At 50.1% G+C, this 70961-nt stretch overlaps 3 protein-coding genes and 1 long non-coding RNA gene across 4 annotated transcripts; 2 read left to right on the top strand and 2 right to left on the bottom strand.

The window, feature by feature from the left end:
- The first annotated feature begins 2340 nt into the window (after nucleotides 1-2340).
- Nucleotides 2341-17981, top strand: LOC122391786. The gene is made up of 4 exons (XM_043386028.1): nucleotides 2341-2812; nucleotides 3413-4128; nucleotides 4471-6589; nucleotides 17947-17981. The coding sequence occupies exons 1-4, from the start codon at nucleotides 2341-2343 to the stop codon at nucleotides 17979-17981; spliced, it is 3342 nt and encodes a 1113-aa protein (XP_043241963.1).
- On the bottom strand, nucleotides 17769-35360 carry LOC122391783 (probable isocitrate dehydrogenase [NAD] subunit alpha, mitochondrial). Its single transcript, XM_043386025.1, has 6 exons — nucleotides 35184-35360; nucleotides 28870-28998; nucleotides 28363-28535; nucleotides 27799-28062; nucleotides 26242-26491; nucleotides 17769-19551 (listed from the first exon to the last, which is right to left on the bottom strand). Exons 1-6 carry the CDS (start codon nucleotides 35208-35210, stop codon nucleotides 19327-19329), a joined length of 1068 nt encoding a protein of 355 aa, XP_043241960.1. The 5' UTR covers nucleotides 35211-35360; the 3' UTR covers nucleotides 17769-19326.
- A 1030-nt stretch (nucleotides 35361-36390) lies between these two features.
- LOC122391785 lies at nucleotides 36391-40065 on the bottom strand. Its single transcript, XR_006258409.1, has 3 exons — nucleotides 39864-40065; nucleotides 38383-38523; nucleotides 36391-37801 (listed from the first exon to the last, which is right to left on the bottom strand). It is a non-coding gene; the product is annotated as an uncharacterized LOC122391785 (long non-coding RNA).
- A 158-nt stretch (nucleotides 40066-40223) lies between these two features.
- On the top strand, nucleotides 40224-53846 carry LOC122391784 (eukaryotic translation initiation factor 3 subunit J-like). Its single transcript, XM_043386026.1, has 7 exons — nucleotides 40224-40600; nucleotides 42442-42527; nucleotides 50718-50822; nucleotides 51124-51271; nucleotides 51706-51876; nucleotides 52912-53030; nucleotides 53384-53846. Exons 1-7 carry the CDS (start codon nucleotides 40582-40584, stop codon nucleotides 53417-53419), a joined length of 684 nt encoding a protein of 227 aa, XP_043241961.1. The 5' UTR covers nucleotides 40224-40581; the 3' UTR covers nucleotides 53420-53846.
- Nucleotides 53847-70961: the final 17115 nt, after the last annotated feature.

A 70961-nucleotide genomic window follows, 5' to 3' on the forward strand; every position in this document is an offset into this window, starting at 1 on the left:
TTGTCATGAATTTAGTTGAATAAATTGTGGTACCAAAAGTTGTAGTATGAATACAATGGTTTTATTCAACTAAATTCGACCGATATGAGTGTGTACCTGAGGACGAAACAGAAATAACAGATGTTAGCGAGAGCACCACATTCGACAGTAATGGGTGGTTTATCACACAAGGTAAGCGAGACCAGGGGGGTACGCTCCGGCTGTTAAGCATTATGAAAAATGGTGACAGACGTTTGTGGAGGATTGTCGACGAACTCTTGTTCCGTGAGCAGTACTTACACGCTAGCGGAAAATTCACCAATCAGCGCTCGGCGGTACTCGACGCTGATTGGTCCGACGCTCGTGACGAAATTGCGGGGGACCGCAGTTATTCTCTATGGACCCGAATAGGCTTTTGGATTTCGGAGGGGTTTCTCTAAAATTATATGCTGTTTCGAGCTGTTTTCGAGTTGAAATATATTTCTTATGACTGTTACCTATATAATGGCACCATAAAATCATGATTTTGATAAATATTACCGATGAAATATCGGCCGAAAAGACATGCTGTCATGGTACGGACTGCCCTGCGGCTGATGTGGGGTCCCTAATGCCAGCGTATGGTAATAATGGGGTGACGAAGGGTTATTGGAGACTCTTAGAGCCCCATCAGCATTCAGCATAGGGTCATCAGAGGCCGGGAACGTCCATCAGGGGTCTGAGTAGGCCTGTCATAGGGGCATACATGACACATCATGGCCCATGGGTCAATGTAGATCCATGTAGTTGAAGGGCCAGCATTGTTCAGCGTGGGCTCGCAATTACCTCTGATGGGCATATGCCGTGCCCCGATGGACTAACGCTGGCCCCTGATGAACCATCACCAGCCCCTGATAGGTCTACAAAGCCCACTGCTGGGTCTAAATTGGTCACTGATATGCCCAAATGGGCCACTGAGAAACCCGTACAACATCCCCTGACTGCACCTGCTGGACCGGTGCCGTCCTCTCATGGGCCCACCACAGCTCTTGAATGACCTTTTCAAGTCCCTTGAAGTGCCTTTATTGGCCTAAATGGCCCCTGATTGGCTTATGTGGTCCCTATTGGTCCTATATGGCCCCCATGAGCCCTCAACGTCCCTAGACGGCCTTACATTATGTCACTGGGCCCTGTTGGGTCAGCACCGGCCCCTGATAGGCTTGCACTGGACCCACCGGGCCTATACCGACCCATGAAGGGCCTATGTCGAGCCCTCATGGGCCTCCGATGACCACACGCCGGCATGTGTGGCCCCATCAGCAGTGGTCCGTCTATCCCATGTACTTACGGTCTTTTTGGTCGATGTGACACCGGTAGTATATAGAAATGTTATGATTAAATGTCGTTATTACACAGTCAAAAGTCACAGAAAGAATATCCAAGCTCAAAAATGGCCTCAAACCCAACAAAAACTGGTACAAATCCCCTTCAAAAGCCGTAAGTCTATTAAACGCCATAGGGGAATAGCTGCAGTCCCCCGCAATTTCGTCACGAGCATCGGGCCAATCAGCGTTGAGTATTGCCGAACGCCGATTGGTCGATTTCCGCTAGCCTGTAAATGCTGCTTGCGGATATAGTTTTGAACAAAAGAGGGTCGCGGCTACTAATTATCGCTTGTCACCACTTTTTCGTCGGGAGCGTTCTACCTGGTTTATATAGCCTTGAGCGAGACTAATCAAATTGGCTATCACTGTGGCATAATAATTTCCATTCATCCAAAAATCCTTACATAGAAGAAAATTGTAAAACTCAAGGTAACTCACTGTTCATCGTCCAAACTTCCCTCTGTGTCAACTATTTCCTTGGGTGATATTGTTCGTCATAATCAAACACGCAGAACCTGAAGTGGTTCAGTTCAAACATACTCTGTGACTGACTGCTCGTGTCACATTCACACTCGCAAACTCAAGCCTCAAACTGACACTATCCAAGCTGCTGATTGTGTCGTCTCATTCACACTCACAAACTGACACTTTCCGAGCTGCTGATCGTGTCACTTCACTGGTTGAAGATCTCTGGACTGTCGCAAGTGATTGATAGTTCCTTCACCAGATCATATAGTTATAAGGTTGCTATTCACAAGATTGTGGTAACATTGCTCATCCTGCGCCATAATTGTATTTTTTCTTGTTATCTCAACGTTAAGGCACAATGACAGACTCAAAGCCAGACCTGAGAAGTTTGAAGGTCAAACGAGGTCATGTCAAACGTGTTATCACGCTAACGCTCAAGAGCCTGCAGCAAGAGGAAGTACATCCAAACGTTGCAAGTGATTGTGTGTCAAGCATACAACAAAAGCTGAAGGAAGTAGAGGAATATGACATGTCAATTGCTACGGAGCTGGCTGATGAAGATGGAGAAGGTGAAGGATATGAGGAGGAGTTGGCCGAACAGGTAAAGTACCAACTGGAGATGAAAACAGCTATGGAGAAAATCAAGAAGAAGACTGATGTTGCTGAGCAGGGTGCCAGCGCTACAGAAACAACAGCCAGACTGAAGGAAATAAAACTGCCCACGTTCAGTGGCACACAGGCAGATGTCATGGAATTCAATGACTTCTTCACACTCTTCGAGGATCTGATTGGGAAAAACAGCAAAATCGGTGGAGGAAGCAAGCTGCTGTATTTGAAGACCTACCTACGAGGCAGTGCGTTGGACCAGATCAAGCACCTCTCCAATGACAGCAACAACTACGAGTTGGCGGTGCAGTTCTTGAAGAAGGAGTTTTTGAACAAAGACAAGGTTGTTGAACATCACATCAGAAAGATCTACGAACTACAGGCCCCTCCGGCACGTGACCTAGAGGCTGTACGCAAGTTCATGAACACAGCTCGCACATCCATCTATGAGTTGAAAACCTTTGGGTATGATGCTCTAGACGGCGACTCACTAGGCAGCCGGATCATAAGCTTTCTTCTATGGGAGAAGCTACCAGCAAACTTCAAAAAACGGATGGACACAATGACACCCACAACAGCACAGTTGCTGGAATGTTATGGTGACATCCTCCGAACACTTGAGAGACTATCAGAAAAGAAACCACATTCAGCCTCTCAGGCGTCAAAGCAAACTGCTCCGACCGGAAAGTCGAAGACACCTGCTCACACAACTCAACATGCACCCATGAAGAACATCAGCACATTTCAGACTGATACACAGAAGCAGGCTCTGAAATACAAACCATGCAAACTGTGTCAGGGCACACACTCGATGCTGAAGTGTAACTCGTTTCAGGACGCAACAAAACGTCGTGCACGGTTGGCCGAACTGAAACTGTGCACAGCCTGCAGTGGTCAACACAGTTTGTCCAGCTGCCCCGGCAAGGACAAGGGATTGAACTACCCATGCACCATCTGTGGAGACAAGTCGCACATTACTGCACTTTGTGTTCCAGGAAACTCCACCCAGAGTCGACTCTGCTTGATGAGCGAGCAGCACGGCCGCCGTTCACTGCTGCCGACGACGTCAGTGGTCATCTGTGCCTGTGGAGAAGCAGAAGTGGCCAGAGCGCTGATAGATCACGGGAGTCAGGCGAGCTACATCAGTCAGACACTGGCAGAGAAGCTGAAGCTGGAGGAGAAGGGACACGAGGAGACGTTCACAGTGAAGACATGCATCGGGACAGAAGAGAAAAGACACCGAGTCGTCACCTGCGAGATCGCAATCACACCGAAACGCATGATCAAGGCAGAGTTCCTCATCGATCCAAACATGGACCTCAGTTACAATCTCCCAGGCGTATCACGTGCGGTGAAGCAACTGCAAGATGAAGGCGTCATACTGGCTGACTGCTTCTACAGAGATCAAGAGACTGACGACATCGACAACATCCACTGTCTGCTGGGCGTCAACGTGTTGTCTGACCTCACCCCTCTCCGGACAGTCAGCCTGGGACAGAGTGTCGCCTACGAGGTCGACAAAGGGCACATCATCTTCGGAGATCTGGCTGGTCTGGTTCCAGACCACCTGTCTCACCTGTGTGGTCCGACAAGTGAACCGACGCCCGAGGATGAGGAAGAACTGCTACAAACGATCAACGAGACCAACATCAACATCAAGCAACAAGATCAGCATCGAACAACACCTGAAGAACAAACTGAAGCCAGCACGGTAGGACAGCAAGCGCAGCCGCAAGTCCTATGTGATGCTACCAAAGAGGCTACCAAACTTCAAGATCAAGAAGGGAGTCAGCTTGCTCAAGATGCATGCCTCGTAGCTGACTCAAATGCTCAAACTCAAACTGCAAACCCAAACTCAAGTTCAAACTCAAGTTCAGGTCTGAACTCAAGCTCAAGTTCAAACTCAGGCTCAAACTCAAGCACAAACTCAAACTCAAGCACAAACTCAAACTCAAGCTCAGGTCTGAACTCAAGCTCAGGTTCAAACTCAGGCTCAAACTCAAGCACAAACACAAACTCAAGCTCAAACTCAATCCCAAGACTAACTGTCCAGTGGGAACAAGATGGGCAACCACCAACAGTTCAAGAGAAAACGAACGTCAAAAGCCAAACTACGCAGACTCTTCGTGACGAAGACGAAGACGATGTTGAACTGACAGCTGCAGATGAACACGTCCTCGAGGACTTCAAGAGCGAAGTGGAGTTTCGCGACGGAAAGTACTTCGTGAAAATACCCTTCTACTCCAACGTGGAAGAGGTGCCCGAAAACTTTGACAACGCCATGGCCCTTACAGATAGGGTACACCAGTCCCTGCAGCGGAAAAATCTTGTAGAAAAGTACTCAGCCGTGTTTCAACAGCAAGTCAACGATGGAATCATCGAAGAAATCGACTTGTCTGTTTCAAAAAGACGAGTCTTCATACCACACCACCCGGTTATCAAAACCGACGAGCAGACTACAACCAAGATACGGCCTGTCTTCAATTGCAGCTTCAAGACAACAGGCTCGCCGTCACTCAATGATGCCTGTTTCCCAGGTGTCAACCTGCTCACGAACATGACCAGTCTTCTACAAAGGTTCCGCACCAACAAGTTCATGATGATGGCTGACATCGAGAAAGCCTTCTTACAAGTCCACCTGAAGTATGAGAGCGACCAGGATCACTTCTGCTTCCTGTGGAAGACCGAGGAGGGCGTGAAAGCGTACAGGTTCAAGACCATTCTCTTTGGACTGAACGCAAGTCCGTTCATCCTCAACCACATCCTTCAACTGCACCTGCAGCGATTCCGCGAGACCGAGGCGATCTCTGCCCTGAAGCAATCCCTGTATGTGGATAACTTCCTTTACACTTCCTCCGACCTGGACAAACTCACCGACATCTACCATGAGAGCATTAAGATACTCAAGGAAGGAGGATTCAACCTCAGAAGTTGGAAGTCGAACCATCCAACCCTGCTGAACACAATGGATAGTGAAGGCACTCTTCACTCACACTCATCATCAAGTGAGAAGACACTCGGTTATCTATATGACACCAAAACTGACACAATGTCACTCGCTGACATTCACTTTGATGACAGCAGGAGGCTGACCAAGCGACGACTGCTGAGCAACGTCAGCCGGGTGTTTGACCCGCTTGCACTCACTCTTCCAGTCACGATCAGGGGTCGCATCCTGATGAAGCAGGTCTGGGATGAAGGAACCGACTGGGATGAAGAGGTTTCCTCTGAAGTGAAGGCCGTGTGGGCCAAGCTTCGAGTGGACCTTGAGGCTCTCCAATCACTGACATTCCCGAGACAGACTGCTGATTTGGAATCAGACGATCCGATCACACTCCACGTGTTCTGTGATGGCAGCAGATCATGCTACGGCGTCGCCTGCTACATCAAACAAGGAGAGAAGACATCTCTTGTCTACAGTCACAGCAAGTTAGCCCCTGACAAGAAGAGCATCCCACAAACTGAACTTCTTGCTGTACTGATGGCACTCGATTGTGTTTCAACAATCGCAACTTCACTGAACATCAAGCCAGATGATGTATTCGTATGGTGTGATGCTCAGGTGGTCTTGGAATGGCTTCACAGTGGCACCAAGACCAAGAGCAGATTCACCATCAACAGGCTGAAGACGGCCCAACAGAAGAAAAAGGACCTGGAAACGCTGTTGAACTGTGAAGTGACGTTCAGATACGTCAACACGCTGGACAACGTCGCCGACATGGTCACCAGAGGTATTTCGTACAGAGAGTTCGAAAGAAGCATGCTCACCTGGTTGTCAGGCCCGAGTTGGCTGGCCGACACAGACGCCTGGCCTCAGAACACGCTCAACTGTCTGTCCGAAGCCACCAAACGCGCGATGCAGGTCAACACAAACCTCACAGAACAGCACGATCCAGATACCAGTCAGCAGCTGCTGGACCCTGGTAAATATTCCAGTCTCAAGAGGCTCTACGGTGTCACTGCTCGGGTCTACCACTTCATCAACAAGCTCAAAGGCAGACAGGTAGACTGCTACAAGCAAGCTGAAGACTACTGGATTCGCCGCATGCAGCAGAAGTCGTTCCCAGCAGAACTGCGTTTCCTGCGAGAAAAAGAAAATCAGGCGTCAAAGCCGCCGCCCAAGCTCGTGAACGACCTCAATCTCTTCTTAGATGAGGTTGACATCCTGAGATGTAAAGGGAGGCTGTCACGACTCAACTACTACTCATACTCAACGCTCAATCCTGTGCTGTTAGCGAAGGAACATCAGCTCACTTCACTTCTGATCAACGATCAACACCTCAAGTGCAAGCATCTTGGCATCGGCACTACTCTCACAGCTCTACGAGAACGTGGGTTCTGGATACCAGCTGGACGACAGGTGGTGAAGCGCATACTGAAAGACTGCATCACCTGCAAGAAGCACAACAGTCTCGCATTTTCCTACCCCAAGCTGACAGACCTTCCAAAGGAGAGAGTTCGTTTCCTCAAGCCTTTTCACGATACAGCGATTGATTACACTGGACATATTTTTGTCAAAGATGACAATGGAGAGATGAAAAAAGTGTACATCGTTCTCTACACTGACCTGGCCATCAGGTCGGTGCACCTGGATGTAGTACCGGACCTGACGGTGAAGTCATTCATCCAGTCATTTTCTCGCTTCTGCAGCATATATCGTGTTCCCCACACACTCTACACAGACAACGCTAGTTACTTCATCGCAGCTCAGAGGCTGATGGAAAACTTCTTTCTATCAGACGACTTCAGAGAACATCTGGCAAGACTCAACATCATCCACAAGACCATTCCAGCCTACGCAAGCTGGGTGGGTGGCGTTTACGAGCGCCAAGTCAAAACAATCAAACAGTGTCTGCACAAAACAGTAGGTCGTGCAAAACTGACATACTACGAGCTCATCACTCACCTTGCCGCGATTCAAGATATCGTGAACGGGAGACCAATCACATACGTCAACAGTCAACTGGAAGAGATCGAGCCTCTGACTCCCAACAAAATCCTGAAGGTGCACTCCAACCCACGTCTGCGGCTGATCTGCGAAGACGACCGCGACGACCCACTCTGGACTTCAACTCCAGATGATGTGCATCGACAGATGAACAACACACTACAAGAGCAGCAACGGCTGCAAGATAAATACACGAAAATGTGGTACAGTGATTATCTACTGAGTCTGAGAGAAACTTCACGTGACGTGTTCCAGTCCGAGTGGATTGACAAGATATCGGTGGGAGACATTGTTCTGATCGACACAAGGGACCGGCCCAGAGTCTACTGGCAGATAGGACGTGTTCTACAACTCATTCACAGCAACGATGGTCGCGTCCGACAGGTCATCCTGAAGACTGCAAAAGGACAAGGTCGGTATGCCACGCGGTTGTTGTACCCGCTCGAGGTGCGGGCTGTTCACGCTGGGACAGCCGCGGATGGGTGTAACAGTCGAGTGGACGGAAACAGTCTCAGGACAGAACCACCAGCTGACATCTCGCGCCCGAACGTTCGCCCTGCAAGACGAGCGGCAAGTGGACAGAGGCAACTGGTTCAGGATCTGATCCGGTCAGGTTCTTTGTAGAACCTGCAATCAAGCGCACAAACAAGTGTACCACATCATCATCATCATTGTTCACATCATACTTCAATCACACCGCTTAACAACAACCAACTCATGACAGAACAAAACACATGACATGCTTGACTCCTCTGTCAAGCATCTCGCCTGGGGAGTGTGAGAATTATTCACCGTCTTCCACTCCTCACATCCTTTCCATGCATATTTCCTAGCCTTGATTCCTCACCAGCGCCACCTATGCCAAATTTGCCCATTTAGTCTCGCTTGGTAGCCGCTAGATGGCAGGAAGTGTGGCTCTAACCGCATCGGTCATAGAAGTGCGTGTCGACTTGACCCTGAACACCGTTGTCACGTGACTGGCACGATGCCAAAATCAGCTGTTTGTTCAGCTGTTCAAATGAGCTGCGCGGCAGGGTGCGGCACTGAAAAAGTGGCAGATACATACTGGAATCACGGGCAGGGTCACAGTCTGGAAGCCTCGTGGTTGTTAAACGCTGTGTGACACACAAGAACCAGCAAACTCAAGAACTGTGAGTGACGATACAGATAACCCGATCAAGAAGCCATACTTAAGGTTTACTTTGAGCGTAAAGCCACTGAGTTTTACAAGGATTTGGACACGAGGGCAAGAATTACTGAGTTCTGTACAAACATTCAAGAAGCGCATACCAAGGTAAGCGAGACTAATCAAATTGGCTATCACTGTGGCATAATAATTTCCATTCATCCAAAAATCCTTACATAACCCTCGCCGGCCGAGGGGGGGGGGGGGGGGCGGGTGCCGCCCCCCCATAGGGTTTTTTTCGCGATAGCTCCGAACACGCTGGCGATAGAGAGCTGAAACTTGGCATACCTGACCTTTGATCCAAGCCGGATCTTTTGACACCAACCGCATTTTTGGGTCAGGTCAGGTCACTGACCTATGACGTCATAAGTGAACCTCTGCACGGTCTTCAGATGTCGCAACTTCGCAACGCCCTCACTGCCAGAGGAGATGTCACAGGGAAATGAAACTTGCAAGATCTAGTATCCATTATGAGTCCCACAACTTGTACATCTCGGATTTTTCCTAAAGGTCATATGAGGTCAGGTCATTTTCGTGACCTCACCATTATAAGTCAATGGGGAAAAATTCAAACTGCTATTCTGGCGCCGGGAACGATCTCCAACTATCTCAAGCACACAGAATCGTGATTTGATGCACTCCTTGCAAGGTTAGATGCGTCACTTTTGCAATGTTGACCTTGCGTGACGTCATTTATGACGTCATCAAGGTCAAATTAGTTTTTCGTCAATAACTCTTGATCAAATTGAGCTAGCGAGTCGGGAAAGGCACCAATGGACTCAGGAAGGCCTGCCGAATCGAATGATATGCGACATGACCTCTTTCGACCAACTTCGTGACCTGGAGGTGCTGACCTGACCTTGACCTGAGGTCAACACCCCAAGTTGACCTGACCCGGACAAAAAGTATATCATTCGACGCGCCTGAGCGAGGCAAACACGATGCTGCCAAAATCGGCGCTCTGCGGCCGTTTTTTGCGAAGTTATTCACCAAAAACTGAACCGTACCCTGAGGCACTTGACCTGACCTCAGAGGTCACCGGATGACCTAGGACCTTAAAATCGGGTACCAATCTCTGCGTCTCGTAACGGCGCACACGCTCGTTTTTTCCGCGACGCGCTAGCTCCACCAGGGGCGAAACGGCGAGGGGGGGTCGTACCCGCCCCCCCCCCTCGGCCGGCGCGTATGTAGAAAACCAATAGGTCCGGCGAGGGTTAAATGTCCTGTGTTTAAAAAGAGTAGCTTGCTGCGGCGCTGCCAAAAGCTCAAATGAAGCGATTTGTATAAGCCGCCAGCAATAGAACAAGTCACAAGCATATCAAATGTCCTCCCGAATAGTTAAGTTACACCGCTGCACTGCTTTGCAGACCGTATATGTAGGTGATCGAGCTATCAAAGTTTCGGCGGCATCAGTATCATTATTTTATATTGCAGCCGGATTAAATATTCGTTTAACACCGGACGCGGTGCCGGAGTCCTATGGGCGTGCTGGGGCCATATGGGGCTCCAGGGGGCGCCGGAGGGGCGGGTGGAGGGGGGGGGGGGGCTCGGTCACCGAGGTCACAGCCAGCGGAGGATCAATGGTGAGGCACGCCACGGGCCGCACACGAACCGACCGGACCAGGGCCGCCGTCAGGGACCAGGACCGACGCGAGTACAGGGTACCGCCGTCAGGGACCAGGACCACCGCGAGGGTCCAGGAACCGCTGTCAGGGACCAGGACCGCCGCGAGGACAGGGACCACCGTCAGGGTCCAGGAACCGCCGTCAAGGACCAGGACCACCGCGAGGACAGGGGACTGCCGGGACTGGGAAGAACAGGCAGGGACCAGGACCACCGCTACCGGACCAGGACCGCCGCCAGGGGCAGGGGACCGCCAAAGACATGCCGGGATCGTCAGAGACCAGGACCGCTGCCAGGGGCAGGGGTCGGCCAGGGACCAGGTGGGACTGTTAGGGACCAGGACCACTGCGAGGGTCCACGGACCGCCTCCAGGACCGATTAATACCGTCAGGGTACTGAACGGACCAGACCTCGGGTGACGGGTCAGACACGCCATCCTGAAGCCCCCCCCCCCCCCAGTGCAGCGTGCCGGTGCCGCGCGCGCAGTCCACTGCGGCTGTGACGTCGTCGCGTCGGAGCCCCGGGGCGCCATCGGTTCGTGAGGGCGCCGTAAAACCGGCAGGCTGCTGCGCCGGCCGAGACCCGGCAGCTCACCGGATACAGCCGTATGGCCGAGCCCGGTCCCAGAGCGTCCAGGGCGCGGCGGTGGCACATCCCGAGAGCAGGGCAGAGGGGCGGCGCTCCAGACAGAGCTGCGCCCAGCCCGGGCCCGCGGGACCGCTGACACGTAGACAGAGCTGCCTCATGCGGTGGCACTGTCACATACCAAGCATCGCCATAGCGACAGTGTCACAAGACCAGCGATAGAGACAGCTTCATGTGATGACGCTCGGCAGTGGCACATGATCAGCGCCGCAGTCGCTCGCTGTGATGCCGCGGTAACGTCTAACAAGCGCCGCTGGGCCGCGCTGTGATGGCGGTGCCGTGTCGGGCGGCGGTGCGGCGCGCCGGCGGCCCGCCCCGAGGAGCCCCTCCCCCGTCCCGCCCCCCGCCGCGGCCGACGGCAGCCAGCAGTTTAGCAGACAGCCGGACAGGATCGATGCAGTTGCCCGGACCGGATGTGAGCTGCTCGCGAGTCGGCCGCCGACGGCACAGAGCCGCGATTCCGCCGCGCGCCGGCCGGCAGGGCGCCGCCGCGCCGCAGCGGACGGTCAAACCGCGGGCCGACACGCGAGGCTGAGCGCCGAGGAGCGCGGCGGGGTGGTGTGACGCTCCTTCGACCCGTCCCCCCCCCCCATCCCAGTGTCCCCGGGTCAGCGAGCACCGCCAGGGTGATACAGTTCAGTCGGCGCTGAAAGCATCTTGGAAGTAGTTTAACTTTGAATCCATTCTACAGCCTTCAAAAGAATATTAGGCCCAAATATCACGATAAAATGCATTGTTTCAAATTCTGAACATGGTAAACTTCATTCCTTTCACCGGCGCCCTGCTAATATTTATAAAAAGCATCGGCGCCATGCGCCGCCTTTTTGGCACACCTTATTATCAATCATTGCACCTTTTTGTCAAACCTTGTGAAAATTTCAGATCCAAGTCTTCAAAGGCCAGGTCACCAGGTCGCGTCAAGTGACATCACCCCAGGAGAAGTTATCATGCTCGCCAAACCTACACCGTCATAACCATAGCTTGGAAACTCTCGGCGATTGATAAGAGCAGCAGTTTGTATACAATGTTGAGCTCGATATTTCGATATCAATGACCTAAGGTGAAAGGTCAGGTCAATTCTGCGATCCTTTCGTTACAAGTCAATGGTTGAAATGCGCTTCTTTTGGAAGAAAGTCATGCTTTCACTCAGTCATACACACTCGTAAACATCAGAATTCGGGATATAGATAAACATGACACATATAATCGGAAAAACACCCCTGTCCGCTTTTTATGTCCCCGAGGCTATCTAAGGTCATGATTGGTCTCGCAGCAGTGTTTTGCAATAACTTTTGATAGGTCGATAAAAACACATTCGGTGTGTTCAGCACAATAATGCGGATAGAACGGTATGCGGCATGACCTTTTTGCTGTCAGGTCACTCCCTTGACCTCGGGTCGAATTTCCAATGTAGCATTTTAACCTGCGCATGACTGGGGAGGGCGGGCTCTACAGAGCCCCCTCCCGTTTTTCGGCAATACCTATCGTCTAAACCGTTTGACGGATCAACACGACTTGTGGTACCTACCTTCAGCGACATCGATGTGACACCTAGTATTTCAATTTCAATTTTCTTACTACCATAGTTTGGCCGGAAATGACGTCAGAGTGACGTCATGTCGGCCGATTTTAATGCAAAATATTGAATTACGGCAAACGCTCTCAATAGCTCAGTTTTAAAGCTAGATCCAATTTCTTTGCATGAGTGGACTTACAAATAGGTAGGGGAGAGTGGGGAGAGTTGTATCATGTCCAAGTTGTATCAGGGCGAATTGTGCCAAACTTATCCAATAGATGGAGCTCTTGACACGACCAGCCGACGAGGTTTTCCGGGCGCCATCTTTCCCTGTTCTGTCGTGTGGCTGGGTGGACGCGTCTCGAGGTGAGAGCCGATTTTCTGTTTTTTAAATGTTATTCTAAAAAAATAAGTTGCAAGAAAATGTGTGTTGTGGGCATTTAGATGTGCACGAATTTGAAAGATCTCCGTAGCGGTGGTGAGGGTAGATTCTAAGGCTGCGTGAGTGAAAATGGATTTTTCCAGCTGTCCGCTGTTTTTGAGCACGAGGATGTTTTTTCCAAGATGGCGGCGATGTACATGTTGTATCAGAGCCGGGTGGGGTATGTTGTAACATGTATGTATGCATGTAGGTATGGGTATGTTGCTTTTGATCGCGAAAGCTAAGCCCTAGCTCGCGTTTGTAGGTAGCTAGTCAATACTCATTCCATTTCGGCACAATGTGTTGGCTTCTTTGCTCTTAACGGGCCACTTTTGCGTCTAGTCTGTTGATGTTTCGTTCGGATTGCATTGATCAAGTTTGGTGTAATAAAAGTGAAGCCTTTGAGCATATACATTGTATTAACCCCATTTACCTAATGTTGTTGTTATGTTCAAAACCAGTAGCAAGCACACTCCCTGAAACGTGAAATAGTGATACAAATTACCCCACCATGTGATACAACTCACCCAAGCCATGGGGCAAGTTGTATCAAAAACATTGTTCTATTCGGCAGACCGTAAAAGAAAAACTGGTAGAGGTAGCGGAAAAGTTACTTTGCACAAAAAAGCAGAAGAATCGAGGAAGGGGATAGTATGGAAATAATGAGTTTATCACGGATAGTAACGAGGTTATGGGTCTCGGAGTAAAAACTGATACAACCCACCCCACTCTCCCCTAGGTACACGTAGCCATACGTAGCTATCAAACTGCTATCTCGAATTTTCGAAATTTGGAAAATTAGAAAGATGTGTATTAACCCTCGCCGGACCTATTGGTTTTCTACATACGCGCCGGCTGAGGGGGGGGGGGCGGGTACGACCCCCCCCCCCCCTCGCCGTTTCGCCCCTGGTGGAGCTAGCGCGTCGCGGAAAAAACGAGCGTGTGCGCCGTTACGAGACGCAGAGATTGGTACCCGATTTTAAGGTTCTAGGTCAACCGGTGACCTCTGAGGTCAGGTCAAGTGCCCCAAGGTACGGTTCAGTTTTTGGCGAATAACTTCGCAAAAAACGGCCGCAGAGCGCCGATTTTGGCAGCATCGTGTTCGCCTCGCTCAGGCGCGTCGAATGATATACTTTTTGTCCGGGTCAGGTCAACTTGGGGTGTTGACCTCAGGTCAAGGTCAGGTCAGCACCCCCAGGTCACGAAGTTGGTCGAAAGAGGTCATGTCGCATATCATTCGATTCGGCAGGCCATCCTGAGTCCATTGGTGGCTTTCCCGACTCGCTAGCTCAATTTGATCAAGAGTTATTGACGAAAAACTAATATGACCTTGATGACGTCATAAATGACGTCACGAAAGGTCAACATTGCAAAAGTGACGCATCTAACCTTGCAAGGAGTGCATCAAATCACGATTCTGTGTGCTTGAGATAGTTGGAGATCGTTCCCGGGCCAGAATAGCAGTTTGAATTTTTTCCCATTGACTTATAATGGTGAGGTCACGAAAATGACCTGACCTCATATGACCTTTAGGAAAAATCCGAGATATACAAGTTGTGGGACTCATAAAGGATACTAGATCCTGCAAGTTTCATTTCCCTGTGACATCTCCTCTGGCAGTGAGGGCGTTGCGAAGTTGCGACATCTGAAGACCGTGCAGAGGTTCACTTGTGACGTCATAGGTCAGTGACCTGACCTGACCCAAAAATGCGGTTGGTGTCAAAAGATCCGGCTTGGATCAAAGGTCAGGTATGCCAAGTTTCAGCTCTCTATCGCCAGCGTGTTCGGAGCTATCGCGAAAAAAACCCTATGGGGGGGGCGGCACCCGCCCCCCCTTGGCCGGCGAGGGTTAACAATTACAAGAAACATGTTTTTTGATTTTTCAGAAAACTTTTATTTTTAGCAAAAGCCGGAAAATATGTGATAGAACACATCCTGATTACCTACTCTAACAAGTTTGAGCCCAGTATCTTCAAAAATAGCCAAAAATTTGCATTATTGTCAAAATTTTACAATTAGGTATATATTTTTCAAAACCATTTTCAGTACGTTTTGAGTTTTGACATAGTAAAGTAATATAAATCGTGTTGCTGAGCTCAAACCGGGCGCATCTGATAGGCACTTTTTATTTGTTGAAAACATTCATTTTCAAAATTTGTCCTTTTTTACCTGAAAGTGACCTGACCTCCGATAAATTCAGCAGAAAATGACCTCAAATGACACAGACGACATTGTCTTTGAAATCTGCAAGTAAAATGGACCATCAAACATGCGTCACGTGACCGATAGATGATAGGTAGGTACACAATTTTGGTGACCTAGGATGACCTGACCTTGACCTGAAAAATTCGAAGTAAAAGTTTAGTACCCTCAGGGTATCTAAGGCATATATCAAGGAGTGCGTGAACCAAAAATGAGCCTGATCGAACTTGTCAGCCGGCGGTCAGAGCCTAATTGTGAACAAGCAAAAATGCTGATAATTTTTACTTTGAACCGACCTGTGACGTCATCAGTGACCTTGAGGTCAATGAAAATAGGTTACGCTCGACAGTTTTTCCAGGACTATCAGACGCCGTTTGAATTTTGACGATCGCGCAGCAGTTTCGGAGATAGGAGGGGGCCCCCTCCCCCTCAGTCATCCGCGTGATGGAAAATACCCCAGTCATGCGCGGGTTAAGGTCAAACTATAACATATTCGACGCGTCTCGACGAGATGAACACGATGCCAGTAACATACCTAAACGTCGTGCAAGTTATAAGTCAAAATTTATTGCCAAAAAAAAACGTTTTCCGCGAAACATCAATTTTGCAGAGCTGGGCAAGTGCGTTCCTTTAGTGCGTTCCTGCGTTCTTCCGTACGTACGCACCGCCCTTTTTAGGAACGCAAGAACGCAGGAACGCAAAGTTTTTCAAAGGAACGCAAGTAAGAGGAACGCACCACCCGAAATTTTGAAGCGTTCCTGCGTTCTTGCGGAACCACCCAAAAATCATATTGCTGCCAATGACCTCTGTGTCAAATGTTTGAATCTCGAGTACGTGTGTTTGCCGGTAGAGGCGCCACTTGTCGGTCGAATCGAGGAAGGCTTGTTTAGATTTAGTGGTGATGTTCACTATTCGATTCGGTTTCAGGCATCAAATGTGTAAAGGAAATATGATAACTTTTACTTAGATACATCTTTCAACTTAACTATTGTTTTTAAGCAGGTCGTATTTTTGTTGAAAACCCTACGGATGATATTGGTAAAACGTATTTCAGATATTCGATTCGGAAAAGAGATGTCGAGTTGCTTTTCGGCCCCGCGTCGCCATTCTGGGTATTCCATTATAGAGTTCAGTGGTATTCTGTGATCGATTCGCCCCGTGTTTGGTTGGGCCCGCGCCGCGTGGTTCGGCGGTATTTCTTTGTCCACGACTTCTGTTGTGAAGAACACGCCTGTAGTGTTGGACTGGCGCGATTTGCCTACTTTGTCCGCTACAGTGTTGCGTTGCACTGATTTTGGTATGATTTGGTGCTTGGTAGAGCCAGAATACAATACGGGTTAACAGTTTGGGACGCAGGAACGCAGGAACGCTAACGCACCGAGCGAAAAGAATTGAGGAACGCTATTCCAGGAACGCACTAACCGCGGCCGGAGGAACGCAGGAACGCTAACGCACTACCGAAAATCGAGGAACGCGCCCAGCTCTGCAATTTTGATAGTTCTTGCACCCCCCCCCCCCCCCTGCGGTTTTTGGCACACCTCTTTGTGCATCTTTTCCGCACATGTTGTGAAAATTTAAGACCCAGGTCGCCTTAGGTCAGGTCACCAGGTCACGCCAAGTGACCTCACCTCAGAAAAAATAAAGATGCTCGTCATAGCTACACGGAATGATCGATTACCTTGAAATTTTCAGCCATTGATTAGAGCAACATTATCTATAAAATGTATATCTCGGAATTGTGATATCGGTGACCTAAGGTGAGGTCAATTTTGCGGCCTCTCCATATTAGGTAGGATAGGTACCTAAGTCAATGGGGGAAAAAATTGAAAAGCGTTTGTTTTGCACGAACGCTATTCTAGACACTCTCAAACATCATGATGTAGGTAAAATTGACACACTGAACCGGAAAATGGCAACTGTGGCCCCTCATTTTGTCCCCGAGGTCATCTCAGGTCACGAACAGAATCTAACACCTTTTCGCTAATAACTTCTGATAGAGGCGTGCTAGAGCGCTGAAAACGCCTTAGATGTGTTCGGCTTGACGTTGCGGATCGACTGATATGCAACATGACCTTGACCTGACGAAATTTTCAAGTTGACCTTTCAAGGTCAAATTATAGTTCATTCGACGCGTCCCGACGAGAGGAACACGATGCTGGCAAAAGTAATGTCATGGCTCTATTGAGTCAAAAGTTATTGCCGAAAAAAAACGTTTTTCGCAAAAAAACGGCTATTTTTTTTTTTAGTTTTTGCCCTCTGGAGGCTAAACCGTTGACCTGAGGTCAAATCTGAGAACATTGTTCAGAAAGGTCTGTAAAAGGGCTATCGAATGCGCTTTTCCGCGGCGCTGTAGCTCTATCGGTTACCGAGATAGCCGTCGACAGTTTCCAAAATGTTGAAATAGTCAACATTTTATCTTTGGTGACCTTTGGTGACCTGACCTTTACCTGACCCCAAAAATGACCGAAGTGTTTTCGTCCTTATTTTGGACGTTCTTTCGATTGCCGCTTACCGCGTGTCGCTACGTGGTCCTGGTCCTGGAGCCGAGTCAAGACCTCCTCTAAGGAATGTTCACGGGGGGGGGGGGGGCAGAGACTCAGAAGGCAAACCTAGGGCTGGGCCGTCCCAGCTCTCCCTCCATGGAGCGTGCATGGAGTGCATTATCCTCTAAAACTACAGTTCGTCTGGAAACTCCAGGTAGTCATCAACTCTGGAGAACAATGGTTTCTCATTCACTAACCCTTCAACTATCGCTGCCATGCCGGTCACTCCTGTTTTCCTCCCCCCCCCCCCCACACACACACACTTAACACATCTGCGGCGGCGTGTATTGCAGAAGTCAGCAGTCACAGAACAGCCCGGCGCGGCTCGGCGCGGGGCGCACCACTCGCCTCACTCGCACTCTCACACTTCTCCGAGCTGGGGTATCGGCGCGCGACCGGGGGCGCCCTCCTCTCAATACTGACGGGCGGGGCGCCCTCCTCTCAGTACTGACGGGCGGGGCGCCCTCCTCTCAGTACTGACGGGCGGGGCACGCAATCCTCTCAATACTGACTGGTGGAATCGGACCCCGGTAAACCGACAACTGAGAGACCAGAGAGCAGCGGGAGGGATAAATATGTAGGTAGGTAGATCTACAGATAGATATAGATAGAAATAGATAGATAAATAGATAGATAAATAGACGTAAAGGAGAAGGAAAAAAGAAGAGACAGAGATTGATAGAGGCAAGAAAAGAAGAAAGACGGAGAAAGAGGAGAGTGTAAGAAGAGGGAAAAGAGGGAGAGAGGGATCGAGAGACACAGAGGGCGAGAGACGGTCCAAAGCAGCCCGTCTGGGACATGGCGCAGTGGCACTCACCAGAAATGATAATCGGCAGCGGACAAAAACGCGCCTGGATACAGGCAAGATGTGCGGCGGCGACGGGAAACGCCGGAGAGACGAGATCGGCGATCGCATGAAAAGTAACGAGGTAAATGACGACAAGAAATGTCATACGGAAAAGCTGGAGGGAGGGTGGATCAAAAGAGAATAACTGATATGAGTATATGGCAAATCTAGAAACAATACGCATGGACAAATACAACGGAAACATCAGACCTGAGGCATTTCAAAAAGGGAACGGCAATCAGATGTCTAGATGCAAACAAATCAGATAAATAATACAGAAGTAAGGTAGAAAGAAAAGAGAGAGTCGTAAAGAAGCCTGTATAGGGGCTCCAAGTCATGGAGACTGGTGAGGTGCCGGAGGACGGCCGGTGCCCCGGTACGGCGCGGCCTCGCTCGCCGGGCCGACCGTGCCCGCTCGCCCGGCGGACCGTGCCCGACCGTGCCCGCTCGCCCGCCGGGCGGACCGTACCCGCCGCCCGGCGCCGACGGAACTCTTCATCGCTCAGGATCGATGCACACACCAATTACCGTGTTCACGCGCCGGCCGCCGCCCCTCCGTCGGCGGGCGGGGGCGGGGGCGGGGGCGGCGGCGGCGGCGCCCCGAGGAAGAGTCATGGCGCGCCGCCGCCGCCGCCGCCGCACCGGGCCGGCGGACACGCCCCACACACAGACAGACAGACAGACGGAGCTGCCGGCGCCGGCCCGAGTACCGGCCACCTACCAGCCCCAGTAACGGAAACAAAACAAACACAGACGGGAGCGGCATAACGGGCGGCGAGATGCAATAAATAGTGTAGCGAGCGTCTAGCTAGACACAGCTCCATCCTCAATCCTGTCCTGTCGCCCACCACACCACCGGTCCGTGACCTACGCGGCCGTCACGCCACCGCATCTCGCCCTAAATTGCACAACAGCACCCAATAATCAGCCTAGCGGGCGGCGCCGGCGCCCTAGCGGCGACCGGCACGGCGCAGCCTCCTACAGCTTCTCACAGATGGCGTCGGTGAACTCGGAACACTTGGCCGAGCCGCCGAGGTCGCCGGTCCGGTGGCGGCCCTCGCGGATGACGTCCAGACACGCCGTCTCGATGCGGTCCCCGAACGAGTTGAGCTCCATGTGCCGCAGCATCATGACGGCGGAGAGCAGCAGCGCTGTCGGGTTGGCCAGGTCCAGGCCGGCGATGTCGGGCGCAGTGCCGTGCACCTGTAACACACAGAGGGACAGGGCGGGTCAGATGCCCGGCACAGACGGTAGGCTCCTGTGGGCTAAGGAGCGGGTTGTGGTACAGAACTGGCCAAAGGTTAGGAGCAAGGATCCAGTCTCCTGGTACAAAGAGCGTTCGTTATCCCTTCATCATTTCTATGTGGATACGACCCGTCACAGACTCGCTCTTCATGAAGTTAGAACTTCAAAAAAGAATAAACGTGTTGGCCGTCACCAAACGCAGCGCGCTGTATAAATCTTTAAAGTGTCAGGGCAACTGGTAACCTCTCAGCTGGTCACGTACAAAACAAAAGGCTGTTTTTTGCAAATATCTTAGGCAAAAAACAAAATCACAATTACGGGTTTCCTGTACAAGGGCGGTTCTTGGAGTACCAACGAAGTACCATAAACATTGCCTTTGACGTGCTCAGCTCCGTCAAACCGTACTTCTCTAACCTAGGTAGATAAAACGTATGCATGCAGGTTCTGATTACTTATTTTCTCTAGACTGACGGTTTAGCTCAGCAAACATTCACTGAAAATCGTTTGCTGGCAGTGATCGTCTTACAGGCCAGATCAAGTCCACGATTTGCGAACAGCGGGCCACCATTGGAATACCTACCAAGTGGATAAATGGTAGTCAGTCCCTGCCACCCCACTCAGAAACGCCGACGGATCAACTACCGAACCGTTCCTTATGACAAGAGAAGCGGCAAAGCATCACCGAAAGCAGGTAGGGATGAGGGCGACACCATATACATACTAGAACATACGTGTATATCGGCAGCGTTTCTCATGAGGAAGGGGAGTGGGGACAGCAAGATCAATCTAGCAATATCGAATGAACGGAATGACCCTAAATACCACAGCTGGATCCACCGATTCAGTTATTGACGCGCTAGGAGAATGCGCGTCAACATCAACCTTTAGTTGATGTTGGTTCTCATCTCATAAGCCTAACGCTACAAAACATCACATCCGTTTTGTCGTTTCCATACTCAGAATAGTCAAATTATTCTCCTCCAGATTTCTACCCCCTGTTCCGGGCTGGACGAGTAACTTTATCCCATGCGGGTAGCTCCCCCAGGAGCAAGCCCGTATCCGGGTGCGGTGAGTGTCAGGGGGCTGGGTGGCCTGTCCACTGGACGGGCTCGGACGCGGCGACTCACCAGGATGCCCGCCTGACCAATGTCTTCCCTAATTCCTATCATTCTTCCGGCTCTGAATGGTATCGTTAGACCAAGAGTCTAACCCAACAAAACCAACAACAAATATCAAAACATCACGCTTAAGTCATGTAAGGTGGGTAATATACTGAAGAAAGCACGGCAAAAGGCACCGGTAAGCATCGCTTCGGAGGTTAACTTTCGAACCAAATAGGCGAACATCAAAACTCAGGATCAAGGAAGAGGAGTGGGGAAGAGTTCGGCTTTTTATTGGGACTTTAAAGTTACGTTTAAAGGTTGCTGAATGATTGAGAAGGATATAAGGAAGCGAGGAACTTGAAGGCAGGGTACTAAAAGGAGACATATTTTCTGACTCGCTTCTTATTTGTAGGTATGTAGGTATAGTCGACTACAGAATGATGTTCCACTTTCTACAGACAATTATTTGCCTGGAGTGGTAGGCTGTGCCGCATCACACGGGCTGAGTTCACAAATTATAGCTTTGTCCCAATGCTCACAATCGACACGCTTAATTGCGTGATAAACGGCACAACTTAGCGCTCCGGTCAACTGATAGCTTCTGAGGAGTGGAACATTATTCTGTAGTAGACTATACAACATAAATATTGGGCGAATTTCCTGAAAAAGCGAGCAATATGCATGAATTTGAATAGAACTGAGCTTTTTCATTTATGTAATCGAGTGCCACCTAAAATATGTTGCTTAACCCTATTCCTGGCGGGCTCGGCGGGCTCCGCCGGGACAAGAAACTGGCGGGGGGGGCGATTCGGCCCCCCTTCAGATCTCAAAAACCACACATCGCAGCGACAAACGGCAAACGGCGTTTGATAGGTCGTTTAAAGATCTACAACTTTTACATAAAACATTTTCAGGTCAGGTCAATATTGAGGTCACCAGAGGTCATCAACGATAAAATGTTTTGGAATTAGTTACCTATATAACTTTTAAACTAGAAACATAGACATAAAACCAATACATTTTTTGTTGCTCTCGCCGAGGCGAGGCGAAATACCTATGTGCCCTTCACAGGTCAATTTGAAATTTGACCTGAGGTCAAGGTCAGGTCATTCATCAATGAGGTTGTGGGGTATGGTCAATGGTCATGCTGCATACCAAACGACGCGCCTTGACCAGGCGAGCAGTTTGGTACCACTTACAAGCCTTTAGCACCATCATGTCGTGATTTATTGACAGAAAAAAACGATTTATGACGTCACATGACCTCAGATGACCTTTGCCGGTGCCCCTGTCAATTAGCGGCACCAGGATCATCACCGATGAGATAATCTTCCATAATACTGAAAGAATTGGGTGGTTTGGACTCGTTTACACGAAGCAGGAGGCGTTTCAATATTTTCCCATAGGCTTGCAATGTAAAGGTCACGAGTCTAGCCTGACCTCAGGTCACAGATATGAAAATTCTGAGATATACAAATTGCACATACTGGTACCCTAACTAAAACCTGAAGAGAAGAAATTGATCGGTCAAAAACTCTAGCTCTGGCGTGATTGCAAACTTTTCTGAGGTGGGGTCACCAAACCGCCTCTGGTGACCTGACCTGACCTGACCCGGCAACTTTTTTTTTTGTCAAAATGTGCGCAATGAATGTTTAGAAAAAGTCACCGAGTATGAGCTTTCAGTCTTGCGGCGTTTGACAATGGCACAAGAAAAACTCGAGGGGGGGGGGGGCTTAAAGCCCCCCCCCCCCCGCCACGAATAGGGTTAATGTTGACGTTTTGAAGTTATTATCAAATACATATGAAAATACGAAACAAAACAATGAACGTTCTAAGGGAAAATCACTTGCTCCCGGACATAATCCTGTCTATAACACCTGAAATGTGTTTTTTTTCAATGTTTGACCATTGACCCATAACCTCTTCCCCCCGATCACTGCGTTCCTCTGTGACACCTCCGATCGACTCCGCCCGCATCGGTCAGTCTCAGTTTGTCCGCCGCGCCCCCTCCCTGCCCCGATAGCACGGCTGGCCGGCTGTTTGACCGAGCAGTGACTAACAGCGCCATCCGAATCCCATACGTTACCGACTATCGGCTGCATCTGCGCCCAGCGGCGCCGTCGGCACTCGGTCTTGGGCGGCGGCGGGGCGCGTCAGAGCCACGGCCGGGGCTGAATGAACGCCCGCCGCCGCCCGAGAATTACACCGCGCTCGGAGACGAAGGCAGAACAGCCGCTCGTGGCTGACCTTGTGTTCCCTACCTAATGGCCCGATCAGTGAATTATCCGCTGTGAGGCTCTAGGATAATGTCTTTAGCCGTGTGACTGCCCGGACCGAGTTAGACAGTGACTAGTTCAGAATTTGGTCTGTGGGCATGCTCCATTCAGTGACCCGAGCCAGACGGGATGAGGGTGGTTGCGCCGGCCGGCCTACACGCGGGCTGTGGTCGGTCCGAGCGGCTGGCCCGGTCCGGTCGGACGGTCCGGCCAACCTATTGATCGCAGTGCTGTGTCAAACGGCCGGCGGCCACCCACCGCCGGCCGGCCCGCCGGCCAGCTGCAACTTTCATTGGGCTCCGTCCGACCGAGTGATAGTGCCGGGCCGGGTGGAGGGCCCGCCGCGGCCCGCCGGCCCGCCACAGAGGAGCGCCGCCGGCCGGCGACCGGCGCCGGCTTCTCCGAAATAATTAATTAGCAAAGTGCAGTGCCGGTGAGCGTACACCCTGGCGCGCGTGCGCCGGCGCTAATCCGCGAATGGAGCCGCCGGCGGCGGGCTCTCATTAAATGGCGGCCGGTGAGCACTCCGTCTCACACACACCCAAACACATCATTCCGGCTAATGGATGGAGGTCGGCCGGCCGGCCAGCGCTACAGCGGCGCCGCCAACAAACTTCAGCTTCTCGTACCGACCTACAGGTGGCAGCACATCACGGCCGGCCGCCGGACAATCGCCGACAAATGAGCGACAATCAATTGCAGGGGCGTACGCCCGCTGACAATGGAAACTCAATAAAGACGCTCACCGGGATGGCGATAATTTGTCAGGAAATAAAGCGGTAGTCGGCCGGAACGTAACAAGGTCGGGTGCCTATGGAGGAGCGGGGAACCGGATACGGTGCCGGGTGGCACTGGCAAAGAACCGGACCGGTCGAGGCAGCAAACACAGCGGATAATTTTACTCACATTATTTCCGTCTTTATAGTGCCTGATTACCATCGACTTTCAGCTCAGTCAATTGGCAAACATACGTGGCATTAGGAGTAAGAGGAATGTTCAGCTTTTATGTTTCTTATTGCTGTATCGACCTAACAGCATGCGGATCACACGATTTGTCAATGAATGATCCTCAGGGATGTGCATCAGAGAGTCTTACTGTAACTACTATCAGGCTTACAGTGTATCTACAGTAACCGAAGGTTTGTTGTCAATAGTTAAAACACTATTCTTTAGAATTGTGTTTTTCTATTGAAAAACAAATCTGAGTTCCCTGACAATTTGGCAAAAGCTGCCTGAGATCAGTACAACTTGATGCTCTTGAAAACGGCTGGTCCAAATATTCTGATTTTTTCAGGATTTCTAGTGGGCCAGGTGATCTACGTTCTGGTATGGGTCTCCCCTCCGCGGACCATCTGGTGCACGTGCCACGTGACTTTAAAAATTCCCGTGTTAAGCCAATGGGGAAAATGAAAAAATGCGTTCCACGGCAGATTGCTCGAAAACGATCAAAAAACGACCCCCCATTTTCTTACATGCAGATCAACCACCATTCGGTGCACTACCCATGGGTATGTCGCAAAGTGGCCGGAAAAGTCCAGAACCACGTGCCACGTGCCGTTGAAAATGACCCTGCACACCGGAAATTGGGACTTTTGGTCATTTCGGCGCACCCATGATGCATACTATGGCGTGGGTGACCAAACAATGGGTGTCATCCGGTCGGCAACTGTTTAAGGTGTCGTCCAGTGGGCCAAAGTGGTAGTTTCAAACTTTTGGGATCCACCACTCTGGGGATTCTTTTTGACAATATACTTACGTTTCTTGGCGCAATGTTCATTCCACCCAGCCGGTCGTCAATGCGTTAGATGACCCAAATGAAGATTGACCTGAAGGAAGTTGGGGGCGAGGAACACGCACGTGCCATCCGTTTTTTACTCGGGCGCTTTCATCTAGGAGATTTTTGCAGATACGTCAATGCGTTAGATGACCCAAATGACGATTGACCTGAAGGAAGTTGGGGGCGAGGAACACGCACGTGCCATCCGTTTTTTAATCGGGCGCTTTCATCTAGGAGATTTTTGCAGATATCTTTTTGATTTGTGAAAATGACCAGCCTAGCGGTATGCCAGCCGCTGATAAATTATTATCTTGCTGCGGCCGGGCGCTTATTTGCGGTGTTTGCGTTTGGCGGCTGGCGGGCGACTTTTAGTCGTTTTCGGTTAGCAGTTAGCGTCGGTGCGGTGCGGGCGGTTTTATTTTTTTCGGCGTTTCGGCGTTTTTTTCTGTGTGGTTTGCGGCGGTCGGGTGATTTTTTGCCGTTTGCGTTGGCTTTTCGGGCGTGCGTTTTACACGTTTTGCGGTGTTTACGTTTTGCGGCGGGCGGGCGTTTTGTGTTTTTTTTTTGCGGTGTTTGTCTTTGGCGGCGGGCGGGCGGGCGGGCGGGCGATGCGGGCGGTTTTCTTCTTTTTTTTGCGTCGTTTGCGGTGTTAAATTTGTTTGCGGTTGGCGGGCGGTTTTATTGTTTTGCGGCGTTTTTGCGTTTTTTATTTGCGGTTTGCGGCGGGCGGGCGTTTGTTTATTTTTTGCGACGTTTGCGTTGGCGTTTCGGGCGTGCGTTTTGCGCGTTTTGCGGTGTTTGCGTTTTCCGGCGGGCGGGCGTTTTTCACAATTCAAAGTCCAAACCTTCGGGCCACAGCGCTCCTCGAAAAGCGCTGCCCTCGAGTAACCGAACCGGAGACGTGACCCGCAGGAGGCCGGCCAGCGTAAAACCCACTGCTTGTTTTTTCTGGTTTTGCGTGCCGTGCGCAGGTTGTTTGGGTGAAAGTCAAAGCTATCGTCCCACTTCTTTACTTTCTAAAAAAAGACGCAAAAAATCGAAAAAGAAGCACGGTCCTCCCAGTCTCCCGTGCTCTCCGGTAATGTTTGCAGACATATTGCGTAGTTCGGTGCCCTTCGTGCACAGGCGTCGGCTGGTGCACTCACCGACTCAAACATTTTTGCGTGGTACTCACCGACTCACTGACTGGCTCCGCTGAGTCCGCGGCACTCACTGACTCGAACACGACTCCGCTGAGTGATCCACGCTCACTGACTCGAAGACGGCTCTGCGGGACTCTCCGACTCAGCAAATGGGTCCGTTGGCTCCGTAGCGGCACCTACAGACTCGAAGCTGGCTCTGCAGCACTCACTGACTCAGGTTCGTGAGGTGCTTCAGTTGAGTCCGCGGTACTCACTGAATCGAAGATGGCTCCGCTGAGTCCACGGCACTCACCGACTCGAAAAATACTCTTCGTCACTCACCGACTAGAAGATGGTTATCCAACACTCACCGACTCGAAGATGGCTCCGTTGATTCCGACGTTGCCGCTGGGTGTGACGCCCAGTCCTCCGATCAGGCCAGCGCACAGGTCCGAGAGGATGTCTCCGTACAGGTTGGGCATGACCAGCACGTCGTACTGTGACGGGTCCTGCACCATGTTCAGGCACACCGTGTCCAGGTAGCGCTCCTCGAACTTGATGTCCGGGTTCCGCTCGGCCACCAGTCGGCAGCAGTTGAGGAACGTGCCGTCCGACAGACGCCTGAGGGGAGCACAGGTCACGTGGTCAGTGCCGTCCGACAGACGCCTAGGGGGAGCAAGGGTCCGTGGTCAGTGGGGTATAGTGCCGTCCGACAGACGCCTGGGGGTGGAGCGCGGGTCACGTGGTCAGTGGGGTATAGTGCCGTCCGACAGACGCTTGGAGGGGGGAGCAAGGGTCACGTGGTCACTGGTCAGTTGATGAACGTGCCGTCCGACAGACGCCTGAGGGGGAGCAAGGGTCACGTGGTCAGTGGGGGAACGTGCCGTCCGACAGACGCCTGGGGGGAGCAAGGGTCACGTGGTCAGTTGAGGAACGTGCCGTCCGACAGACGCCTGGGGGTGGAGCAAGGGTCACGTGGTCAGTTGAGGAACGTGCCGTCGACAGACGCCTGGGGGGGAGCACAAGTCACGTGGTCAGCGTGGTATAGTGCCGTCCGACAGACGTTTGAGGGGAGGGACGTGGTCATTAGAGCAATGTTAGTTGTAAGGAAAGAAGAATGGGAAATGGATTATCACGTCGTTAGTGGGATGGCAACGTATGGCTACCCTTAGAAGGGCGCGGAGAGAAAATAGAAATGAAGAGTAAATGTTCGAGAAGCGCAATGGCTAACGGGATGGCGTGAGGTTCTCAGACACAGCGTACAGTCTGTCTCAAAAGTACCGCGTAAAGTAACGGTGGATCCATCAAGCCTGACCGAGGAAGGGTCTGCTAAATTTGAGTCACCGAAGCTTTGCTCTGTGCTCTCCCATTGACATCCTCGCCCATTGCCCAGGTCAACTGGTTCGGTTACTTTCAAATTATAGCAGGCCCTTCCTCGGTCAGGCTTGATGGATCCACCGTTACTTTGCGCGGTACCTTTAAGACAGACTGTACAGATCAGGCTGCGGAGTCGGAGTCGGGGTCGGTCGGAGTCGACAGTTCTGTCCGGACTCGGAGTCAGAGTTGGTTTTTGAAATCCGGGGTCGGAGTCGGAGTCACCGAAAATCAAACGACTCCCCAACCCTAGTACAGGCTACAAAAAAATATCTTTAGTCGTTGGGTTTCACATCACATGTTATAGCCATAACCTGTTATTTCAGAAGGATGTCTGATCTTTATTTTTTTTTTCTGATTTTTGTGTGATGTCTTAATATCTCTTAGAAGTTTTACTCATGATCCGAATAACATTTCATAAAATATAGAAAGGACCTTGGGTTTATGCAAAATCTACCGATGTGCAAATGACAGTATTATCTCTTACAAAACCACCCGGCACCCCTCCCACCCTTTCACGGCATCCAAGCCCCTGCATCTCCCTCTCCACTCACATGATGTTGGCCTTGTGGACGGCCGTCACCTTGCTGCGCCCGTTGGCCTTGGCATAGTTGAAGGCGAACTCTGCCACGCGCATCGAGGCCGGCTCCGTGATGAGTTTGATGCTCTGCACCACGCCGGGCACGATCTCGTGCTCGATGCCCGAGTACTCGCCCTCGGTGTTCTCACGGATGGTGACCAGGTCGACGTCCTTGTAGAGCGTCTCGTAGCCGTCGATGGAGCGGCACGGCCGCACGTTGGCGTACAGGTTAAACTCCCTGCCGGCGACACACAGAGGCGGACGGTGAGATACACTGACAGTAGAACGTGAGCGAGTAGAAGGAGGAAGAACAGGTATAAGATGATAGCTGTAGAGTGACATATATACGATTTGAGGGTCACAGACTACATTAAGTGAATTGATCCAGAAAAATGATCGATAAATTTACCTCAAATCATGACTGCAGAATAAAAACAAAAATTGCTGGCAGGTGGTATACATGTATCAGTTCATAATGAGCCGCAATCAGAAACTTATCGAAGTAAGCAGCAAGCTTTATCTGTCTGTCGTTCCTCACTTTCTGAGCGCCAGGTTGAGCGAGCGGTGACCCTTGCCGACGGGCGTCATGAGCGGGCCCTTGAGGCCGATCTGGTTTTTGTTGACCGAGTCGATGGCCGACTGGGGGATGCCGAACATGCCGTCCGGGCCGCGCACGGGCGTCACGTCCACAGATTCCCAGTCGATCGGCACCTGGCAGACGCGCCAGCGACAGTCAGACAGTGGTCGGGGTGAGTGGGGAGACCGGCGGTGGCGGGGCGAGAGGAAGGTCTGAAACACCGCACACAAACACTGCTAACTGACGAGATTTCGTGATCTGGATAGACGTATTACAGCTGTTATTTCATGTCCATTTCAGAATGTAGGAGAAAACGTATAGAAGAATACACATTAGACAAATGTAGCATATAAGATAGACAAGTAATACCCAGGGCTTCACGACAGTATTACATGTGTTTGCAATACATCTGTTTGATCACAATCAGTCTTACACAGCAATGAATGCCGATCAGATCCCTGTACTCACTCCTGCAGCCGAGAATATCTTCTGGACGGCGGCGCTGATCTCCGGGCCGATGCCATCGCCGGGGATGAGGGTCACAGTTTTTCGGCCTGAGGAGAACTGGCGCCGTCCGCCGCGGCGCAGCGGGGTCACCTGGAGCATGAGCGCACAACGTCTCATCGGTCTCATTACAATGTTACTAAGAACAGGCCGGTGTTCGGGATAAATTTGACAATTCAGTAACTCCGTTGAGAATGCTCAATATCTCAGGAAGTAACCGATGGATTTCTACCATTCAAACTGCAGACAATAGCCCAGTTCACGTAGTTTTCACGTGGGCCACTGTAGTTTTGTTTTAAGTATTTTTTCAGTTTTATTTTTGTAGTTTTCACTTGGACCGGTCTGTGCACCTCATCGAACTGTGAGCCATACTTTGCAGCATGGGAGGAGGGCATGATTGGTCACCCTGGCCCCCGGCTCCTACGCCTACGGGTATGTCGAACCATGCCGTGCCAACCCCAAGCTGATCCAGTCAAGCGTTTATTGTTTGTTTACGTATTCTGGCTTCTGCTGAACCATGCTAATATTGTCTATCTTTTCAGTGCTCGTGTACGCCTTGCCGTGCATTCAACGAAATGCTACTACCCAACAAGGCTGCCAGTTTTGCTTCTGATTTGGTTTCCTTCATTAAGCAAGGAAAATTTGTACTCAATAACACTATAAATACAACAGTAAATATTCATTAAAAGATAAACTGGAGAAACGTCAAGGTTTGGTGGTCAGGGACCAGGGTTGAGGTGAGGGTGGCGGGTGCTAAGGCTCATAAACATTGAGCGTCAGCCGTGCTTCAAACCCAAACTGTTATAACCCGGACGCACGCTCTCACCCACTCCAGTCCAGCAGCTCTACCAACTAAGGGACAGGACCGGCAAAAATGTTCGGTATCGGTAACTCTGGCGTCACCGGTAGTGTTTTCGTGCAAGGCTAAGGTTTCCTGTATTAGGCCGCCGTGCCAAGCCGAAGCATGCTGTGACGTCACTGGGTAAGAGATAATAACGTACCACGCTACCTATCAGTATCGACCGACTCAGAACGACTCAAACTGACTCAGACCGACTCAACCGACTTCAATCGATTTCTATCGACTCGGATAGACTCAAAACGACTCAGGCAGACTCTAACCGACTCAGGCAAACTCAAGGTGACTCGGCCGACTCAAACCGATTCAGATCGACTCAGACCGACTTAAACTACCTCAGACCGACTCAACCGACTCAAATCGATTCCGATCGACTCAAATCGATTCCGATCGACTCAGACAGACTCAGAACGACTCAAACCGATTCAGGCAGACTCAAACCGACTCAGGCAGACTCAGACCGATTCAGATCGATTCAGGCCGACTCATAGACTCAGAACGACTCAAACTGACTCAGACCGACTCAACCGACTCAAATCGATTCCGATCGACTCAGTAAGACTCAGAACTATTCAAACTGACTCAGGCAGACTCAAACTGACTCGTCCAACTCAAACCGATTCAGGTCGACTCAGACAGACTCAGATAGACTCAGAACGACTCAAAATGACTCAGACCGACTCAACTAACTCAAATCGATTCCGATCGACTCAGACAGACTCAGAACGACTCAAACCGACTCAGGCAGACTCTCACTGACTTGACCGACTCAAACCGATTCAGATCGACTCAGATAGACTCAAATCGATTCCGATCGACTCAGACAGACTCGGAACGACTCAGGAAGACTCAAACCGACGCAGGCACACTCAAACTGACTCGACCGACTCCAACCGATTCATATCGCCTCAATCCGACTCAGCTAGACTCAGAACGACTCAACCTGACTCAGACCGAATCAACTGACTCAAATCGATTCCGATAGACTCAGACAGACTCAGAACGACTCAGACTCAGACAGAATCTAACCGACTCAACCGACTCAAACCGATTTAGACCGACAGACAGACCCAGCGGTGACCTGAATCATCAGACCTGAATCGGTTTGAGTCGGTCGAGTCAGTTTGAGTGTGCCGAGTCGGTTTGAGTCGGTTTGAGTCTGCATGAGTCTGCCTGAGTCTGTCTGAGTCTGTCTGAGTCGATCGGAATAAATTTGAGTCGGTTGACTCGGTCTGAGTCAGTTTGAGTCGTTCTGAGTCTAGCTGAGTCGGTCTGAGTCGATCTGAATCGGTCTGAGTCTGCCTGCGTCGGTTTGAGTATGCCTGAGTTGGTTTGAGTCTGCCTGAGTCTCTCTGAGTCGTTCTGAGTCTGTCTGAGTCGATCAGAACGATTTTAGTCGGTTGAGTCGTTCTAAGTCAGTTTGAGTCGTTCTGAGTTTATCTGAGTCGGTCTGAGTCGATCTGAATCGGTCTGAGTCTGCCTGAGTCTGTCTGAGTCATTCTGAGTCTGTCTGAGTCGTTCTGTGTCTGTCTGAACTGAGTCGATCGGAATCGGTTTGAGTCGGTTGAGTCGGTCTTAGTTTGAGTCGGTCTGATTCGATCTGAATCGGTTTGAGCCGGTCGAGTCAGTTTGAGTTTGTCTGAGTCGTTCTGAGTCTGTCCGAGTCCATCGAAATCGATTTAAGTCGGTTGAGTCGGTCTGAGTCAATTTGAGTCATTCTGAGTCTGACTGAGTCGATCTGAGTCGGTCGAATCAGTTTGAGTCTGCCTGAGTCGATCTGAGTCTATGTGAGTCTCAGTTGATACTGATAGCGTGGTAAGTTATCTTCTCTTACCCAGTGACATCACAGCATGCTTCAGCTTGGCACGGCGGCCTAAGACAGGAAACCTAACTTTGAACGAAAACCAGTGGCGTAGACAGGGGGGGGGGGGCATGGGGGCCATGCCCCCCCTTTCCGCCCAGCCGCCCAGATGGCGCCCCAATTAGCGCCGACTAGGCTGATGCCGTTTTACAGAGGGAACATGAATTAAAAAGCGATGTGCAGGCAGGGATCGAACTCAATATCTCTTTAGGGGTGCCTGGACACCCCAATGTTCTCCAGGGCATCCCCAAATAGGACCTGAACCCCCCAATGTTTAAGGGCGCCCCTCCGGAAACCAGAATAGGTATTCCGAACCCCCAGGGTCGATGGCGCCCCTGAAAGCCGCTGGCACCCACCTGAACGGAACAGTCGCCCCATTTAAGGTTGATTGCACCCGTCTGAAGTTCACAGCTGCCCCATTCGGCCCCATCCCAGGTCGATGGCGCCCCCTGAAACCACTGACGCCCCTCTAAAGCACCCGCATTCTTCTCAAGATCACAGTCACCCTATCCGAGATCAATAGCGCCCTCAAGAGAGCCGCTAGCGCCCCCCTTGAGACTGAAGTCGTCCCGCTTGAGACTAAAGTCGCCCCATTCAAGCCCAATGACGCCCCTCCAGAGCGTCCGGTGCGCTTCTGAAGATCACAGTCGTCCTCATTCAAGGTCGCTGGCGCCCCTCAAAAGTCACTGGCGCCCATCTAAACGGAGATCACAGCTGCCCCATCTTAAGATCGATGGCAACCCTCTGAAACCAATGGCGCCCTTCTAGAGTACCCGGCGCCCCTCTGAAAATCATATTCGCCCTATCCGAGACAACGCCCCTTGAGACTACAGTCCTCCCACCCAAGTTCAAGGCGCCCCTCTAGAGCGTCCGGCGTCCTTCTGAAAGCAACAGCGGCCCCATCCATGCCCAATGGCGCCCCTCAACGCCCTTCTAAAGATCACAGTCGCCCCATCAATCCAAGGTCGCTGGCGCCCCTCAAGAGCCACTGGCGCCCACCTGAACCGGGACTTCAGTCGCCCCATCCTGAATCAATGGCGCCCCTCTGAAGCCACTGGTGCCCCTCTGAAAATAACAGTCCAATCATCCGAGATCAATGGCGCCCCTTCAGAGCGTCCGATGCCCTACTGAAGGCAGCAGTGACCCCATCTAAGCATTACACCCCTCTAGATCACCCGGTGCCCTTCTGAAGATCACATTCGCCCTATCCGAGTTCGTTGGCGCCCTCCAGTAGTCACTGACGCCCATCTGAATGGAGACTTCAGTCGCCCCGCCCCATTCAAGATCGATAGCGCCCCCCCCCCCCCCGAAACCACTGACGCTAGGTAAATTATTTGACAATGGGGCTGTCTCATCGACACCAAGGACCCTTTTCAAGATGCAGCAGCCAGGCGGCGCCGAGCTGGGCTAGGATGTGCCAAGCGTTTCTTATAAGGCAGCCTCGTTAGTGCCACCCCTCGTTGCGATACCGCCCCTCAATGCGACGCCACCCTTTCACCGTACAATGCCACCCCTCAATGCAAGTGGTGCCCCCCAGCGCATTGCCGCCCATTATTGTGATGCCGCCCCCGCCTAGCAGTGCGGTGCCGCCCCAGCGTACGCCACACCGACGGAACGATCACTTTTGAAACTTTCAGAGATTGATAAGACTAACAATATATATACAATGTTTATCTCGGACTTTTGATATCCATTACCTAAGGTCAGGTCAATTTTGCGACTTCTCCATTAGGCATAAGTCAACTGGAGAAAATTGAAATGCGCCTCTTTTGGACGAATGTGGTTCAAAACCCTCTCAAACATCGGTTCATAGGTAAACATAACACACTGAATCGACAAAATGCACCTGTGACCCTTCTGTGTGCCCCTGAGGTCATCTCAGGTCATGAACGGTCACCAGCATTTCTTTGGCTATACCTTTTGATAGAGACGTGCTAAAGCGGTGAAAACACGTCAGATGTGTTCAGCTCGACGATACGGATCGAGTGATATGCAGCATGACCCTGTCCGTCAAGATCATGACCTTGACCTGAGGTCAAATTTTGAAAATGACCTTTCAAGGTCAACGTATAGTTCATTCAACGCGTTTCGACGAGAGGAATACGATGCTGGCAAAATAAATGTCGTCACTGTCTTGAGTCAAAAGGTATTGCAGAAAACGATTTTGATAAAAACTGTTATTTTTTTAGTTGTTTCCCTCTGGAGGCTAGAGGCAGTCAGTCACTGGAGGCAGTCATGCATGTCCACAAGTAGGGGCTGCACGCACTAGACATCAAATTGTAAAGGTGATGTGTGGAGAAAAAATCCTGAACGTATGTCAGCGTTCGGTCGCCTCTGACTGCAGTCGCTGCTGGTATGGCAATGAGTTGGGATCTCATGGTGGATCTCATGGTCTTAAATGTTCAAGTCTTTCCTTGATTCCAATTTAGGCAATAAGTCGCAGCGTGTATCCTACATACGTGCGCTCTGAGATTCTAAACACGGCAACCCCGGTCGACCACAGGCTGCAGCCCACAGGTCACTTCGGATCAGTGAGTGAGCCCGTATATTTTTCTTTTTTTCCAAAGAATAAAGATTCTGCCTATTGATCAACGTATAGTTATTTTACCGTTTCGAATTCGCCTGGATGCGTATTTTGAGAATAATGCGTCCGTAGCCTGAGGTCGTTTCCTATACCTATCATGCTAAAAATTCATCTAGATCAAGGTTTTTTGATAAAAAAAAACACCAGGCTGCAAATTGCATTAATGAATTTTATGAAAATCAGCAAAGGCTGGTTCTTATGTATTTTGCAACACCTAGTAAATCATGCATGAATATATGACGTTACATTTTAGACTGACCCCCTGTCACTAGCTGACAATGGCGCCCCTCTCAAGGGAAAAAGTCGCCCCCTCGAGCACCATGGCCCCCCCTTTCGCTGATCTCTGGCTACGCCACTGACGAAAACCTTACCGGTGACACCAAATGTTCCAGAGGTTGCTTGCCTTTCCTCTAAGATAGAAACTGAAAACCGTTATTGTTATGTGCTTTACTACAATTTCACACATGCTTCACATGCTGAATTTGAAGCATGTGAAGTTACACCACAAGCGCTAAAATTTTGGGCACCACAACCAAGCCGTCACTAAGCCAGATATATTTGGCAAAGCATTTTATGATTTTTTTTTTTTTCAAAGCATTTATCTGATCCAGTTGGACCTGGGTGGTGTTTCAAAGCTACATGCTTCATCTGGCAGCATAAAGTGGCATGTTGGATTTCCATGGAAACATCAACAAAGTAAAATGCTCGCAACGCTGAGGGGTCGAGCAGAATTTATCTCAAACACCGCACCAATACCGCAGTCAGCATGAGCAGCGCGCAGCCATGAAACACCGCCCTGGTGGCATAGACAGATGCAAAGGCTCAACAAAAAGTGGAGTGAAGGGTAGTTGACATCGCCGGCTCCCACCTCCGAAAGTGGGGGCATAGGAACATCAAATTACCTCAATATTATTCCAACTAGAAACAGGTGGGTCATTGTCATACTGAAACAATTCAAATGCATTTCTACATACCAGTGATCGGAAGACTGAGCTGGCCATTTTAGAGATGTTGAAGCTATCTAATTCTTGACGACAAAGATGAAAACCCAAAAAATAAAATAAGCAGGCTGTATAACTTCAATAGCAAATGCTAAAGGCTAAAGTTAACTTTCCGGAAGACTGTAGGACACCAAAAGAAAAAGACGAAAAACTCTGCGTCGGAAATGAAACTAGAGCGTTGATTATGTCCCAAAATAGTAGTACTATTTTCTCATCGAAAGGCACTCATATTGCATACTGCTGCTTGAAATTTGACATTTTAGCGAGGGGGATATTTTAAGCGAAATAAAGTTAATTTGTTATGGATTAGAAAGATACAGAATGATATTTTAAAGGCTATTTACTGAAAATATGTTGCATATTTTCCTGAAATGTCGATAAATACAAGGTACTTGAAAATCCATTTAGACATCAATTTCCATAGCTCGGGGTTACATGAGCAGAGTTAATACGTATTACAAACGGACTACAATGGTGAGCGAATAGGAAAATCCGTTCCTGATACGCATTTACTTGCTCATGTAACCCCGGTAATAGATATAAAGACTAGATAGGGCACCCCCATGTCGGGAGCGACTCGCGAATACGTAGCAGCGGCCGCCATGTTGGTGAGGGCGAGAATCTGCGGCGCTGTGTAAACACTATGGGAGGAGGGGGGTGTTTGGGACAGATTTTGTGGTATTTTTCGACCGAAAAGTGTTAATCTTTTTTACCTATGGCATTCTTTGGAATGAGTAGATTGTGAAACAAGGGCAGAAACATGTGTATTTATAGTAATGTAATTACATCAGCCCTAGACATATAGCCCTGAAGACGCTGATAAAGGATATGCGGCACCGAAGGTAGATGCAATTGGCATGCTAATTTAAGATAAAATTCGTTTCCCGTTATGGCAACCATACTTTATATCTATGTATGCAGTATGCAATGGACAATGATCGACAATAAGTGCAATTTTAGCCCTCACCCGTTCGTAGTTTGTCAGCGTCTTACGAGTAGGGGAAGCCAGGGTGAACGGAGTGAACTCCAGCCGTTCGCCCCTCGACGGAGCAAGAACGGAAAAAAATAGGTATGCTGTCCGCGATGTTAGTAAACCAGTGATACCAAATTTCAGGGTACTAGGTCAACGGGTGAACTCAGAGGTCAGGTCAAACACTGGAAATCGAACCAGAAAAGTCACTGGAGTTTGAGATCTTTCGCTATAAAATCGACCAAAACGCGTGAACTGTCGGCGAAATGGGTTACATCATTCCCAATCAACCTCATCTCGAAATCTAGCGAACCGGGTCACATAAGGTCATACAAGGTCAGCGACCTTAGATGACCTCGGATGGCCTTGACACATGGCGGGTCATGTGAAGTGTATTTATTGGCGCCGATCTCGAATCCCGTGTCAATCTTACTTTAAAAAATGATTTGCGGGCACAAATCCGCAAACAATTAAGAATTACGAATAAAATGAGCAAGATGCTCCGAAAACTGCCCATATGAAGCGCAGCCTTGACCTCGAGGCAAATGCACGTTATCTAGACATCAACACTAAAAAAACGCATGTAAAATGCATAAACATGCACTAGAAGGCAAGGAAATTCACCCGGATGCGGCAAATCGCAAAATCCGCTTATTTTAGCCGAACATGACCTGACCCGAGCTCCGATGACCCATTCCTCACTTTGAATCAATCCGCGCCCCCTACAGGCACCAACATCGCCCTTGCAGACAGCACCGACGATAGTCGCACAGGCACGTGGCGAGCTATGTAACTGTAGCCGCGCCTTCAGCCACGAACACCAGTTTGTGCCGGATCAGCCAGCCACGGAGCAGAGACGGCCGGCAACGAATCGGCAATTAACAGTGCTACATATTGACACGGTCACAAGAGGCGAGGCGTTAACCCAGCGCCCACTGCATTGGTCGCCAGTGGACCCACTCAGTCACTAAGCAATCATCGACAAAATACGTCTTTTATCGGCCAGACATTGATCTGTTCATTAATATGAAGTGTCCATCCAAATCCACGCTATCCGCCACACAACAGCTATCGACGGTAGATACCCACTCCAGCGGCAGCTGGCCGCCACTCACTGACACCGGCTAGAGACAGCTGACCGCTGAAATCACCAACACTTCGGCAGGGTATGAGCGGGTCTCAGTCAGATCCCAGGCATGTAACCCGTCCCCACCTTAGCTCATCTGGCAGAGATGATGAAGAGGTGGTAAAGCTGTGTCATGTCATCCGGCTGGATGTCGCTCACCAGGGCCTCCTGACAGGTGCTACAGCTGACAGAGTCGAGCGCCTTCTTCACCACGAACCCTGCGATGTAGGTGACGATGTTGCCCACCAGACGACAGCCCAGGCTGGAAGTCGTGCTCCGTGATGATGTGGAGTGCCGTGGCACCGTTGTCTGAGGTGGTGGAGGCCGAGGTAGTAAGGCTGGCTCCCCGTCCGCTGGTCGTGTGACCGACTGCCAGGATGCTGGTCGGGTCGAGGGCTGCCACTTTCCCTGTGCTGCCGGGCCGGACGCCGCAGCGGTGGAGCAGGTGCCGGAATATCCCGCAGAACTGTGCGGCACTGGGGTTGTTCCAGCCACCTGGAAGGTTCGATTAGTATCAATAAAATATGGCTAATAGTGTTTAGTGTTAACATACGCCAGGCACAATTGTGTTGTATTTGTTGTTAACACATTGTTGACGCACACGCACACGCACACACACACGCACACACACACACACACACACATGTTGGCAATGGTAAAGCAGTCTCCGGGCATTTGGTAATAATTTTTTTGCACTTATTCTGGTTTTAGTGACTGATGGGCCTTTACCCACGCATGACTGGAGGGTGGGGCTCTACAGAGCCCCTCTCCTGTTTTCTGCAATAAAATATTTACATTTATATATTGAAAAAAAATTAAAATATATATTTGTTGCAATATTTCTAAACCACTAGACGTGTCAATACGAAACTTGCAGTACCTTCGGCTGCATCAATCTGAAACATTTTATAGAAATAAAAATTGTGTAGCTACCATAGGTCGGCCGTAAATGACGTCAGAGTGATCAGTGAAGTCATATTCTGCCAATTTTGATGCAAGAAATTGAACTACAGCAATCGCTCTCGGTGACAGATAACCTGTAACAATATAAAAAATCAAGAGTCTGTAGCTTTTACTTGCCAATGCAGGGTGATCTCTTGACTCTTGAGCCTCATCCCTGGTTTGTCAGCAATCAAATCCTGCACATCTATTTGGCATCTTGATTCTTGAGAGACTGAGAGGCAAATTTCAATTTCAAAAGATACTAGTCTTTAAAGCTGAAACATATTAACAGTAAGTCAGATCAAAACAAGGCCTGTAGCATACAAGTGTAGGATACTGGATTTGCACACAGTACACACTACAAAATACACATAGCAAACAGTGAGATTACAGTCATGGAAAAGCATCAGGTTTTTAAAATAATAGTTTACACAGACTTAAATACAAGAATTTAAATGAGCTTCAAATAAAATGAGAAGTGGAGTGAAGTACCTAACAAATAAGGGTACCTATCCATAAATCTGGTGCCACCGTCGGCACATAAAAGGTTGGTAGGTTGTAGGTGGGTAGGTCGTAGGTATGGAGGTTGTATGTAGGTTGAGGTTTGTAGGTTGTAGGTTAGTTAGGTTAGTAGGTAAGGTTAGGTCAAGTAAGATTATGATTTTTATCTTCCTTGGACTTCATATTTACTTGTTAGCACTTAGCATTGATGGTAACGCTAGATTTACTAATACCCTATTTACTGATACTGATAACAGGTGAGCCAAAAGAGCATGAAGTGTAGTTTACACTTTACAATGTGAAAACTAATTAGGTAATGACAATCTGAGTTTAGGTGCTCCAACTAACGCACATTTTTACGTCACCCCTGTGCTGTTCATTATTGGGATCAAATGTGCGACACGGTTCACTGGTGCAGATATCATGACGTCTGGCATTTTCACTATCTATCAGCTCTGGTTGAGGGTGAGCGTGGTATGCCACTGCACTCTGAACCCAGAGCGGATAAGAGCCCCCGAGGCATCTGGCATAGTGCATGGATTTTTCGTTTGGCACTGAACTACTATTTAATACTAACTGATGACATTAAGTAAAGTACTTATTTAAAACCTATAATCATAAAACCTTCTTACTTCATAAATATTGTCCATTGAAGGCAACAGTAGAAAGTGAGCAGGCAAAGCAAGTGTAGGTAATGAGTCTGCTTTCCGCTGCCAATGTTCTGGTACCTATCTAGCTAAGCTTTCTGTCAAAAATCATATGACTGATGCTCTATCCATGCAAGAATAATTAAAGGATTGTGGTGTGCACAAAAAAAAGCATGGGAACTGAGGGCTGTTCACGGGCGTGTGCGGTCGGACCGCACACAGCCTCGAAGCTCCGCCCACTTCGTCCCTACGTCAGCCTTCCGTCACCGCACACAGCGATCGCTGTGGCCGGTCGGGACTGGCCACAGCGGACCGTCCACCGCACGCAGCCGTGACGTCAGAACCGCCTACCCATCCCCTACCCCCACGCCTGCTGGACGCACCGCACACACCGCACGCAGCAGTGTGCGGTGCCCGTGAACACCCCTCTGAATTAAATCTAAAACAGGCATGCCAAGCAAATCTACCTTTGGTGCCGCCTATTCTTCATCAGCGTCAACAGTGCAACATGTCTAAGGCTAACGTAGCCAAATTACAATAGATAAGCATATTTCAGCACTTGTTCCACAATCTACACATTCCAAAGAATGCCGTGAGCAAAAAAGATTAGCACTTTTCGGTCGAAAAATACCACAAAATCAGTCTCAAATACCCCCCTCCTCCCGTAGTGTTTACACAGCGCCGCAGATTCCCGCCCTCACAAACATGGCGGCCAGTCGCATGCACTAAAACACTGCCAATGTCCCATCTAGTCTTTTATATCTATGTCAATTTCTTCTCATCTCTATCAAGAGTTTCAAAATTTACTTTAAGCGACAATTTCTTTCTTATTTAATCTTCATTTTTATTTGTTGTGATCTGTTTGATGATTTTAGATATTCTATGAAATAACCAATAAGTTTGGAAACATACTGACTGCCATTTATGCTCTCTTTCTCGCTCTCTTCTCAATTACAAGCTCAATTACAAAAATGGCGCATTAGTCATGCGGCGCCTTGTGTTATACGCTCTCTCACAGCACATGTGTGTGGCCGTGTGTGTTGGTGGTGAAATACGTATATTGTATCGCATAAAATCGTTTGTTATCGTTAATTAGGATAGTACCAGACAATTTCTAGCTTTTACCACCCATTTACATATTATAAGTTGTGTTTTTTTACGAAGCATCGGAAGCATTTAGTAGCGATGTCCGACGACGACTGGGGTGAGAGCTATACCCATTCCATACTTAATTCAGTAGGCGGAACTATGGTCATGAGTACCCAAATATAGGAACGTTCCCATTTTTGGGAACAGAGTTCCCAAATATGGGAACGGGCGTTCCCATTTATGAGAACGGAAGGCAATTTTTCGGCCGTTCGCCCACTAAAACTCAAAAGTGCATCACGTCTCAAAAAAGTGCACGCTGATTTAAGTATCTACTAAATCTCCATAAAGTTATCTTTAATCTGACCGTGGAACAAGGAAATTGACCGTGGAATGATATTTTTAATGATTTTTTAAAAATGACAGAATGGTGGAAATATGGGTTATATGACATTTAACATGCAATTTTAAGGAAAATGAAGCATTTTTTACATTTTGAGGTCAAGTATAATAATTTTTGCCTGGTTATGAAGTTTCATTCTGGCGACACCAGATACTGACATATGCAAGCGAACACGCGGACAGTCCCGAGGTAATATTGTTGACTTTTGGTGTCGGGGCGATCGACCGCGTGGAACGTCAGTGATTTTACCGAACTACTGTTGTAAACTCAGTTTCAGTGGTTTAAAATCATTCAGCTGTATTTTATCAGCCCTGAAAGACATATTTTATTTGGATGCTAGCTGTTTAGCGTTGTTTTATAAGCAGCGTCATGAGCGTGGTTTTTGTCTTCGGCGTTTCTAAGCATGATCGTTTGGGGGGAATTTCTCTGATATAGGTCGCTCTGTGTGGCTTATTTATAATTTTTATGCTGATTTCGATCATTCCTCGTGCCCATCCTACCAGGCCTTTTGCCACTTACACTCATTAAGAAAGGAAAAAACTAGATTTTCATTGGGACTAGGTGTTTTGAGGGTATAACATATTCAGCGTTCCCATTTTTGGATACTTCTTGTGCTCGTCAACTCTCGGTGATTAGCAGACAGGTGCTTGACATGTCTCCACCCTCGGCGCGGACGGTGGATATAGGTATGGAAGACCTTGTTGAACATCGCTGAGCGTTGTGGATTACGTAATCCTGCAGAGGGGGGCGTGCCCGCTGCGAGATCGACGGGAATAAAAGCGCAGAAGACCGGGCGAAACATGCAACGGTCTTGCCGGAAAGGTCATCTGATGATTGTTGCGTTAACAATAATTTGCGGCGTTGGACGTGATGCTTGTTAATGAAAAGAGCCCCTGAAAGGCGTCGGTGAAATCGTTCCCAATTTTGGGTACGCCGTTCCCATAATAAGGAACGCTTGCAGCGCCAGTGTACGAGAGCGTTCCCAAATTTGGGCTCGCGGCCCGGGTGATGGACTGCTTTAGAAATAGGGGAACGATTTGAAACTACGATGGGCCTTACAATATCAAACTCTTTCCCAACAATATTGAGACAACTATCAGGCGGTTCACGATCGTTTTATATTTTTTGGACGTCATTTAACGGTTCTTTTTCTTGTTTTAAATAATGCCTACATGGCGTTCCCATATTTGGGTTTATCGTTCCCAAACATGGGAACGAAAATGCGTTCCCGAAAATGGGTACGCTTGACCATAGTTCCGCCTACTGAATTGTAGTTGGCATTAATGCATCGATAGCGATGTATTAATTAGCACTCATGTAAATGATCCTTCAGCCATGTATCATTGGCGGTTGGATGATGCACTATTTATATGACTTGGGATTGGGCATTGGCATGGTACTGCCCTGATGCAACTCGTGCCATATGTTCATGGCTCATGATCATGAATCATGATTCAAGATTATAGTAGGATGGCAGTTGTTCCTGATCCAAAATCAGTGCTGCTTATAATTTAAATATTTTATGTGTTCCTCATATTTTGATATTATATTTTCAGAGTCAGAAAACTTCAAGCCTCCAACTGTTCTGGGTACAACCACAGGAGACAAGTGGGAAGGGGAGGATGAAGAAGAGGATGCCCCTGTGAGTACACTCACTCTAATTACTACTTTTTGACCCCTTAGGGGCTCAGTTTTTCACTTCTTGAAAAATGTTGGTGTGATTTCAAACGGACTGCACTTTTGGACCAAATCCTGACCATGTGATCAGTGCTGCAGTGAGGTGCTGGCTTTACAGGTCACTTGATATGTTGAGTGGTATGCTGAGCTAAGTCATGAACCAGCCTACCTTACCTTACCTTACCTTACGGTATACGGGTTGTGGGAGGCCAATTTGGCCTGTGGGGCCCGGTCTCAGCGAGCTCCCAGTGCTTATCGACAGTCAGCCTCAGGTTGGGTAAGATCGGGTTCAGGTGGGAAGGCTTTGCATGATGTCAGCCCAGTGGGCATCCAGCCTGGTCTTGAATTGGTTGACTGACGTAGCTGATACGACCGCTTGCGGGAGAGCATTCCATGGGTTAATAACACGTGTACTAAAAGAGTGTCTTCGGATGAACGTCGTGGCCCGCGGTTTCACTAGTTTCCACTCATGGCCTCTTGTTCTTCCTGAAGTTGATCTGGTGAGCAGCTTCTCGGTGGGGACCGCCATGCCACCATGCAGAATCTGATAGACGGCTATCATATCACCCCGTTGACGTCTGTAGTATAGCGAAGGGAGCTTCAGCGCGCGCAACCTCTCTGGATACGACAGGTGTCGGACAGTTTGTACCATGCGAGTAGCTCTTCGTTGCACCCGCTCAACCTTCTTCTGATCCAGCTTACTACACGGTCCCCATACGAGGTTCCCATACTCCAACAGCGGTCTCACCAGTGTCTTGATTAGTAATGGGAGGGTGTTTGAGTCCAGGTTCGCAAATGACCGCCTGATGACCGACAACACCTGAGAGGCCTTCGACACTGCAGCCGCTGTCTGCTCATGAAACTTGAGTTGGTGATCTATGATGACGCCGAGGTCCTTCTCTACGGTCGCCTCGCTGATGGCACTGTCTCCGAGGCTGTAGTGCATGCGAGGGTTTCTGGTCCCAATGTGCATTATCTTGCATTTACTTGCGTTGAAGCGGAGGAGCCACGTTTCCGACCAGCGAAGGAGGGCGTCAAGGTCCTGCTGAAGAGTTGGCATGGAAAGCGCAGTAGGAACGCGGCAGTACATCTTGGTGTCATCGGCGAACATCCGAACGCAGTTCGTTACACATTCGGGTAGGTCGTTAACATCGATAATAAACAAGGCAGCCTTAATAAACAGCCTAGTTGCAAATGATTTCCTCCTTTTTCATCCTTTAAAAACTAAAGAAATTAACAAAAAAAATAGAAAGAACACATCCTTCTAAGTGTGGCTTTTATTCAATATTGAGCCTAGGATATAAAGGGGCAATGTCACCCAGTTCCAAGACAATGGATTATGGTGCTAGGTCCCATAGCCACTAGAGAACATGCTCATGGTTGGATCAGATGGGCACAAAATGACCTTGGTCAGCATGCCCTAAAGCCCCAATAAACAAATAAATGTCCATGGTTGGATAGTGCCATGAATGCTTGCATCTTAGTTGGGGATGCATAAGGAAAAAACTAACTCAACTTCCTGAGCTGCTCAAGAAGTTGATCCCAGCACTAAAAAATTTCAGCCGTGACATCAGATGCGATCAAGAGCTTAATTATGTGAGGCAAGGATTCTCAAAGGCTTCCATGTTTTGGGGATTATGATCCGTACACGTTTTACAAAAACAAGCCTGAACACTTTCATGAGTGTCAGGCAGCAAGGAAGTGCCTGAGGAAGAGCACAAATGCTGTAAAATGACCAACTTTTTTTTTGCTGTTTTTACAGATGCTCATGAAGATCGGCGTTCTCATATCCACTGTTCTCATATCTGGTTCCAAAACGCACGTATGGAAATAAATTGGAATACTTCACATGTTAAAGGGACCCTCCCACCTTAACATTAGTTTTGAGTTGAGATAGCCAAGTTTGCGGCCAGGCTTAGAAACCACCATTTATCCTGGTCGCAACCCCCGCAGCTTTATGGTGTTCAAGAAATGTCTTCCCTTTACTTGCAGGGTGGGACCAGCGTGGTCCCTATCTCTTAACCATTACGGGAATCTGATGACGTCATCAGGCTTTCGAACGTCCGTTAAATGTTTGACTAAAACGTTTTGTAGCACGCGGTGGTATATGCTGCTTTGCGCGCAACAAATGCCGCACTTTCAAATAAAGTCGCTAGGAACAGCGGAGATCCCAAAAAGTAAACAAAAGTAAAAGTCTAATATCTTGAAAACCGGTGAATATTTTTCGATGAAATTTGGTAGATATTCGTTTTTGCTCTTTCTGAACCGAGCGACATCACTTTCATGCCAATTCATTAACTTTTTTGAAGGTGGGAGGGTCCCTTTAAAATAAGGCGACGTTGGAGTTTCTCAGGTTCAGTTTTTGTTTTTGCTCGTTTTGCTCGCTAAAACGCGTGCTTTTTCGAAAACATACTTGGAGCCAAAGTCCTTTTGAAAAAAAACGGACTATGGCATGAATGTCATACCTACTGCATGTCATTCGATTCGGCAGGTCTTTTTTAGTTCCTTCGCGGCTTTCCCGACCTGCTAGCGTAATCTGCTCAGGAGCTAGTAGCAAAAAGTCAGATAGCTTTAGTGACGTCATATATTTATATCGTCATGCAGGATCGGCGTTGCAAAAGCTAGGCATCGGACTTTGCAAGGTCCGTGTGAGATCTTGATTACTTGTGCTTTGGATTGTCTTAGATTATGTCCGGTGTAGCTGTTACAATCGGAACTTGAACCTTTGGAATTCCGATTTTGCCTAATGTCCATTTCGGCATTTGTTGGCAGCAGGCTTTAGACAACATTGGAATGTCACTTGCCACATCTTAGAATGTTCATAGAGTAATCGTGTATAACATTGATTGGCGAATAGAAAGCTCAGCTCTCGATATGACAAACACTCCTGAGCTGGACCTGGCTTAAAAACAAATTGAGTAATAGACAACAGTGTTGAGTATAAATTATTGGAAGTTTTCGAACATCTTTGGACAAATGGCTTGCTTGCGCATTTTTGGACGGACAGTCGATGAAAATATCGGACATTGGCCGGACATACATTTTCTGAAACTGGCACCACTAGTCTGTGCCCTAGATAACAGCTTCCATATTTTCCACCGTTGACCTACGGTGGGGTCAAATGACCGGTCTGGTCTGACCTCAGGTGATCTATGCAAATCCGAGATTTGCATAGCCGTGAGCTATGCAAAAAAAAAAACTGCGAGCCCTCGGTCGGGATACTACATCATGTAAGTTCCATCAAAACTGCTACATTTGAGGACTGCTGCAAACTCATTTATGAGGTCAGTGACCTGACCTAAAAATGCGGCTAGTGTTGCAAATTCTGGCATGAAGTAGTGATCAGCTGGGCTGATTTTCATCGCTCCGTCGCCAACGAGTTCCGAGCAGTTGCGTAGAAAAAAACGGCCAGGCGTGTACAATCTTACTTTATTTTATTCAGACCTCCCTCCAACGGGCTCATCGGTCCCAATTATTAGGAGGGCACCGATTCTTCCTGGTCCTTTTCCCCCACCCCCCAGGCTACGGCTGAAGTGGGAGCCTACCCAACACCTGGTGACACAGCCGGGGACGACGCCCGCGGAACGGGCGGAACCGGGAATCGAACCCGAAACCCGGCACCGCCCGCGACGCGGGACGACGCCGTAATCGACTGCGCCACCAGGGCCGCCCACCAGGCGGCTTTTTCCGTGTTGCTTTTAAATGTATTATTTTTCATTACACAAACCTGATATAATGGCGCAACGACGCACAGACTTGAAGATACGTAATAGCAGACTGCAGTAGCTTACAAGAAAAGAACTGCACTTTTCGTCTTTGTTTTGTTCGGTTATCTGTATCCACACTGTTCAAATAATACAGTGCAGGCCACGGGAGCCAGCAATGTCACGAACGATATGGCCGCCCCTGGTGAAGCCAGGTCTCGCGGCGCCCCGGCAAGGTCAGGTCTCCCTCTGGCGCCCCTGGTGAGCTCAGGGGGCAGGGGAGACGGTGCGGCGCGGCCGGCACCCGCTCAGCGGCGCGTATCCGTACACCTGTCGGAGGAGCAGCGCCCTCAGCAGCGCGTAGCTGACGGCCAGCGCGTACAGGAGGGCGAGCAGCGGGCCGCCGGGCGCCGCGCGGCCCGACAGCGCCACCACCAGCGCGGCCAGCAGCGGCAGCTGGGTGGCCGCCAGCGCCAGCAGCAGGCGCGCGTGGCCGGCGCGCAGCCGTCGCGCCTCCTCGGCCGGCCGGCGCCGCAGCAGGGAGAGCCCGGCCAGCGGCACGGCCACGCAGCAGAGCAGCGCAACAACCAGCGGCACGGGCCAGACGCGCGCCGGCCGGCCGCAGCCGCCACCCGGCGCCGGCCCGGCCGCCGTGGACAGGTGCGCCCGGGTGGCCGGCGCTGTGCGCAGCTCCAGCTCCTGGTCAGGCTCCGCCGGCCCCGGCCCCTCTGTCGCCGGTGTCGTCTGCTCCAACACAGTGACGAGTGGCGGTCGTGGCGTGGGCAGACTGGAGGCTGAGCTGGGAGGTCGGCTGGTGGCCTCTGAGACTGCTGACGCTGGTTCTGGTGTCTGCGCCGGTGGTGCTGTGGGCTGTTCAGTCTGTTCTCGATCTGCTGGAGAGCTGATTCCTGTCGTCACTGATGACTGGGTTTCGGTCGGCGCTGTAGAGGCTTCCGCCGTCACTGGCTGCTGGCTGTCGGACGGCACTGTGCTGGCCGGAGTCGGCGGCGATGTGCCTGTAGTGTCCGTCTCTGAGGGCGGCGGGTCCGTCGTCGGCCTCGGGTCTGTCACCGGCTGATCGGACTCGACCGGCTCTGCTGTGGACACTGGCGACTGATCTGTCCCGACATCGGCCGGCGGCGGGTTCTGATCTGACGGACTGACCGTGCTGTCGGCTGGTGCGGTGACTGGTTGGGTTGTATCCACGGTCGACTGCTCCTCGGCCGCCTGTGGCATACCTTGGTCACCAAACGGAGTCAGTGTCTGATCATCCACCTGTCCGACTGTGGAACTCGAACTTGTTCCCTGCGGTTGGCTCTCGGCCGCCGCTGTACCGCCCTGGCCACCGGGCCGGTCCGAGCCCCCGCCGCCTCTGTCTCCCCCGATGGTGATATCCCCCTCATCTCTCCACTTCTCGCTCAGTCGCAGTGTGAGGGCGCGGCCGTCTGCGCTCGGCAGCAGTGTAACGGTGACGGCGAGCAAGCGGCGCCGTCGGCTGGCGGCCGTCAGTTGCCGCAGCCGCCGCAGCCAGCCGCCGACCGCAGCCGCGTCCTGTCGCTCCGAGGTCGACTCCAGCACGCCGGGGATCCGTAGAGTGACGCGCACTGGACCGTCAGCGGCGACGGCGGTGTCGTCGGAAGGCGCCGCGTCGGTACCGTCGAAGGGCGAACCGTCGGGACCGTCTCCGTCGGGAGTCTGCGAGGACGGTGTGTCCATCACCGGCGCCGGGCTCGGCAGGCTGCTGTAGACGGTGGTCTCTGCGGGAGAAGTAATCGGGTGTGAGGGTTAGTGCCCCTTGGACATTTGCGTGCCAATTACATGATGAGCTGTCATGCGCTCCAATAATTTTGGAATGTCGATGATATGTCTATGTATTCCTCAAACATCAATATTAGTTATGGTGCTGCCATATTTTGTCCAAAATCAAGCTCCTATTTTATTTAGATCTCACGGGCCACTCGTTTTTCCCCTTTATTTCTCGGATACATGGGTGCAACATCGATGCCTCTTGAACCCCAATTATCTAGACTATCACATCTCAGTACCAAAACTCGGCTATGAGGCTCTTCAACTGAAGCTACGAGAGAGGAGAATATCCAACCTCACCTGGCCGGAAGCCGGGCCCGCTGGCCTGGTATTCGGGTCGCTGTGGCCGGTCGGTATCGTCCTCTGTTGCTGTTGGCTGGTCGGCCAGACCGTCGGTCGGTGCCGGCTGCAGCTGCGGCCTGTCGTCTGCACCAGTCTGTGTCTGCGGACTGTCTCCCGGGCTCGGCCGCTGCGGTCGACCTGGTGCGATCAGCGGCGGTCGTGCCGGCACCGGACCCGTTCCTCCCGGCCTGCTGGGGAACAGTGGTCCGCTGGGCCGCCAGCCGCTGTCGGGGAAATGTACGAAGCCGCCGGCACTGCTCGGTGTCACCGGTCGGAACGCTGCCGCCGCCGGGGTCAGCGCAGACGGCGGCGACTGGCCCCGGAACCGGCGCACGGCGTCCAGTACGAGCCGCAGCGACTGGCGCACCACGGCCTGGCTGGGCACCGTGCCCTGCTGGCCGTGCAGCGCCGAGATATTCCTGCCGTACTTGTACAGCAGGTGGATGAAGTAGACGTCCCGCAGCACCTCTGACGGGTCGAGTGGCGGGCTCTCCTCCGGCGGGGCGCGGGCTCGCAGCAGCCGGGCGCCGACGGCCGGAGCTGGCTCGCCGGCGGACAGGAACCCCAGCCGGGACAGGGCGCCGCCGCTCGGTGGATGGGACCACGTGCCTGCGAGAGAGAGGTTCAGCCAGATATCTGGAGCTCCTGTCTTTGGGTGGAGTTGGAGTCCGTCTAGTGTCGCGTTACCGAACACCCCGTCGAACGCTCGGGACTGGAAGTCCCCGGTGCCGTCCGCACCGGCCCGGCTTGGGTCGCTCTGCTCATCCATCGGCCACCGACTCATTCGGTCGTTGATGCGCGGAGGTCTCTTCTGGCGGATCAGCGCGGCTGTCCGCGGCTCAGACTCGCTGTTAGAGAGGATCTCCACAGCCACCTCTGGCTCACCTGTCTCTTTACCGACATTAAGCGGCGTAGGAACCGCCACAGGACGCTGCCCTGCCGGGGCTGCTGACTCCGGTCCCTGTGTCGTTGCATGTGTTACAGAAATCTGTTGTGTTCCTTGTGCCACTCCGGATTCCTCTGATGCTCCCGTCGTCTGCTGTGCTACCGCTGGGGCGCTGGTCGCTCGAGGAGTGCCTGGCTCCTCAGCTGCCTCCAGTTCCTTCTCTGTATGCTCCGTCCCTGGGATAACCTCTGCTGTGCCCGGAGACTGGGGCGGCGCTGTGACTCCAGGTGTCAGTGAGGTCGGCTGTGGTTCTCCAGCTGCCAGTGTCGGCTGCCCATGCGTCCATGGCGGGTCGGCGGTGGGCGGAGGTGGGACGCTTGGTGGCACCTCCGTCCCTGTGGCCGGCGTCGTGCCCCAGTCGTCAGTCACGAACACTACACTGGTGGAGAGGCCGGCAGCGAGCACGACTGTCACCACCATGGCGGCCGCGGCGAGCCGGCGCGCCGCGCGCGCTCCGGCCGCCTCCTCGGCCGGCGGGTCGGCTGCCTTCTCGGGCCAGCGGCGAGCGATGAGCACGGCTCCGAGCAGCGAGACGGCCGCCGCCGGTACGGGCAGCAGCGCGGCGCCGGCCACCAGCAGCGCGGCCGGCGGCGGGCCCAGTCCGCCGGCCACGGCCGCCACCACCAGGCCGGCGCCGGCCGACTCGAGCAGGCAGGAGGCGGCCGCCGGCGCCGCCAGCGCCGAGCGCCGCAGCCGCGCGGCCGTCCACAGGTTGAGCAGCAGGGCGGCGCCGGCGGCGGCCGCCGTCACCGCCGCCGAGGAGGTGTCCAGCGGCAGCGGCAGGCACGCCATCGTCACTCCGCAGTCTGTGACCGAGTGAGCGACCCCCGCCGACCCCCGCCGCCGGCCGCCGGAGAGAGTATGCGGGCCGCCCGCATCGCTCCCCAGTGACGCCGCCGGGAACCCTGACCCAGTCAGATCGGCGGGCGGCTAAAACGGGGCCATAGCTGCCCAGTTGGCGCAGGAATTCTCGGCTGCGGCCGGTGTGTGGGTGGAATTAGATGAGCTGACGACTGGGCAACTTAAACTACAGAATTTCTTTTGCGTCTGGAGGCAATGATTGGCGCCGCAGTGAAAAAATGAACTGCAACTTATTTCTCCTGACCGCGTTTCTGGATCACTCGTCCCATTGCATCTTTTTCACCTGGTTTTTACTCATCATCGTGATTGCTGTTTAACAGCTATGACTTTATGACCAAAGACTAAATATTGTTTTGTTTATGGCTATATATTGTGATGTTCTGTTGTGTTCACCAGAGTCTTCATTTATTCAAGCATCCATGTTCTCCCGTCTCTCCCACACAGTGTGTCCGTCCCTGCACCTCTGACCGGTCCGCTCTCCACTGCCTCCATACAGGATGACTGGGAGGCTGAAGATGACGAGGATAAGCCAGCAGCTCCCGTTGTCGAGGCGCCCGTCAAAAAGAAGAAGTCACTCGCCGAACGGATAGCAGAAAAAGAGGTCAGTCATGCCGAAAGGTGCATCGTCTCCGTGGTTTGTTGAGACATTAGGATATGTGTCGTTTATTGTTGTTTGCTATATCTTGCTCTGCTCTTCACTGACGGAAATTCACTGACGAAAAGCCGATGTGACCCTCTCTTTACATGAGGCCGGAGCCGTGACCTCGTAGTGAACCCGTAAGCCATGTCTTCTTTCCACATCCGTGTTCCAAGTATGTTCACTGACCTCGTGCCTGAACCGTGACCCGTGAGCCGTGTCCGTGCCATGTGCGTGAGCCGTGACCTGTGCCGTGCCCTGGCAGGCCAAACGGCGCGAGGAGCTAGAGCGGCGGCGTCAGGAGGAGGAGGAGGCTCAGAGGAACCTCTCGCCCGAGGAGCAGCTGGCGGCCAAGGCGCGCGCGCTTAAGATGCAGGAAGACGCCGACCTGGAGGTGGCCATGGAGACCTTCGGTAGGTGGCGCGCGCCGCGGCGGCGGGAGCCTGACACTCAAGTTCGTCTGGTGACCGCTAGTGGGCTAACGTCAAATGTATCGTGTGGTGATATCGGGGAAATTTAGCTGCCGCTGGACCATTGCCGCTCCTTCAGCCGTGTAGCTTTAATTTAGATTATTTGAAGGCCAGATGTACCTGGCCCAGTGTTCATCGCTATTAGCTCTGTGGGAGCTCAAAAAGGACGTTCATAATACACCGAGATGGTCATTCACGTGGAGGTTTTCCGGCCAAATATCCGCCTATCGTCAATTGCCTTTCCTTGAAACGGCGGAAAGGGAGAGAACGGTGGTGTACTTCGAATATTTATATCCCTGAACCCTGACACCCTAGGCTCAGAGCTGACATTGCTCTCATGTCTGATCGACGCTGCCCGCCCGCTGTACGCCCGCCAGGTGTGAGTAAGGACGACATGCCGTCCTCGTCGCCGCTGGACGCGCGACCCACCAACAAAGAGGAGTTCGACTCGTACCGGTCCGCGCTGGTCGAGAAACTGCGCTCGCTCGAGTCGTCGCCCTGCTACGCCGGCTTCCTGGAGGAGCTGGTCCGGGACCTCTGCTGGAACAGTGAGTTGTCGATGCTGGGCTTTGAGGGAGAGAGGGACGGGCGCTGGTTCAGCGAGATGTTGAGGCTGGGTTGGAGGGAGAGGAACCTCTGCTGGAACAGTGAGTTGTCGAGACTGGGTCTGGAGAGAGGGGGACGAGCGTTGAGTCAGGAGTGGTTGGTGCTGGATTAGGAGGGAGAGGGACCTCTGCTGGAACAGTGAGTTTTTATTGCTCGGTTTGGAGAGAGAGTGGCCTCTGCTGGAATATTGAGTCGCTGGTGCTGAGTTCTGGTGGAATGGAGACGGGTGCTGAGTGAGGGAGTCGCTGAGGCTGGGTGTGGTGGGATAGGAACGGACGCTGGTTCAGTGAGATATGTTGAGGCTGGGCTTTGCAGGGAGGGGGGACGGGTGCTGGAATAGTTAGTGAGTCGCTGACGCTGGGTGTGGAGCCGGAGGTTTAGGCACTTGGTCAGTGAGTTGTGGGCCAAGGGCTCGGCGGGAGAGTGAATCTTTGGTCGAGACGAGGAATGGTGGTCATGGTTTGTCACTCTAATTATGCCACATTTTTTTCTTTATATTGATAGCAGTTCACCAACTTCTGATGGAGGAACGTGCTTTTTATGTTAAGGGCACAAGAATCAGACGCAAATAATTTTTAAAACCAGTTGTTTTTTTGCTTGATGTTGATTTCGTCAGTGGCATATTCATTCATGTTCAACAATGCTCTAACTAGGCGGCAGACTCTGTAGGTAAAGCAGAATAGGTGGTTATAGTTAAGGAATGCTTTGCTCATGTTTCATATTTTCTCCAATCAGAGCTGCTATAGTTTGATGTTGTGTTGTGCGCAGGGGTGGAGAAATATGCCGAGTTGGGGTTGCACGGGCGCAGCAAATCCGCCGCCGCCCTGGCGGTGACCTTGACCTCCACTGTCTGGTGCGGCTCCAAAGCCAAGCCGGCGCAGCCGGCGTGGAATTGGGAAGACTCGTGCTACCCCAACTCGGCACATTTGTCCACCCCTGGTTGTGCGGTGTCTGACTAGGTATGTGCCTGCTTTCAGTGGACTCAGACGAGGTGAAGAAGGTTAGTACCGCCCTCAACGCCCTCTACAACGACAAGGTCAAAAGCAAGCAGGGCAAGAGTAAAAAGAGCAAGAAGGGAGCGTCACTCAAGGTGGAGGTAAGTTCTGCGACTTTTATAGCCGGGAGTGCTGAGGGTGGGTACGTTGTGAGTAGGAATCGGTCGGGGGGGGGGGGGGGGATAGATGGCATTCGGGCCTTGTTGGTTTAGTTGGCATGTGGAACGATTCGTCTCTACACAATTATGCTATAATAACATACATATCAGTCTACCTAGGGATGCCATCCGACTGACGGTTGGTACGGTAGAACATTAAACTCCAGATTGTGGACGGCATTTGAGGCCTGAGGGCCAAAACTGTTGCTCGACGCTCACGTTGCGCCGGTACCCTCTCGGCCGACTACGGCACTTTAAACTCCGTAAATCGCTAACAGATGGCTCTGTCCTTCCAGAAATCGGCGTACGATGACTTCGAAGATTTCATATAGGTCTTATAGGTGAGCGGACGCTGGCCGAGTTGTGTTTGGCCGGACTAATTTAAATATGCTACATAGTGTGGTAAATTGATCACTGAACTCAGGCGGCTGTGTGGTGATGGGCCCTCGGCTGCCGGCCGCGGGCCCGGCCTGCCTGCCCCTGCCTGCCTGCCTGCCGCTGCTCCGTGAACCGTGAGCGATCGGACGATCCGCATATCGCTGAGATCAAGCTTCAGTCTCGCCTTCCGCTTAGTGCAGCCGCCGGCCGCCCCCGGCGGTCGACCCGACCAGCCGCGGCGGGCGGCTGACGCGCCTCGAAAACCGACCCCGCTGGATTCATGTAACGACGTCAACGCTCGATTTGTACCGAAGATGCCGCTTATCAGATGGTTAAGGGAGATTTTTAATGTTTTCTTTTCCAATAAACTGGAAATGGGCACGTGAAGCGTTTTGTTTTATGGAAAAAGTGGTGTTTTTGGCTTGGTCCAATTATTGGGAAAACGCTTTTTTTTATTGAATATCGCAAAATGATAAATGGTCACTTGACGGGCAAGTCAGCAAGCGACATGAAATATGATGTTGTAGGTACACCATTTAATGATGAATATTGATTTGTTTACCGTGAACTTCAAATTATCGATGTTCAGATTAAGGTAGGCCCCATTTTTCTCATGAGGAGCTGTGATCAGAATTACTTTTAAAGGGACCCTCCCACCTTCAAAAAAGGTAATGAATTGGCATAAATGTGATGTCGCTCGATACAGAAAGAGCAAAAACGAATATCTACCAATTTTCACCAAAAGTTATTCACCGGTTGTCAAGATGTCGGTTGTCACTTTAACCCTCGCCGGCACAGTGGGGGGGTTGATGCAACCCCCTCCCCCTAAGGTTTTTCGCGAATAACTCGCGTAAAAAGCGGCCGATCGCGACGAAACTTTCAGTACCCTCGCATTGATCAATTTTACACCTACCCTGAAAATTTCATGACCCGGACCCCAATGACCTTTGACCTGTGACCTCTTTTCCGTGACCATGTTTGCCCGAAATCGCGATTCGGCGTACGTCTTATAGGTGAATCACCCCGACGTATGTCGGCTCGCATTAGCCGCGCGTTTGCAAGCTTTTCGTGGTTTCAAACGTTCAAACATATGATTCGATGTTGCTTCCATGCATTAGGGTGGGTGTCAAGGTCACCTGAAGGTCAGGTCAGGTCATTGACCTTTGGTGACCTCGGTTCACTTTTTCGAGGTTTACATGTTTCTAGGCTAGTTTTTGGAGCTGAATTCGAATTTAGCAACCATTTGAACATTTACGACGTAGTTTTGGTGCCTTCGTAACATGTTACGAAGCTATCAGAGGCGGATGACAGGTACTACAAATACCCGTCACGACCCCTACCGGTTGACCTGACCTGACCTGACCCGACCTGGTCTAAACGCTTAACGACATCATCTGTGATCAAAACTAACACGATATTCGTGATCAGCACCCCGGAAAACCCCTTAGCAGCCACGCTTTACTACTTTCTAACAGGTCCCGATATTCCCGATTTTTGGGTCATTGACCTGACCTGGAAGGTCAACCGATGACCTAGGACCTTAAAATTGGGTATCACTGGCTTCCTCTCTTGACGGGCAACACGCTCGTTTTTTTCCGCGAAGCTCTAGCTTAGCTCCATCAGGGGCCAAACGCGAGGGGGTCGTACCCCCCCCCCCCCCCCCCCCATCCTTGTGCCGTCGAAGGACTCAAAATGGCCTGTGCCGGCGAGGGTTAACTTTTGTTTACTTTTTGGGACCCCCGCTGTTCCTGTGACGTCATTTGGAAGCAATAATTTGGCAGCCTGCCGCCGAAAAGTACAGCAGGTGTTGCACGCAAAACAGCATATACCACCACGTTTTACCAAAGGTTTTAGCATTTGATTTAAAAATCGTTAGATTTGCTCTGACGTCAAATTCTAAAGGGGCATTCAAATGCATTAGCCCCTCTGAATCCAAAGTGCTGCAACTTTGAAATGAAATATTTTCTATTTAAGGTATTTATCGATGTTGTGAGTGCTCAAACCGGTAATTGCAAGCCAGGGACCCCAATTTGGCTATCCCGACTCAAGACTACTATCAAAACTAAGGAGGTGACATGGTCACTTAAACTGTTTGCAGGGTCGACTTGACAACTGGTAACTCACGGGATTGTTGCATAGGTGGCACTATTCTTATGTTCTATTGAATAAAACTATGCGCATCGCTGTTTCCCAGCGAATATTTTGATAAACTAGGACGATTATTTACAGTGCCGCTTTTGTTCTCCTTGGTTAGAGGACTTGCTCCCTGAGGACTTGTCTGCCCATCGTCCCGTTCCGCCCTGCCCCTCACTCCCAGTCCGACCTTCGCTGTAACACAACGTCGCCCTCCGCCCGTCACGCCGCTATTCCGACACTGTTTTACATACGTTTTACAAACACAGTGGGCGTGAAATCGTCCCTTTTGAGGTCGGCCGTGCGCTATGGCCCCCGCGGAGCCATTGGCTGTCACTGACGCGTGCTCCCTGACCCTGGGTGCCCCCGCGGCCCGCGGGGGGGGGGGGACAGAGGTCACGCTCGGGTGACCCCCAAAGGCGGCGGCGCGGCGGCCCGCGTGGTAACATGCAGTGTCTGGTAGGTCGGGGGTTTGTGTCCGAACTATATTGAGGGGTGATATCACGACCGGTCCGTGGTGACCCGGCGCTGTGACCCGGTCGGCGAGGTAACGGCTCTCCCTAGCCAGTCGTGCTCAGCACTGAAAGGTAGAAACTGACCGGAATCGAACACGGAACTGGGCCGGTGAAACGCCGCGTCCAGTCATGCAGTCCCTGAAAGCCGCTGTCTAAATGATAAAAGTAACTAGATTATACCTACTCTCGTCCCATAGCAGGCGCCTTGGGGCCTACCCGTTGTAGGGAAGGGGACGTTCCAGAACTCCCAACCGCTCCCAAAAATACCGTCTTATTGTTAAAACTCACGCATGGTGAAGCACTGTCCGTCAGGTTTTGAACTATGTCTACGTACCCCCAGATCATTAAACATTTAGGGGTCAGGTCGATTACAAAGTAGGCACTTCATCAGTTAGGAACGTTTGAGCGGCTAGGTAAATCACAGCATACGCGCATAAAAGTCGCAAATGAGCTAAAAATAACGTGTTCCTGATCTCTTCAAATGTCCTCTGAAGCTGCAGTCATGAGTCAGTTGTAGCAAGTCATGGGTAAGGTAGGTCAAGCAAGATTCTGAATTAAGCAAAGAGCTTCTAACATTAGCATGTTTCGAGGTTGCAGTCCACATTTGCAATAATTAAAAACACGTTCTACTAAGCACATTTGTCTGTCTGTCTCTGTGTCGTGTCTGTCAGGCTGGCTCTCTTTTTCTGTCTCTGTCTTTCTTTCCATATCTCTGTGCCTCTATATATCTCTCAGTCTTTTTCTGCCTGTCTGTCTGTCGCTCTGTCTATCTGTCTGTCTCTCCCTCTGTCTGCCTGCCTGTCTGTCCATCTGTCCGTCTGCGTGTCTGTCCGTCTGTACGTCTGTCTGTATGTCCCTGTCTGACCGTCTGCATGTATCTAGCTCTCTGTGTGTCTCTCTGTCTGTCTGTCTGTCTCTGTCTCTCTGCCTAACTGTCTGTCTGTCACGTTCTCAGCTACCGGAGCGGTGATAATGACCGCCCTGCTCTCTCTCCTGTAGCTCCCGCCTCCGCCGCCACCGATGGCATCTCATGTTTTCCATTACAGGCGGCCGGCAAATGACAGGGCGACGCCATTATCGCCCGGCCGGCCTCTGTATTTCGCCGCAATTTGGCCGCCGTTTAATTCGGCCGCCTTTTTGCTTTTAAACTGTTATCTTCGTCATTGTTGTACGCGCTGTGAACGGCCGGCTGGCTGGTCGGAATCAGTCCGATGGCGCGGACGAATTTAATTGACACACCGTCTCACCTCTGCCGGGAAAGAAGAATGCCTGATCAACTCTATTATGGCTCCATTAGCCGGTCGGCCGGCTATGAGAGCTAATTACGCCGCCGCCCGCCGCGGACGGCGCCGAGACCAGATGCCGGCACAGCGCGGGCCCGGAGCACGAGCCGCCAGATGGCCGCGCGGCGAGCTGCAAACTTTTCACACGAGCCGCCGCCAAATGGAGGACGGCGGCAGCTGTTGTTTCGAAAGTTTCAAAGGTTTAGCGTCGACTAACACAATTTGTGCCGACTGGGGAGCGCGGCCGTCAAAACTCGGCGGCTCTGCGCTCCCTGGAGCGGCGTTTGAGAGGCTGCTATTGTCGGAATGCCGAGCGGCCCGTAATGGCCACAACTTTGCACCGTCCACACTGCCTGGGCCCAGCGCAGCCAGTCAGAATTGGTTGATGGTGCTCTCAAACTCCAGGGACGGCCTTTTGCAGTCAAATGTAGCGTGAGGAAACACTGCGGACAAACGAAGCCGGGCTCCGACGTTGCGAGGTTATAACCGGCAGTCAGCAGAGAATGGTTTAGAACTTCAGATGAATCCTACTATCTTGCTCACCTCCACAGTTCACACCTTGGCAAAATAACACTAAATAACAAGCAAGTTAGGCTTCTCAGTTATGAAGCGGCATCGGCGCAAGCTCGTCAGTTTGCACATGTCATACGACACACACTTTTCAAAAGCTAAAATTGCTCGTCAACAAAATAAATGTTGCTTTTTCGACACATTATGACTGAAAAATGATCAAAGCTTATCAAGATAAGGCATCGTTGGTCATGAGCTGTGATTTGTGAATCAAAAGCCCTTTTACGCTCTTTGAGCGCCAATGTGAACAGGACATAGCAACTTTGGTCATCGGAAGACATTTCCTTGATAAGAAACACTACCAAAGTCACATTTCAAATGTGTCACGGTCGCTTTGACTCAACATATTGTTTTACAACATATTTTCGGAGGGCTCAGCAGTGCCAGTCTATGTTTGGCTGTGAATTGAAAAGTATTTCAGCAGCTGCGGCTTATTTTATTTATTTTAGTAACGTGATGTGGCTAAACAATTGTTCATCACAGCCAGTTTCCTTATCACCAAAGTTGAAATATACCTGAATAATTTTGTTAGAATGAATAAAGAATTTGTTAGAACGAATGAATTTATTAATTATTGAATTAGCTTAACTTGAATGATTTTTTTTATGAATGAATGAATGAATGAATGAAATGAGTTGTTAGAATGTTCGGTCGTTACATCAGCAAAGTCGACGAACGACAAAGTCCTTTTTCATGATATCGTCGTCCTGCCCAATAAATTCAGTACCTATAGTCCCTAACATTAGTTTACGCTTTTTGGCCTTCCCAGCTTTCACCACAGACATCCTCAGCCGGCCTGCCTCCCCAGCTTCCAGTCCGCCTCCGACCCAGTCCTCCCTTCCACTCCAGTCCGCCACCGACCCAGTCCGTCCCTTCCACACCAGTCCGCCACCGACCCAGACCGTACCTTCCAGTCCAGTCCGCCTCCGACCCAGTCCTCTCCTTTAAGCCCAGTCCGCCACCGACCCAGTCCTCCCCTCCAGTCCAGTCCGCCCCACCCAGAACGTCCCTTCCAGTCCAGTTCGCCACCGACCCAGTCCTCCCCTCCAGTCCAGTCCGCCTCTCTATCCTGCAGCTTCCACCGCCGCCGCCATCGCCGCCGCCACCGCCGCCGTCCCGCCCCGACTCTGCATCCCGCACACTGCGTGTTATGATTACACCGGCCAGATTAGGGAAGACTTACCAGGATGTTGTCAAACCAGAGCCGGCCCTAAAGGCCGCCGCGGAAACTCATTAGGCTGTATGAAAAAGCTCATCATCCTGCGGAGTAATCTGTCCCGGCAGCGGTGTGTGTGTGCCGGAGAGTCATCCACCCTCGGGGCTATTTTCAGCGCCTGCCGACGGAAGCCGCAAAGACGCAGAGCTGTGGTGTGCTTTTATTATGAATCCAGTGAAGTTTCGGCTCGTGTTATATGTGCAGAAACGAAAGGCGGCTCGTCCGTCTCAGATGGATTCAAAAAGATCTTGATACTCGTTCTGGCTGCGTATGTGCGTGGGATAGCAAAAGTCACACGGCCAGTTTTTTTTTTTTACCGGATACAGCTTCAGAGCATATCGGCTGCATAAAGTCAATATCTGTCGGCTGCAATAAAGTCAATATCTAATAAATATTTCCTATGTCTTACACTTAGTTTTAACCCTCGCCCGCACATGCCATTTTCCCATCCTAGAACGCACATGGTGGGGGGGGGGTTGCCACCCCCCGCGCCATTTCGTTCCTGTCGGAGATAGAGCTTAGTTAGCAGTAAAGACCAAAAAGATTCTTTGGGAATAGACGAATCCAATAATACCCAGTTTTACCTTCTCAGGCCAGTTATTGACCTTCCAGGTCAGGTCAAACTAAAAAATGTTGCTGTTTTGGGTCACCGTTGGATATCAAGTGCGCTGCTTATCAAATACCGATGACGATGCTGTTTTCTGGTTGGTGCCAAGCCAGCTAGAGCCTCTTTGTCACACTACCCGACCAGATTTTTGCTGCTGAGGTCATTTCAGGTCAAGTTAGGTCAAGGTCAATTATATGTGTTTGTATGTCTGTGTGTGTCTGTGTGTAGGGGAGAGTGGGGTAAGATGCCCAGGGTGGGAAAGACGCCCCACCCCCTCTAGCGGCGAAACAAAGAATCGAACCTGGAAATTAATGCTCTTAGCGTAAAGCGGAAGCCTGCCTTGTTAACTGCACAAAAATTTGCGAGGCAAAAAACGGCTGGCTGGTGATTGAATGTTTTTTTATTTGCTGCTTTCAAAAAATATTTTGGTGTCAAAACATTGTAAATATCAAAGAAGATAGATAATTTTTGCGTCCCTTGCCATAGTCGTGATAAATTAACATGCGTGTACTGTGTCCCAAACAGTTTGTTTCAGGGTATAGTTTTATGGCTAACAAATTGTACTGATTTAATGTTAATTCGGTACCTTGGGGTAAGATGCCCCCTGCCCTGATGGGGAAAGACGCCCCCCTAAATCCGTAGGCTGTCCTTCAAGCAGCCCGTCAAATCATTTATTACATACCTGTGATGAGAGACAAAAGCCGATCTGGGACTATTGAGAGTCCAGTACGGTCGGGTGCTCCCCATGCCGGTCTCTCGGCCCTCACAGCGACTTTTTGGGCGGCATCTGACTCTGAGAGCCCTTACGACGGCCTCTGTGGCCTCTGTGGGCCACATTATTGGCTCCAGGGCCCCTCACGACATCCTTTGAGGGCTCCCACGTTGGCTCCACGGGCCGCGCTGGCATCTGAGGTCCCCACGATGGGCTCGAGGGCCCTCAAGCATCATGAAGACCTATAAGGGCCCCACAGTGGTCTCCGAACGCCACCACGGAGGCTTGTTTGGCCGCGCTGGACTATGATGGCCCTAACGATGACCTCTGAAGCCCCTTACGACTACTTTTGAGGGCCCTTACGATGACGTTTGGTGTCTACTGCAGGCCCGAAGGGACTACTGATTCGTTCAGGCGATTCACGTGCCCATTTATGTCACTTATAGTGCAGGGGGCATCTTACCCAACGCCAGGGGGCGTCTTTCCCACCCTGTGCACAGTGGGGATTTTTCCGATCTAGCGCCTATTAATTCAAAAAATCTTTTTTGGATTTTTGTTTATTTTTTGTGTCAGTAGGGCTAAGAAATGTCTGAATTTTTCATATATGGCATTGTTTTATCTGTATGTCCACAGCAAAACTAGGAAAAATGCGCCCAAAGTTCACACTCATGCGTGATTACTCAATGGGCTCAGCAAGGCCCGAAAGTATAGCTCAATTTCATTGTCCTGTCCTGTTGGTTTTAATCTTGCGAGGTCTTAAAGTTGCATATCATCTGAAAGGCACCTTTATTAGGAATGGAATGGCAAACAGAAAGTATGCCACAACCTTACTATGGTCACAAAAATGCCCTTTACAAAAAACCCTTACAGACACCATATTGAAGGAATGGTATTCTAAATAAATGTAGGAAATCAACAATGTTCTCCACACTTTTCCACTTCGAAATATATCCTATCGAATTCGCCACTTTCTCCTGCACAAGACAACGCCTAGTTTGGCTGCCGAAACTTGCCTGAACACGGAATATTCACATTAGAGTATCTTAACACCCCACTCGAGGAGCGCTAGGGCAAACAGCATGTTTCAGACATAGGCGAATAATTTTACTTCGTGATTTATATGATGCATATTTTCTGAGACATATTCATTAGGAATAGGATGACAAGCGTAAATTATACATACCGTAACCTTATTAACCATCGCACTTGTGGGGAGGGGGAGGGGGAAGGGGTCGGATAAAACCCCATGGTTTTCCGCAAATTACTCGCGCAAAAAGCGGCCGATCGCGCCGAAACTTTCGGTGCCCTCGAGATCATCAATTTTACATCTAACCTAAAAATTTCATGACTCTGACCCAACTGACCTTTGACCTGTGGCATATTTCTCGAGACTATGTTTGGCCGGAATCGCGATTCGGCGTATGCCAGCTCACATTATCCGCGGTTTCCAGTCTTTTTTTGTGGTTTTAAACGTTCAAATATGTGAAATGATGTTGGTGCTATGCATAATGGTGGGTGTCAAGGTCACGTGAAGGTCAAGTCAAGGTCATTGATCTTTTGATGACCTTGGTCCACTTTTTCGAGTTTTACTTGTTTCTAGGGTAGTTTTTGGTGCTGATTTCGATTTTAGCAGCCATTTGAATATTTACGAAGTAGTTCTGGTGCCTTCGTTCCATGTTACGAAGCTATCAGTAGTAGGTGACACTTCTATGGATGGCCGGCAGGACGCCTACTAGTTGATCTAACCTGACCTGACCCGACCTGGCCTAAATGCATAAAGACATCGTCTGTGATCAAAACTAACATGAAATTCGTGATCAGCACCCCAAAATACCCCATAACACCCTAACTTTGCTAAGTTTCAAGAGGTCTCGATTTCCCAACTTTATTTGGGTCATTAAACTGACTTGGAAAGTCAGATTATGACTTTGGACTTTGAAATTGGATATATTCGGCCTCATTTCGTCATAGGCAGCACGCTTGACTTTTCCGCGAAGCTCTAGCTTGATCAGGGGCCAAACGGCTGAGCGGGGGTCCAATTGAACCCCCTGTACTATGTTGATTATGCACATTTACAGGTAAAATTCTCACCAGGACACACCAGCCAACATCTGTGCACAATCTGGCTACAATTCTATCTATGGTTTGCCCTCTACGAATAAATACGTGCTAGATCGGAAAAATCCCCACTGTGCTGTGGGGTAAGATGCCCCCTTTCACTTCTTCAGGAAAATGCTTAATAGCAAAAAAAGTTATCTTATTTCAAGCACGAAAGTGTGATATTTTTGGAGAAAAATGATGTCGGCTTCCGTTGAAACTCCAAGTTTTTGCTTTCCGATCGTCATTTTCGAATAATATATGACATAGTAAAACCCTGGGCATCTTTCCCCACTCTCCCCTATACTGATGTGTGCACCGATTGTTTTTGTGTCCATATTACATGAAATCATGATCTGAGAAGCTTTTACCAAAAATGCAGTAAAAAAAATCACAAAGTAAATTCAGCTTGCCTAAAACGCAATTATCTTAGATGACCTAGGTTGACCTTGACCCTGACCTTGACCCCTGTACATCGTCGAACAACATGTTCCATGATAGGTGGGAGGTAAGACTGGCAAAAAAGGCCGAAATCAAGGTGTCAAAAGCTCACAAGGCCCATGGCAAACGCAAGATGTTGAGAATTGGCCATTTGGGTCATGACATGACCTGAAAAACAAGGTCATATCTCCGAAACCAAAAATCACAGAAACTTGAAATTTTCAGTGGACATCAAGAAAGGATGAAGGAGCAGCTATACGAAAAATCAGCCTTCTAGCTCTAAAAATGTTGAGTACAGAGCAGAAAGACTACCTGGGGGGGGGGGGTGGCAACCCTCCCCCCATGTGCCGGCGAGGGTTAAGTTTATGGCTATAGTGAACCCGAGACAATTTCAATATAAAGCCCTTCTTACGACGGGCTACTTGGACTATTTGGTGCTATTTGGTCCTATCAACTTAAGTCACATCAGGCGCAAAGCAGATGCTGATCGTTTTCTTTCATAGACCGTAGTTTTCCGGTTGTCAAGAGCTGTCAATTGTTTTGTGTACTTAAGTTTTTACAGAATGCGATTATTTAGAAAAAAGCGGCCCAGCCCATTCCAGTGTTTGTTCAGTATCCTACATCAATTTACGTCGGTCCTAAGAATGGCAGCTATGCTTTCTTACACAAATTGTAGAGATAATGACGCATTGGTTCAAGCATTTCAAATTTAAAGGGAATCGGTTTCAGAACTTGGTCATCTTGGCTGGGGATTGCATTTAGTGCATGCAACAATAAATGCAAGACTTGCGCAATTAGTTATTCCATGCGGATTGCAGATCGTGGTAGGTATGTTGTTCTTTGTCATCCAAATTGATGCCGTTTACTCCTGTGGAAGTATTACCTAAATGAGCGTGCATTCCCAGTCAGGTCTAATAAAAAATGATATAATCTCCAACACGTATGTAAGTACCCAGCGGCCTGCGACTCTTTCCGTTCTGCTCTGATGGGAGTAGTGTATCGCGCCGTGTGGTGTGTTGCCGCCCAGTTAATCGTCCTCCCGCCCCGCTCCCCCGGGGGCCGCCGCCGGGGAGCGCGCCCCTCTCCCCGTACCGGCGATTACCGGCCTCTACACGGCGCGATGACACCCCGACAGACGGCGCAAAACCAATAACCCGACTGACAAAACGGCCCGGCGACAACGGCCCGCCCCGCAGAGGCCACTCACAAAACAGCAGCGCCCCGGCCACCATATGGTAACCGGCTATTGGCCGCGCTAAATGGTCCGCTCAAAGCGCGAAAAAAGCATCATGTTGTTATTTGGAATTGATTGAGCGATAGATGCCCTTCAGCTAGCTGTGAGGTGTCAGCGGTTCTAAAAGCGTGGGCGATGAGACATGATTGATAAATGAACACGTTTGTAATCTGGTTGTCATGAGAGGATATTAGGGTGGGATATTGCATTTTTAAGCTACATAGAATATAGCAGTATTCTCTAGAAACTAGCATGTTTATATGGTAACGAATTGGACCAGCAAAACTTATAATGATATGAACTCCAGAGAATCTCATCGTTGTAAACATTGTCAGAGAATCCAACACATCGAATCCAATAGTTTTCAATATATTTCCAATAGATCCAATAAATTTCCAGTGACCTTTTCCGTGATAATTGTTGAAAATGCGATGAAAGGTAAATACTAGCCGTTTTCACGGCGATTATCTGGCACATGTTTGGTTTAGATTTGGTGCAATTCGACCAAATTAGGTTTATAGTTGATTCTTTGTACTTTTTCAACTCAGGTTGCACTAGTTGCGTAGTTGCCTTGCCTGATTTTTCAAACAATCAAACATTACTTTCGATTGTAACATTGAAATAAATTTACGCACTCGAATTTATTTTGCGCATTATCGTTATGGTTACAATTCACACCCAGAAGTGTAACCATCTGCCCGACTGGGATGGGACGCATATTATGAGATAGATATTTGTTTCAGATTTGGTGAAATTAGGTGCATTTGACAGATATCCGGTCGCTTAACCCGCGCCCCGTAGGGGGGGCCGAAACGCCCCCCCCCTGTCCTTTTCGGTCGATATCTCCTAAACGGCTGGAGATATCGCCACCAAACTTTCAGGACCCCTCCGGGTATCAATTTTACACATTGTGACCAAAAATGTTTCCAGAGGCTATGATAGGTTGGCCACAAATGACGTCAGAGTGACGTCATGTTCTGTCATTTTCGACCGAAAAAAGACCTTCGCGAGAAGACCTGTCAGGACTACAGCTTTGAAGATACAGAAAAATGATCCAGACATAAAAGGTGTAGAATTGACAGGGCTACAAAACTACTATCACGAATTTTTGAAATTTTTGAGTTTTGACCCCCAAAAATCAAAAAAAGTATTTTTTGGATATATTCGCCAAAAAATCCAAAAAGTTTTTAGAGTTTCGAAAAAACGGAATATATGTGATAGTGCCTACTGTCTTCTATCTACATACCAAATTTCAGATCGATACCTCGTTTTTTGGCCAAGTTATAGCGAAAAAAAACTGTTCAAAAATCATCACGTCAAATTTTCAAACTCAATTTTTGGCAATTCTAGAACTCATAGAGCAAAACGAAGACCACCATTAGACTCCCCGTGACGAGCTGCATCGAATCGATACCCATTTTATGCAAAAATATTAACTTTGAAATTTGACCTAATTTGACCTGACCTTGACCTGACCTTCACAAAAACGTGACCTAGGCTGGCCCCAAAGGCTGCCTAACCCACATAATCGCATTTGTCATGTAAAATGGACCATAAAACATGTATCACACGACACATTCATATTGTGACCCCCGGTGACCTGACCTCGCTGTGACCTGACCTGGTATCAGTGACCTCAGATAGCAAAGTATGTGTTTGACGAACAATGTACCATCGATGGTTTTCAATAAATTACCAATTTACTCGCTTTCACAGCACATTTCTTGAATTGCCTGTGAACGGTGAAAATCTGACCTTTGACCTGACTTGTGACGTCATCGGTTTGACCTAGGTCAATGAAATTTGGTCACAAGGTAGTTCCCGGGTGGGGCTATCGAACGCCGTTTGAATTTTGAAAATCGGCCGGTAACTTTCCGAGATCTTAGGGGGGGGGGCGAAACGCCCCCCCCCCCCTACGGGTGGTAGGGTCCGCCGGTAGCCCTACGGGGCGCGGGTTAACCCGGCACCACCTGGGCTATTTCCGTACCCACGACAGCCTGGGGGGGTCGGATCCGACCCCCCCCCCGTTATCTCGAGAACCAATGGTCGTATCGAGCCCCGCGAGGCGGCGTTCGAAAGGTCTCTACGAGACCTTCCCAAAGCACTCTTAAGATTTTAAGATTGAGGTCAACTTTCGGGTCAAGGTCAGGTCAAAGGTCAAATTCAGGGGTTTTGCATGATTAGGCTTACGGACAGCGGAATCGATAGCTGCTGCTCGAAACTCACCAAAAATGACCTCAAAGGCCTAGTGAAGGTACCATGTGCGTATAGGGGTCATACTAAGTACGGGTCAAGGTCAGGTCAGGTCACGAAAGGTCACGGTTTTCACTTTCGTCTACATGGTCGTGCGACACATGTTTTATGGCTTATTTTTCACGCCGAATCCGATGGTAATGGTTATACGTGACCCCAAGTCACTGTGCTGGTGATAAGTGTGCATTGAAAGCATAAAAAATCGCTTATACCATACATAACTAAACGAGGGCTAAGAAAAAAGTCAATTTTTTCAACTTTTTATTTTTGACATAAAAATGCACTTTTCCAGACGAGCTTTGTCCCAGGAATCTAGTGGTGCCATTTGTTTTTACATGCGATGTTCAGAAGTGCCTCTAATTCACGAAAATGCTTATGACGTCACCATGCCCTATGCATGTTGGAGCTATTTTTTACAATTTGGGGGTCAAAAATCAAGATAAAAAGTTGAAATTTGGGGTATCTAATGTTCTAATAGAGCTCTACAACATATATTCTGGTTTTTGGGAAATTCCCAATATTTTGGATTTTAATAGCTGTTTTCCAAAAAATATAGTTTTTTGAATTTTTTAGGGGTGAAAAACGCATTTTATGGAAAATCCGAGATAGCCATTTTAAAGAACTCGTTGAGCTGCGACTTTTCATGTCCTTAATTTACAATTTGCTTTAAACTCTGATTTTTTTATGATTTTTTAAACATTTACCACTTTTTGACTAAAAACGCCATGTAGTTACATCACTAACATCGATATATCTGAAAAAAAAAAATTGATTTTTTTTTTCTTAAAAATTGCACAGGAGACGTCAAATTTATGGGGGAGAAGGTATGCCAAGTTTCAAGTAGCTAGCGAAAGTGGTTCATGAGTTATTCAAGAAAAACGGAGGGGGGGGGGTCGGATCCCACCCCCCCCCCCACCCCCCCAGGCGGTCGCGGGTTTTAAACAGCCATTACAAACAAATATACCTAATATTTACTTTTTACCGGAACTTCAACAATTACCGTGGAAAATATCATTCGAAATCATCAAAATATTGACACAAGCATGCTTCTCCAGTGTATGAGAATCGAATCCATTTATATTATACGATTTATTCATATCCTATTGAGGCTTATTGATTGCTCTCTTGATGCTACAGATCACTTGCCATGAGGCAAGAGCTCTTGCAGCACATCGCTTTATAATAAAAACAGTCCACCATACAACATAAACTAATAAATTAACTTTGTAAGCTTTCCTTACCAACGATGTTCATGCTGAACGCCTTCTATCGTGCATTTGTTACAATCCAAGCACGTAAATATGGCAGTAATGCCCTGTTTGATTGCTTGCTCAGCCGAACAACCCCATTTACCGGCGCTCATCGGATATGCAGCGTGAAGCGCCGAAACTTCTCCTGCCTGTTAGGGTAATTTAGTTCGTTAGGCGTGCCTCCCGCGGGAGGGTGGTCGCCGGCGCGGGCCGTCCCCGCCGCACCGGCCCGCCCGCAGATAATATTTGCATGCACGCGCTCCGACGCCTGCGGCCGCTTGCAGATTTCCGGCCGAATAACGCGCCGCCAATCGGATTCGGCCGCTCGTGAATACGCTCTCGCGTAGATTTGTGGCCGCGGCCGGCGGGCACAATTCTGCAGCAGAGAACTGTTTGATGTGGTTGCCGGTTGGGGAGTTGCCGGTCTCTCTGGTAGAACTGAAGAAGTACATGTTTTGAGCCATCGTTTTTATGTTTTCGTATGCAAATTTATATTTTGCTTAGCAAGAAAAATACCATTCACCCGCCTCATCGCCACAATATCCCTATCAAACCGAATAAAGAAATAATTAGCATTTTATAATGTTATTTGAAACATTTATTTGCGGATATAAAATCGTTCTTCCCTTTGAATGGTTCCGGAGGTAATCGGCAGTTATGCTGTTTCGGATGCCTGGGTGTCTTGCGGCGCAGTCTAACAGTTACACCATGCGTAGATATATCACCAAACATGCAGTCTCCTTCCTCCCGCAAGGCGTTCATTTTGCGCTTCCGATGGCCTATGAGCGTAGCGACACCCGTGTAATAAATATGCGTGTGTTAGTTCACCAAGAACTGACTTACAGAATAACTCAGGCATTGCGATGTGACAAAAAATGACTCGGGTTATAAGTGACAAAAAAGTGAAGTGCGCTTGGCGAAAGGCAGATGATTGCGTCCTTTTTTATTTGCAATTTTAGGTCCCTCTCAAAGAAACAAGTCATGAAGCTCCACCCTCGCTGGCAGTGGCCGCGTTGATGACATCTTTTTTTTGCGCAGAAGCTATAAAATATTTAGTGATGCGAAGCTCAAATGAGAAGGATATCCAATAAAAGCATCAGTGCGTTCTTACAAGACAATCGCGTGCCCGTATTACGAATCGAGCATCGGTAGCTCGTCTTCGGAAACACGCCAGCGGTGATTCCGACAGTCGGTCCCGGGCGATCGAAGCCCAATCACGCGGCGTCCGGCGGCGGCCGTCACCGTAATCCGTTCCGGTCGTCACGATCGGCCCGTGTCGTGTCACGGCGGCACGCGCCGAGCGACGCTCTCCAGTGGCTCCGGCGGCCCAATCTCCGGGGCACGCCGCCCGGATATATCGGCCGCCCCCGCCCCCGCCCCCGCCCGGCCCGCCGAGACGCCGCCACGACCACGGCCAATTGGTCACGGAAGCGGGCCGAGCACAAAAGCGGCGTTCTCGGGCAAATACGGCGCGCGGTGGCGGAATGTGGCGTGGCCGCGCCGTCTCACGCCGCGCCTGTTTGTTTTTCGACATTGTTGGGCGCGCCGGCCCGAGGTGCGCGGCGCGCGAATATTTGAGCGGGCGGCGCGCGGCGGCCGGGTGCGCGCAATTGGCCGTCATCGACAGCTCTCTTCTGAGAAGCCGCGCCGCCATCGCAGAGCAGGCCGCCGGCGCGCCGCGCCTTTTACCCGACCAACGAAAGCCAATTACATCGCACATTTCACAAAAGCGCTCTGAAAATATTTTCGAAACTGTTGAGCGCCGATGAAAGGCTGCCGTGTGGAAGCGGGGCGCGGTGCCGCCGCCGCCGGGCCGTCTCGCTAATGGTGCGCGCGGGGGCGGTGTTGCCGCGGTGCCGCCGGCGCCGGGGTCCGCCGCCGCTGATCATAGAGCGGCGCGGCGCGGCGTCTGGGGAGCCGGGCGCGGCGAGTCGCGCCACTGCTCTCCAGAGGCGCCGCCGACCGATCATTAGCCGTCGCCAGATCTGATCAGTGCAGATCACAGATGGCGGCGGCCGGCCCGTTCTAAAAGCGCGCCGACGCCAACCGAATAACATTAGATTACATGCTCGGGCATCGTATTAATTTGATGCCATCGGCTTGCAAAGAAGGCGAACATGGAGCTGATTGATCCCAGCTGATATTGAATCATTGCCTTCGGAGCACGGTAACATCAGTCGAGACCATAGATCAACGGGTCGGAGCATGTGCCAAGAAATGAGCTTTCATGTTATGCAACTCTCAAAGTGACAATGGAACTTGAAAGAAATCTGCATAGCTGTCAAAAGTACATTTTCAAGCTACAAAACATAAACGTTTTTACGAATGTGAGGCATCTAAACCAGAAGACGCCTTTTTAGGGCCAGAGGCAGCGCGCGTGCGGGGCTCACACTAACATGCACTCGCGTATCGCGTCTAAGATGTCTTACTGGTAAAGTATATATCAAATCAACTATTTAGTTTCTCGACGTCCTGGACTGTGAACACCTGAGAACGGAGAACGAACTGGTCCATTCAGTCACCGCTTCACCGATGTGCCGTTTTAAGCGTTCGAGAGACATTTAGATAAGAGTCGGGTGAACATATGTGACAAAATGAACTTTCAACAGATGTCATCGGCAATATGTCGGGCGCATCTTCCAAGCGTTAGGCTTGGATAATTATACACCAATGCGGGTTTTCCCACTACCGTTGGACTCATAGTAACACACGTTTCGGGCTAAACTGGGCCTTGGCTAAACTGTGGTCTGTGCGAGACACTGCCATATGTCAAAATGGTCATAATCAGACAGCTGTTGGCTTGGCACCTTTGTAAAAGAACGGATATGAACGGCTACGGCGATAAACAGCTATAACCGAAAGTTTTTGCTTAATCGCTGAAAACGCTCTTCTGCCAGAAGTGCGTTTTTTATCAGACCTGACTTGAACTTTCAGACTATGTATTTAGCAAAAGTAATCGAATGCTGTTAGTGCACACCACACACTACTTAATTAAAGCAGTTGTGGAATCAAATGTTCAGTTTGTATCATTTTACGCCAAACATTTACCTAGTTAATGAAGTGTGGATAAAAAGCATGTTTTTGTAGTGTTTATGTCCCAATAAAATAGTTTCATTCTATTCGATATGGGCACGGATTGACTTTCCGACGTGTCAGCACAGCTCAATTGTGTCGTTTAAGGAGTC

This window comes from Amphibalanus amphitrite, unplaced genomic scaffold (assembly GCF_019059575.1).
Source record: "Amphibalanus amphitrite isolate SeventyFive unplaced genomic scaffold, NRLGWU_Aamphi_draft 000454F_arrow, whole genome shotgun sequence".
NCBI classification, from domain to species: Eukaryota; Metazoa; Arthropoda; class Thecostraca; order Balanomorpha; family Balanidae; genus Amphibalanus; species Amphibalanus amphitrite.

Bases quoted from the DNA above. Each gene is read 5' to 3' on its own strand.
- LOC122391784 (XM_043386026.1), top strand. The intron at 51,272-51,705 runs GTAGGTGGCGCG...TACGCCCGCCAG, and splicing joins GGTGGCCATGGAGACCTTCG to GTGTGAGTAAGGACGACATG. The intron at 51,877-52,911 runs GTGAGTTGTCGA...GCCTGCTTTCAG, and splicing joins CCGGGACCTCTGCTGGAACA to TGGACTCAGACGAGGTGAAG.
- LOC122391783 (XM_043386025.1), bottom strand. From the start codon at position 35,210: ATGGCCAGCTCAGTCTTCCGATCACTG. The intron at 28,536-28,869 runs GTGAGTACAGGG...CGCGTCTGCCAG, and splicing joins AGATATTCTCGGCTGCAGGA to GTGCCGATCGACTGGGAATC. The intron at 19,552-26,241 runs GTGAGTGTTGGA...TGTGTGTTACAG, and splicing joins ACGGAGCCATCTTCGAGTCG to GTGCACGGCACTGCGCCCGA.
- LOC122391786 (XM_043386028.1), top strand. From the start codon at position 2,341: ATGTCAATTGCTACGGAGCTGGCTGATGAAGATGGAGAAGGTGAAGGA. The intron at 2,813-3,412 runs GTGACCTAGAGG...TTTGTGTTCCAG, and splicing joins ACTACAGGCCCCTCCGGCAC to GAAACTCCACCCAGAGTCGA. The intron at 6,590-17,946 runs GTAAAGGGAGGC...CCCTCCTCTCAG, and splicing joins TGAGGTTGACATCCTGAGAT to TACTGACGGGCGGGGCGCCC.